The sequence below is a fragment of the Telopea speciosissima genome, chromosome 2 (genome assembly GCF_018873765.1).
Source record: "Telopea speciosissima isolate NSW1024214 ecotype Mountain lineage chromosome 2, Tspe_v1, whole genome shotgun sequence".
NCBI classification, from domain to species: domain Eukaryota; kingdom Viridiplantae; phylum Streptophyta; class Magnoliopsida; order Proteales; family Proteaceae; genus Telopea; species Telopea speciosissima.
The window spans coordinates 15,813,742-15,874,689 of NC_057917.1; the positions used below are offsets into that span (position 1 = coordinate 15,813,742).

Genomic DNA, 60,948 nt, shown 5'->3' on the forward strand with positions numbered 1-60,948 from the left:
TCTTTTTGTTTTCACTGTCCTAACTTTACATTGTCCTTGTGCATATGGACACCATTTCAATTGATTCACCCAAAGAAAAAATGGACATCCTATGGGACATCGGAAATAATCCCTTCCTCTATTATTTTCCGAACTAGATGTCCATATCATGCATTCTCTTCCACATTTCTCGCATTTTGCTAGAGAATGTAAATTCATATTACTAGACATCTGCACATTGAATATGAATGTTCTTAAATTGTAATGACTTGATGCAAAATGCCAGTTAATAGGACAGTTATATCTAACATCATAACTATAGATTCAAAATAAATATTCTGCATAGAACCCATCAAAGTCTATAAGGCCTACACTATTCCAACTCCTCCAATAGCCACATCCTCCTATCAGGCCTACAATCAATGAATGACTCCCTCCACGCAGGTGACTCCCTAATTTGCTTTGAGGCCTTCAGATACATGTCCTTGCCTATATCAGGAATCTCATCAAGGACACGTGTACATGCCAATATACTAGTGTCAATGGAAGCTGATGTGCCAAAGGCTGAAAGTGCAGAAGTAGCTTCAATACTTGCAGCTACCTCTCTATCTTCAACTGACACAACTTCCCCACATATCCCATAGCAGCGGAGAGATTATTGCTGACACTCCGTTTTTGTTTCGCTGTTGGAGTCTTATCTTGGTTATGGGTTGAAGTATGGATCCCTTCCTCAACTTCATTGTCTCCCACATTCTCTACACTTGCTGGAGTGTCCTGGGGTGGTGTACGAATTTCCTCCTCAACATCTAGATCTTCAAGTCCAGTTGTCACCCAGTCCTATGTGTTAACTACTCCACCATCTCCACGAGCATAAGAATCTCCAAATACAATTTGGAGCTCATGCCAATGTGGCAAGCCTTGATGCCTAAACTTTTTCCAAGCAGAATTGACCTATATAAAATAACATACTAGAATTTTAATACACAATCACAAATATAATAGTCTATATTCAACCAAGGAAAAATAGTTATATAGTATTTACCGATATAGCTCTATCCCAAACACTGTCATCATCAACGGTAACTGTGTTGGTAATTGAGTTCCATCCAAACCCCGTCAGTTGAAGCAATGATTTAAAACTTTCGTACTCTATCCTCATCTTGTTGAACTTGTTCCTTATCTATTCCCTGTCGAAAGTCCTACCAAGCATGGCTTCTAACCGGGTTTGAATGTCATCCCATCCATTCTTATTAAAGGTTGCCCCAGCCTTGTTGCCACATCTTACATTCTCTACCATTAACCGAACTAGTATAGCAGTCTCATTGGTGGTCTAAGAGACAGGCCCTACTTTTCCTTTTCCTTTTGATTTTGCTGCAGAAGCCATAAGATCTGAATATAGATAACAAAGAAAATTAAAAAGTAGTTGTTGTAGTCCAAGCTAATAATATTGTACTTTGTATATTTCCTATCCTATTTTTTTCATATAAGAAATAATCTAATAAATCAATTGAGTTACACCAAAATTCTATTGATCATAGATGAAAGAAAACCAGAACAAGGGACATTCCAACACCCCCCCCCCTCATCCCCCAAAAAAAAAGAAAAAAAAATAGAATATTTCACATGTAATTACCATATGAATATTTCAAATCCTCAAGTAGCATTCGCTACTATTCTTGGTGTTCAGTTCAAACAGAGGGGTTGGAAATAGAAAATAAAGAGAGGAACAGTGCTATTCTTGGTATTTAGTTCAAACTGCACATCTTTCTTCTTCTCCTTCTCAATCTCAGTTTTCGGTTGGTAATACAGAGTGAAACAGTGCTATTCTTCAACTTATGAACAAAAACAGAAATAAGAAACTAGTATGTGAAGAAAGGGTAAACAACAGAAAACTGAGATTGACAAGGAGCAGAAGAAGAAGAAGAAAGATAGCAGGAAAGGTTATGGACTAGGCCTCTTAACTGGAACTTGACTAGCCACTAGTCCATCTTGGCATCCAGAGGCTGCTGTTGCATCTCAATAAAGCACCTACATCTAACAGAAAATTACAAGTACAGAGCTAAGGGTTTATCAAAATCATGGAGGGCTAGAGCCTCACTCTTTTATCTATAACTTGGAGAAAACAACATGATAGAAGGTGGTTTTGATATATGCAAATCAGTACCCACAGAACAGGACATAAAAAGAATTGAGGGAAAAGTCACCGAAAAAAATCCAGAATTCAGATAGACTGAGAGAGTTCATCCAAGACATAAAACAGAGAAAATTTCCAGATTCGAGTTTAAATTGATAAAACACATCTATCCCAAAAGTTTCGGTCAATTCACACCAAGGGCAAAATGGAGTAAACGACCCATTATGAAGACAGAGAGAGTTCATCTAGAAAAAAAAAAAAAAAAAAAAAAAAAGGAGTAAAACAACCATTACGAAGACAGATCAGAGAACTACAGATCTACTACCTTCACAAACCAGAATCCCCAAAATCCCTAACATCCATCCAGACCTAAAAATCAAATATTTCAACAGATCCAAAATCATACCTTTCGACGAGTACTTCTAATTTTATGATTGTAGATCCAAAACCTGAGATTCCTGAGACACAAATGGGAGGAAAAAATTCAGTCCTCGTCAAAATCATAATCTAACAACGATCAACAGAGAGAGAGAGAGACAGAGATAGCGTGAGGGAAAGAACGAGCAAAGAGAGACAGAGATAGCGAGATAGAGAGTGAGAGAGGGAGAGACAGAGAGAGCGTGAGGGAAAGAACGAGCAAAGAGAGAGAGAGATAGCGAGATAGCGTGTGAGAGAGGGAGAGAGCGAGCGTGACAGAGAGAGAAAGAGAGGATGACAGAGGAAGATACATAGAGAAAGGAGAAGAGAGCGTGAAGGAGAGAGCGAGAGAGAGAAACCATTGTACCTGCAGGTGGTTCGAGTGTTTCCTTCTCTTCCTTCCCCTCCTCTTCTCGCAATTGCGTTTCTTTCGATTGTGAAGTCACGGGTTTTGCTCGATAGCCTTCTCGATTTTGTTCTTTGTTCTTTGTAGACCGTCTCCAAGACGGTCTGTAAAGAACGTTCTTTTACTTCAAAAATCCCGGTTCGGTCTTTAAAGAATAAAAAAATGAACCGGTAAGCCAAACACAAAATGGCATTTTTTCGTTCCTAAAGAACGAAAAAACAGTTCTGAACGCTGTTCAGACATTTACCAAATGTAGCCTTACTCTTTTAGCCCAACTTCTTACACCATGATAGTCAATCCTAATTCCGACCTAACCAAGGTTATCTTTTCACTCCCTAGGGTATGCTAAGGATGGATCAATCTAAACCCACCTTGTTAGTTAGGGAAGATGGAATGTGTAAGTTAATGAAAGAAGTCGAAGAACTTAAGTAAAGGGTTATCAAGGGCATCGATGAGATATGAGAATTGAAACAAATGGTCGGACATCTTATTCAGATTCAACTTTTTTAAAATACCCTTATTAGGAGAATCAATGGTTCAAAATCAGATCACTGAAGGACCCCCAAAATCTCATCCCTTACATGATGCATTGAACCATGAATCAGATCTTATATTAGAAGATGGAAAACATAAAGTTACAATATCTTAGGTAATGTCCCATAGATTCTCTCATGAGAAATTGAAGACTTTACTATCTTGGGTAAAGCCCTATAGATCGTTACAAAAATAATATGGGAAACATAAAGTTACAACATCTCCTTAGACGATCAACATAACGGATTTTGTAGATCCACTCCCTCACAATAGCAGCTTGATGAGTGATGGTGGTGTAGGCAACCATCCAAAGAAAAGGCAGATCAACTAGCATATCGTATATCATGGAGCGACATCCATAACGATGAATGTAATAAGGGATGAGCCTCCAATTTGCTGGAAGACGGGCCGAGGACTTAGCAATCACATCGTAGGCAACCTCAGCTGCATATGAGGATGACTATCAGGCTGTAGGTAACCTCCACTGAAACTAGGGGAATTGATAGAGAGGCCCCTAGATCACAATTGAATAATGGGAAGCCGAAGGTTTGATCTCAGGAGGAGAGAATAGAGGACCCTTTGAGCATCCTGCAACTCATCTCACCACCACCCTCGACCGAAGGGAGGTTCCCACTCCTAGCGAAGTTGGAAGAAATCTCCACAGGAAGAAAAATGAGCCAACCTCTGCACCCATCTGGTCCTCCTTCATAACCCCTTCTAGTGGCTCAAAGATGCAAATATCACCTTTAAAACACAAGCATCACCTTGGTTGTGAAACTACCCCTGGGGAGAAGAAGAACCTTGGTATGTTCAACAAATAATGAGGTGGTACGTTGTACGAAGATCGCCCCCATGATAACACCGTTGCTCGAAGAATACCCCTGAAATAGGCACTAGAAAGAAGATCACCTTTGAAAATCAACTGCACCAACATTAAGATAAAACAACAGAGTTGCATGGTTAAGATTCTAAGTCCTAAGCATGAAGGGGTCAAGCAGAAGGAAAGAAAGTCCTCACTGGAAAGGCATGACCTTTGGGTTAGGAGACACCCAAAGAAAGATTAATCCTACAAGGAAATCATGAGCTAAGAAAAATGATGAAGGCACACCCCTTATAAAGTAATGCTAATGGTCAAGATCCACTCCAGAAGGACACATGAGATCAGGTGATTGTTCATTCCCAAGCAGTCTTTTCAGTTCCTCGGAAGGTGGACCACATGATATTGCCCCAGAAGCTGAACCTCAATGGGTGCCACCTAGGGAAGGCCTGATAATAACGCGATTTAAAAATCTTTGGCCATGTACGGTGAATATTCATGATGGCATTCAAAACAGTCAAACGTGGATCTAACCACCAGAAATAGACCTCAGGAATAGTAGGCTAGGGAAGGATAAAAGACCTCCAAGGTAGAGGCACGTACCTAAGACCGTAGGGGTGTAACAACCTAAGCTAAGCAAGAAGTCATGAAAGACCTCCATGGCAGAGGCACACGCCTAAGACCTTAGGGGTGCAATAACCTAAGCCACGCAAGAAGTCATGAAAGATCTCCAAGGCAGTGGCACACGTCTAAGACCTTAGGGGTATTACAACCTAAGCTAGGCAAGAAGTCATGAAAGACCTCCAAGGCAAAGGCACACTTCTATGACCTTAGGGGTGCGATGACCTAAGCTAGGCAAAAAGTTATGAAAGACCACCAAGACAAAGGCACACACCTAAGAACTTAGGGGTGCCATGACCTAAGCTAGGCAAGAAGTCAAGGTAAGACCACTCCATAACAGAGACATATGCCTAAGACCTTAGGAAGCTAATGACTTAATCTAGGCAAGAAGTCATGCTATGGCCTCCACGACAGAGGCATACACCTAAAACTTCAGGAATATGACACCCTAAGTTAAGGAAAAAGTCACAAAAAATGTTTCAAAACAAATGTATACAAGAGTGAACATGGTAAAGGGATGTGAAGCCATAATTTGTGTTTCATTACAAGCTTCGTGCAAAAAATATTTGTTTACAAAAGAAGAAGACAAGGAAAAATTCTTCAGTTTTGAGCATTGTTTGAGTTAAAATAAAACCGCAAGCGTACGGGTCAATCGTAGCTACGGGTCGAACACGAGGAGATATACGCCACTCTATTTAACTAACTTAAAAGTAATGCAAAATGAACCAAATTAAAGTGTTAAATTAAACTAATTAAACTAACGAAAATCAATGCATCCTAACTCATAAGCATCTAACAAAATTAAGGGATTAAATCGGCGTCCTAACACATGAGCATCTAACCTATCAAACTAAAGCGAATTGAAAGGAATAAAAATGCAGCCACACATACTAACCACATAAAAAGAAATAAGGGAATAAAAATGCATCCATAAACCACAACCATATAAAATTAAAATAAAAGAAATAGAGGGGGAAGAAGAAGAAGAGAGAGAGATAGAGGAGATGGAGAATGAGATTGAGAGTTTAGATAGTAAAACCTGGATGTGCTTACATGAATGTAAATGAAAAGCTTGAATACTTGCATAAACTTACCATGACCTCCTCTTCTAAATCTTCAAGTCTTGTCATCAACTTAAGAACTTAGACTAGAAGGCTTAAAACCTAAACTAGAATTAAGAAATTACAACCCAATTGAAGACTTAAATTGAAATTAAAGCATAAACTAAACCTATTATAAGCATTAACTAAAAATTATAAAAGCAAACTAGAACTTAGAAAAGCCAAAAATCACAAATTAGAAGGAGAAGAAGAGAAGAAATTTCACTCAGTGAATGAGCCAATTTTTACAAGAGAGGTAGGGGGTATTTATAGGTGGAAGAGAGGAGAAGAGAGAAGATGGAAGTGTAGGAGAAATATTCCCTAAGAAAAGAGAATATTCTCTTCTCTTTCCTCTTTTACAATGCCTTGAATCCTAAGAAAAAGAAAAAAATAGAAAGAAGAAGAAGAGAAGATTGTTTACATAGCACCTTCTATTTACAGAAAAATAAACTTCCAATTCTAACAAGTGCTTCCTTTTCTTTGTAGATATCTTCTCCAAGCAATAAAATCAAAGCATCTTTGATTTTTCAACCTTCCATAGATGAGAAAATATAAATCTATCCCAAGTAGAATTCCAGAAGTGCCCTTGAGAAGTTGGAGGAGAGAGAGAGTAAGGGTGATGACTAGGATTCCTTTAAGAATAAATAAAATACCCATTCTGTCCTTCAGAAAACGTGGAGCATGGGGTGCTTATATAGGTCTCACCATTGTGTTCCTTGCGAAAAATCACACAAAATAGACCCAAATTTCATCCAATTCGGAGTTGGGGAGCCCAAGATATCTCAAGTTGAAGTTGGACTGTCCAGAGCTTTCCAAATGGAATCTTTCGGGTACAGTAAAGTAACTTCTGATAATTTCATTAAGGCTCCTAAAATCCGAACTTCCGTTTCACTTTGTTCCCATCCGACTGTCAATAATTATAAATAAACCCCTGCAGACCATTTTCACGCATCGTTACGGAAACGGCCATAACTTCTTCGTTTCAACTCGGAATTAAGCGCCGTTTGAACCATTGCGAGGCTGACTCGATGGGCTATGCATCCATTTACACTTCTAAAAAGCTTAAAAACATATCCTTAGCATCATCTCCTTCATTTTCACAAGAATTCACCTAAACCCTGAAAAGCACAAGAAAGCACCGAGTAACTCTGTCCAATGTGGTAAAATGTATAATTTATGCCCTAAAATTTCACACATAAATGTGCTCATCAGATTCCCCCACACTTGAACGTTACTTGTCCTCAAGTAAAGCAAAAGAAAAACTAACCTAGAATGTAGAAAATCCTAACTCACTTTCGTAGGAATCACGGTTGCACTTAGCATGTGCAACAAGCCTTTAAACCCCTAGGTTACCCCTAGTGGACGAGTTGTGTCTCGTGAGTGTTTGCAGTGAATATACACCCAAAATTCAATTGTAAATGAATGATGTAAATTTTAATCATGGCATAAGTAGGACAGTGCACATAATCCCAAAAAAGTGCTCAACTAAAGATTAAGGAGCCAAAGGTTCCCCCACACTTGAATTTTATCGCCCCACATCAATTCAAGTAACAAGCATGCATCAAGTTCAAGGGATCTCCTAATATTTTCTGAACACTACTCACCTTCAAGTAAACCCCCCATACCTTCGATGGAACCAAAGACTTAGGCATTGAGTATTGTTGACCATACTTTTTTTTTTTCAGGCATTAAAGCAAAAGTTTTTTTTCTTTCTCAACCACAAACTCTATTTCTACTCCACTACTGTTCTCTGAATGACATGGTGGAGCATACACCAGACACCCAAATACTTGGTAGCTTCGCTTTTTGCATATATCCATAAGACATTGAGACATTGATGCAAGAGTTTTTTTTTTTTTTTGAGTTTCCTTCCAAGGAATTTCGATCAAGTCACCCTGCTTCATGAGGCACAGTGCCCTGTCTAGTCCTAAGGAATTCCACTTTCTTTTCTGTTCCTTGTTTTTTTTCTTTTTTTTTTTTTTTTTTTCATTCACTTCCACTTTCATGTCTTACCTTGCCACAAACAAATTGGTCTCAACTACTAGCCAAAAGATCAAAGGGTCCATAAAACACATAGAAGAATCTAGCCATCAAATGAAATAACGCTCATATTTTTCAATTCAATCCCTCTCATCGGATACAAATCAATTACCGTCCTTGAAAAGGGATTTTTTATTATTTCGCATGCTAGGATACCTAATTCCCTCTTTCTCTCGCTTTGCAATCAAAGAGACTTATGCACATACCCAAAAACTATCGCCACAATCAAAATTCACAATTAAAGTCCAACACACCCCCCCACACTTAATTCATGCAGTGTCCTCAATGCATGCAGAAAAGAAAGAATAAGGACAAGGGAGGGGATACATACCAGGATATCAGGGGTCAAGATAAAGAGGCTCATGGAGATTCATGACCTCTTCGTCAACTGGAGTAGGCATCTCTATGTACGGCTTCAATCTTTGGCCATTGACCTTGAAAGTAGCTCCTGTAATTGGATTGAGGACTTCAACAGCCCCATGAGGATAAACTTTTTGAACAATATGGGGCCCATCCCATCTAGAACGCAGCTTACCTGGAAAGATATGCAAACGAGAATTGTACAACAAAACATTCTGGCCTACCTCAAAAGATTTTCTCAAAATGTGCCTATCATGGAAAGCCTTGGTTTTTTCCTTGTAAATTCGGGCATTCTCATATGCCTCATTCCTAAGCTCTTCCAACTCAGATAGTTGGAGTTTCCTATGGGCACCTACAGTGTGTAGGTCAAAGTTAAGCTTCTTGATAGCCCAAAAGGCCTTGTGCTCAATCTCTACAGGTAAGTGACATGCCTTTCCATACACCAGACGGTACGGAGATTGACCAAGATCGGTCTTGAAGGCTGTCCTATGGGCCCACAACGCATCTACCAATCGGTTAGACCAATCCTTACGGTTCGGGTTGATGGTTTTCTCAAGAATTTGCTTGATCTGCCTATTTGAAACCTCAACCTGGCCACTGGTCTGGGGATGGTAGGGTGTGGCCAACTTATGGACGACACCATATTTTTTCATGAGGGCCTCAAAAGGCCGATTACAAAAATGCTTGCCCCGATCACTAATGAGAGCCCGGGGAGTACCAAAACGGGAGAAGATGTTCTCCTTCAAAAATTTCACAACCACCTTGTGGTCATTGGTCTTACAAGCAATCGCCTCAATCCATTTGGACACATAGTCCACAAGAAGTAATATGTACAGGTTACCAAAAGAGTTAGGAAAGGCCCCATAAAATCAATACCCCATACATCAAACACCTCAACCACGAGTGGGTTGAGGGGCATCATATTTCTCTTAGTAAGACGCCCTAAGGATTGGCATGAAGAACATGCCCGCAATAAGTAAAGCGTCTTTAAACAGACTAGGCCAATAAAATCCACACTTTGTAAAACTTTGGCCTGATCTTATTAGGCCCAAAATGACCTCCACAAGCTGATCATGGCAAAAAGATAAGGCAGATTGTTGCTCATGATCGGGACACATCTCCGAATTACTTGATCCGGCAGGTCTTAAAAAGATAAGGATCATCCCAAAAGAAATACTTAACTTGTGAAAAGAAACGATTCTTATCTTGGGTGGACCAATGTGCAGGTGTCACACTCGTAACCAGATAATTAACAATGTCAGCAAACCAAGGTTCACTAGACACTGCCATCAGATACTCATCAGGAAAATTCTCGTTGATTGGAGAATCAACAGTCAAGGAATTAGGCAGCCGGGATAGATGGTCTGCAACCAAATTTTCACACCCTTTCTTATCCCTAATTTCAAGATCAAATTCTTGTAACAAAAGGACCCACCTAATGAGGCGAGCCTTGGCATCTTTCTTCTGCACAAGATATTTGATAGCTGCATGGTCAGTATAAACAATCACATGTGATCCAACCAAGTAGGGCCTAAACTTCTCTAAAGCAAACACAACAGCTAAAAATTCTTTCTCAGTGGTGGTATAATTAAGCTGTGCATCATTAAGAGTCCTACTTGCATAATAAATCACATGGGGCAATTTATTGATTCTTTGCCCAAGAACAGCCCCTATAGCAAAATCAGAGGCATCACACATAAGTTCAAATGAAACTGTCCAAATTGGAGCTTGAATAATGGGGGCTGAAGTCAATGCTCTTTTCAATTGCTCAAAACTATCATGACACTCAGAAGAGAAATCAAATGGGCAGTCCTTTGCCAAAAGAGAGGTGAGAGGTCTAGCTATCTGGCTAAAGTCCTTGATGAATCTTCTATAAAAACCTGCATGGCCAAGAAAAGATCGAATGTCCTTCACACTCTTGGGTGGTGGTAAATTGGCTATAAGGTCCACCTTAAATCTATCAACCTGGATCCCTTCTTTGGACACAATGTGACCAAGAACTATACCTTGCTTTACCATGAAGTGGCACTTCTCCCAATTCAGGACCAAGTTCTTTTCTATGCATCTTTTAAGAACCAAAGAGAGATGATGCAAGCAATTAGAAAAAGTAGAGCCGTGAATAGAAAAATCATCCATAAACACCTCTAGGAAGTGCTCTACCATATCAGAAAAGATACTCATCATGCACCTTTGGAATGTAGCAGGGGCATTGCAAAGCCCAAAAGGCATACGCCGGTAAGCAAAGGTTCCATAAGGACATGTGAAAGTGGTCTTGTGTTGGTCCTCTAGAGCAATAGGAATTTGGTTATAACCTGCATAACCATCAAGAAAACAATAATATTCATGGCCAGCTAGTCTCTCTAACATCTGATCAATAAAAGGTAAGGGGAAGTGGTCCTTCCAAGTTGCCGCATTTAATTTCCTATAGTCAATGCACACTCTCCATCCTGTTTGGATACGGGTTGGAATCAACTCATTATTAGCATTCTCAACTACAGTGACTCCTCCTTTCTTAGGCACAACCTGCACAGGACTCACCCATTGGCTATCAGAAATAGGATAAATGATGCCATGATCCAAGCATTTTAGGATCTCTTTCTTGATTGCCTCTTTCATCACAGGATTAGCCCTCCTTTGGGGTTCCCTAGAAGGTTTGGAACTCTCCATCAGATGTATATGATGTTGAACAATGGAGGGGCTAATACCTTTGATGTCAAACATGGTCCAACCTATGGCTTCCTTATTGTCCTTTAGAAGCTTAATCAACTCTTCTTCCTGAATAGAAGTCAAATCAGAAGCAATAATAACAGGAAGAGTATGATCATGTCCTAAGAAGACATACTTGAGGTTGGAGGGCAATGCCTTCAACTCTAATGTGGGGGGCTCAATAATAGAGGATTTGGGAATGGAAGTGGATAGGGGTCCAAGGGGCTCCAAAGGTGGTTGGATGCTCCAGACCTCAGATAAGGGAGTATCATCAACACCCTCCAATTCTTGCATACATTCTTGAAATCCCGAATCAAAATCAATCTCAAAGAACGTATCAATATCATCGGGAAATCCTTGAAGCATATGCACCTCTTCATCCATGTCAGGCTGCTTGCCCAACCTAAACACATTGAAGTCAACAGAAGTATTGCCAAAAGATAATTTCATGAGACCATTCCTGCAATTGATTAAAGCATTACTGGTAGCTAGGAATGGTCTACCCAATATGATTGGGATTTGGTCCTTGAAGTTGGCAGTGGGTTGGGTATCTAAAACAATAAAATCTACAGGAAAAATAAATTCTCCAACCTTCAACAGGACATCCTCAATCATTCCCTTAGGAACTTTAACAGACCGATCTGCAAGTTGAAGAGTAATTTTGGTTGGTTTCAGTTCTCCCAATCCCAGTTGTTGGTAGACATGAAAGGGTAAGAGGTTCACACTTGCACCAAGGTCCAATAAGGCATGATCAATAGTAGTATGGCCTATAGTGCAAGAGATGGTGGGGCTTCCCGGATCCTTATGCTTGGCTGCTACTGGCTGTGAGATTAGAGAACTAATGTTAGCAGCCAAGAATGCCTTTTTGGGCACATTGGTGGTCCGCTTTTGGGTGCATAAGTCTTTGAGGACTTTAGCATAAGCAGGGATCTGGGCAATAGCATCCAACAAGGGGATATTCACCTGAACCTGTTTGAACACATCCAATATCTTCTCCACAGAAGGAGACTTCTTGCTAACCAACCTATTTGGGAAAGGGGCAGGTGGGGTATAAATTCTTTCAAGGTTGGTCTTTTTAACTTTCTCAACAGAATCCTCTTTGGTTTTCTCAACCAAATCATCTGGTATATCTTTAGGTTCATCAGACGAACCTGAAATAGTAGGCACTTCAACGGCCTCTTCAGAAAGGGGAGAGTCAACAGGAGTATGAGATGATAAAGACTGAGGTGCACTAGCCTGTTGATACTCACGACCACTCCTTAAAGCATACACAACATTTACCTGTCTAGAGGGCCCTTGGTGCTGTTGGCCTTGTGCAACATTGGTTGGAGGAGCTTGGGTACCTTGCTGAATATGAACCTGATGCCTAGGATTTGGCTCAGGCTGGCTAGGTAACTTCCCTGTTTCCCTCTCATGCACGATTGTGACAAGCTGGGTGAGTTGTTTTTCCATGTTATTGTGGCTTGTCATGAGAAGAGCTATCTTGTTGTCCATCTCGTTCAGTCTTGTTGCCTCTCCTATATTGGTAAACCCTGGGGGTTGCTGATAAGGTGCAAGGAGAGGAGGCCTAGCAGAATTAATAGAAGATCCTGGATGAGGACGAGGGGGAAAGGGGTTAGGAGACATTCCTTGGCTTTGTGGTGCATAGTTGGTCCTTTGGGCACCAACCTGGCCTTGATGGTTAAAGTTGGATGGGCCTGCTTGGTTCCCTTGATTCCATGAGAAATTGGGGTGATTTCTCCATCCTGGATTGTAAGTATTGCTATATGGGTTATTTTGGTAGAGAGCACTTACATTCTCAGTGCTGGAACTGCCCACCAAGGTGTTGGGGCATTCCTCAGAAAGGTGTCCAGGGGTTTGGCACCAACTGCATACCGACACATGGTTGATCGGATTGACCGGATTAACTGGTATAGACTCTTTAAGAACTATGGACTCCAACCGTTTTATGAGGCTATCAAGTTTGGCCTCCTTGGCTGGCATACCCTCAATGAGATACCCCTTAGTGGTCCTTTCAGCCTCTTGGGAAGATTCCCATTCCCTAGTCTTATCAGCCAAGTTGGTTAAGAATGTCCATGCATCATTCTCCTCAGAAAAAGAAGTAAAGCCTGCTGGACACATAGACTCTACAAGTTGCTTGGTCTGATAATCAATACCCTCATAAATAATTTGGCATAGCTGCCACAAGTCAAAACCATGGTGAGGGCATTCTAAGAGGAGGTCCTTGAATCTTTCCATGAATTTAGAAAAGGACTCATGTGGTTTCTGCCTGGAACTGGAGGATGTCACTTTTAAGCTTATTGGTCTTGTGAAGAGGGAAGAATTTTCTCAAAAAGACAATGGTGAACTCATCCCATGTATTAATCGAGTTTGTTGGCAGTCCATAGAGCCACTTCTTGGCCTGGTCTTTCAGGGCAAATGGTATAAACCTAAGCCTAATCGCATCATCAGTCAAATTCGGACCTTAATTAGAACACGGACCTCCTCAAATTCCCTAAGGAAGAGATATGCATCCTCATTAGCCATCCCATGGAAATGGGGTAGCATCTGATGAAGTTGGTCTTGAGTTCATAGTTATTCCTTGTAACAACAAGAGACTAATGCATGATGTGCAGCCCTGGTGGGGTAAAACCTATCCTTAAGAGTCTTGGGTTGTTGGTCACCCATGGTCAAAGGTGGTAGAGAAGGTGGTCTTCTAATAAGACGATTACTTGAATCACGAGTCCACACCTTAGCCACCTAAATAGATATGAGGTCGCCCTTAGAAAAATTAAAGAAAAATAAAACACTTAAAAAAAAAAAAAAAAAAAAACTAGAAACAAGAGGGACCCCAAGGTAGATAGTGCATCTCTATCCCTCAAAAATCGAAACAATGGCTCAAAAGTGTAAGGATGCCATATAGGTTGACAAAGGGAACCCGTATAGTCTTCTATAGCCACCTACGTGCGACTCCAATATGGATTCGATGTAGAATGGAGGTCTACTATACGTTTATGTTTCCAACACTCTCACTATGTCGCTTTCCTGTTATCAAGAGTGGTCACCTCCAAAGATAAGTCACATGTCAATCCACCCAACCAAGTCAAGATGTAGCGTCATAGGTAACTTAATCCTATGAGGGACACCAAAAGATGGAGGGTTGAAGCATATGAAGGACTTTAGATTGGATACACACTATTTGAAACAGAAGAGAAACAAGAAGAGGTTTTCAAAAACTGATTTTTTTTTTTTTTTTTTCAAAAAAAAAAAAAAAAAAAAAGAGAAAATAATAAACTAAAACACTTCGTACTACTTAAAAATCAGATAAATAAAATGGACAATAATCTCCCCGGCAACGGCGCCAAAAACTTGTTTGAGTTAAAATAAAACCGCAAGCATACGGGTCAATCGTAGCTACGGGTTGAACACGAGGAGATATACGCCACTCTATTTAACTAACTTAAAAGTAATGCAAAATGAACCAAATTAAAGTGTTAAATTAAACTAATTAAACTAACGAAAATCAATGCATCCTAACTCATAAGCATCTAACAAAATTAAGGGATTAAATCGGCGTCCTAACACATGAGCATCTAACCTATCAAACTAAAGCGAATTGAAAGGAATAAAAATGCAGCCACACATACTAACCACATAAAAAGAAATAAGGGAATAAAAATGCATCCATAAACCACAACCATATAAAATTAAAATAAAAGAAATAGAGGGGGGAAGAAGAAGAAGATAGAGAGAGATAGAGGAGATGGAGAATGAGATTGAGAGTTTAGATAGTAAAACCTGGATGTGCTTACATGAATGTAAATGAAAAGCTTGAATACTTGCATAAACTTACCATGACCTCCTCTTCTAAATCTTCAAGTCTTGTCATCAACTTAAGAACTTAGACTAGAAGGCTTAAAACCTAAACTAGAATTAAGAAATTACAACCCAATTGAAGACTTAAATTGAAATTAAAGCATAAACTAAACCTATTATAAGCATTAACTAAAAATTATAAAAGCAAATTAGAACTTAGAAAAGCCAAAAATCACAAATTAGAAGGAGAAGAAGAGAAGAAATTTCACTCAGTGAATGAGCCAATTTTTACAAGAGAGGTAGGGGGTATTTATAGGTGGAAGAGAGGAGAAGAGAGAAGATGGAAGTGTAGGAGAAATATTCCCTAAGAAAAAAGAATATTCTCTTCTCTTTCCTCTTTTACAATGCCTTGAATCCTAAGAAAAAAAAAAAAAAAAAAAGAAAGAAGAAGAAGAGAAGATTGTTTACATAGACCTTCTATTTCTAGAAAAATAAACTTCCAATTCTAACAAGTGCTTCCTTTTCTTTGTAGATATCTTCTCCAAGCAATAAAATCAAAGCATCTTTGATTTTTCAACCTTCCATAGATGAGAAAATATAAATCTATCCCAAGTAGAATTCAGAAGTGCCCTTGAGAAGTTGGAGGAGAGAGAGAGTAAGGGTGATGACTAGGATTCCTTTAAGAATAAATAAAATACCCATTCTGTCCTTCAGAAAACGTGGAGCATGGGGTGCTTATATAGGTCTCACCATTGTGTTCCTTGCGAAAAATCACACAAAATAGACCCAAATTTCATCCAATTCGGAGTTGGGGAGCCCAAGATATCTCAAGTTGAAGTTGGACTGTCCAGAGCTTTCCAAATGGAATCTTTCGGGTACAGTAAAGTAACTTCTGATAATTTCATTAAGGCCCCTAAAATCCGAACTTCCGTTTCACTTTGTTCCCATCCGACTGTCAATAATTATAAATAAACCCCTACAGACCATTTTCACGCATCGTTACGGAAACGGCCATAACTTCTTCGTTTCAACTCGGAATTAAGCGCCGTTTGAACCATTGCGAGGCTGACTCGATGGGCTATGCATCCATTTACACTTCTAAAAAGCTTAAAAACATCTCCTTAGCATCATCTCCTTCATTTTCACAAGAATTCACCTAAACCCTGAAAAGCACAAGAAAGCACCGAGTAACTCTGTCCAATGTGGTAAAATGTATAATTTATGCCCTAAAATTTCACACATAAATGTGCTCATCAAGCATTATGGGGAGGAACGTCATCAGGAAGATCCTTGGCTACAAGTTTAGACATGGCTTGGACCTCAACAACATCCTCAGGCTTGGTAATGACATTCAAGGGAGTTTCTTTACAAATCTTGGGGATCTCATCAATGGACTGAGGGGCATCGACTAGTTCAACAGGAAGCCCCTTTAATTTTTTATTTATATTAAACTGAGATTCCACTCCACGAACATAAAGGACCACATTCTTCATGTCATCGATGTATGCGTCAACACTGCCAACCAGCATCTCCTCCTTAAACTCTTCAAATGCATGGAAGTCCACAATCGCCTAGGCCGCAATAGCCTCACTCTCCTCCTTGGCCTTAGTTCCACCTCGGAAACAACAATAGCCTTGGTAGCCTCAGCCTCCTCCAGCCTAGCCTTAAGAACTTTCAACTGCTCCTCAGCCTCTAATGCCTTCCTTTCCACGCTAAGTTTAGCCTTGTTCAATCCTTTTACCTCATCCTCGAGTTGACAGTTCACCTTTTGTAGTGCCTCACCAGCCTTTCGCAGGTTAGCCACCTTATTCTCCCCCAAGTTCATTATGTCATTAAACTAGACTTGGAGCTTCCTATAGTCAACTTCAAGTCCGTGACACTTGGTCATTGTAAAATCAAATGGGTTGAGAACCTCACCGCTATGAATCACAGACTAAAAAAGTAAGTGATTAGACAAGTCTAACATGCCAGAAGAGACTAAGATAACAAAAATAAAGTTGAACTTACTGAGGCCAACATATAAAAAGTCCTTTGGACTAGCATCTTGTTGTCTAGTTCCCAAGCATGGACCACATCTCTTTCTAAGCTACCCTTGAAGAGGAGCTCTCGGGCCACGTCTACAAACTTGAGTGCTAATTGCTTTGCACCAACCCCCAAGAGGGGATGAAGAAGAATGCATCCAAGGGACACTTGGTGGAGGTTACCAAGAGCTGCCCCGAGTTGTCCACCTCAAGCCTAGGAGCATACAGGGGGGCCACCACACGATGGTAGGTGGGCTCGAGTGGTTGTGGCTCAAACCTCGTCTTCCACCTTTTTTGTCCATACCTTGAGCTTTGACCCATCCTTTATTGTGATACCCTTCCCTTTCTTAGGAGTGGATGATCAACAATGACAAAATTCTTGCCCATATCATAAGCAGACTCCTTGAATATGTACCACAAAGTGGACGATGAACTGGAATTCGCCTCAGGAAAAATTTTCTGCTTCTTATTCAAGCCTTCTTCGCTAGTCCCCTCAGGAACTATCTTGACATTAGAAAGCGGAGGTTGGTTTTTGACCTCGTTAGTCTTCTTCATCATAGCATACAGTTTGCTCCCCAACCTCACTAAAGGAGATGAGGCATGGGCTAGAGAACAAAAATATTGGAAAAAGATAAAAAAAAATAAGGGAAACAAAGGCTGCTAAGGCTCACCCGAACTCGGCTCAGCTCGGCTCAAACCAAGACCTATGAGAACTGACTCCTCGTTGAGGTCCCTGAGGTCAAATGGCTCGGGTGATAGGGCCATCTCAATAGATTCCATGCCCTTAGAGACCAGATAAACTTTCTCATTGGCACACAGGGATTTGATTCCACCATACTAGCTCAGAACGAAATTGGTTGATCTTGGCGAAGAAGAACCTACTCTTTCCATTATGGTTGAAGGTTGGCAAATTTGTCAAAACTTCACCTTCAACCCAAGCCAAGCAGAGAAATAAAACCACCCTCACCCAAAGTTACGTTTCTTGAGGGAGAAAAGGTGAGCAAAGACCTCGGCAGATGCCTACCTCCCTAGTTTAACAAAGAGGGCAGCAAACCCAAATATGTTCGTCCACCCGTTGGGAGCAATTGGGGCTGCCAATACATCATTCACTACATAATAGATCAGGAAGAGGAGGCCAGCCTCAAACATGTGCTCGTACAAGTAGACCTCCCTTGCCTTAGCCATACAGGCATTGAGACCTAGGTACTCTAGTGTCAATCCCAACGAGAATCGAATACAAATCCCTAAGATCCCCAAGAGAATTCCTAATTATGGAAGATTTGATCTTTGAAGCTACAGACAACCTGGCAGCAAAGAGACATCCTGCTACCAACAGAGGTAACATGCGCACCCGTATCGTTGCCCACTTTTGGGTGCTTGGAAAAAGATTTCTTTTCTGGAACAGGGCTATGACTTTTAAGCACCCAGATTTCAAGGCTACTAGTAGAAGAAGTAGAAAAAGAAAGGGTTCTCTCGGAATCAGACTCCAAGCTTATGCCATGGACGCGGCCAAGGATGTCCTTAGCCAGTCCTCTATCAAAGATAGAATTATTAGAGCTAAACATTCTAAAAAAAATAAGGAAGGTAGAACTTATTGATTGGCTCAAATCAAGAAGAACACTAAAAGTGGAATGGAATCCTTCCAGTACGACCTTCGGAGAAAACAAAGACCAGAAGGAAAAATCTAAAAAGAATAAAAGCTTCTAAATGAAGCCAAAGGCCTCATTATATAGTTGGTTTAACAAACTGATGTGTCAGTTCCCTTTTGACTCCTCGAGAAGTAGTGGAAGCGTGCAAAAATGATAGGTACAAAAATCGAGAATCCCCAGAATTTGAAAAGCTCCAACGACATCCGCTGAAAACTTCATGAATTCCCAAGGCAACCATCATCTCTTCAACTCCCACCTCGTGACTTATCGAAATATATAGAGTAGCCCAGGTCTAGGAGCGCTACTCTCGCAACTCGTACCTGACGATCTAGAATATAGGTAAAATGAACTGGCCATTCATAGTGTGGCATGTGGATAATAGATGGTTTGAAGAAGGTTGATAAGCTGGACCCATTGCGCCAGGTTATGATTCTCCAAAGAGAAACTGACTCCATATCAAGCACTTACTAAAACTATCCTACTTAGAATAAGAGACAAGCACAATGATATTCCAATGGTATAAAAAAGGCTCAATATGCAAGGGACTTAGTTCCCAAATAGGCATGGGAATCTCCCCCATAGCCACTGAAGATGTAAGATTAATATAGCAGGACTTTCCATGACTACTCCGTCTCTTAAAACGAAACTACTAACTTGGGAAGATGATGGACCAAAGAGGTACTCTCATCACCATCTCACAACACAATGTACTATACTATAAATAAGACCTCATTCGAGTAGGTATGGATCGAACTCTAAGTTGTGTGAATTCACTTTACAATTCTTTATTGCTGCCAGAGAATTTACTTAGGCATTGGAGATTCCCCCCCCCCCAAAAGAGTCTACTCTAATCATCTCTAGTATTTTCCTTGTGGATTTTGCAGCTCTGTCGTCGTCCGCAAGTTGGAACACTGCCATTGTAGTTTTTTCTTCGCAACAGATATGATTTTAAAAAAGAATATTATATATTGTGATTATCTCCATTTAGGAAAGCCAAAATCACATAACATTCAAAAGGAGTTTTAGAAATTTATATTTTTTGAAGATTGTTTTAAAGGCAAGATTTGTCTTTGCCAATATTAATGGAGAAACAATCTTTTACTCCTTAGAGAATGAACTCAATCTATACTCTCTCTCTCCCTCTAATCTCCATTGAGCTCTCTCTCCCTCTCTTGTGTGTGTGAGTATTGTAGACATTGAATTTTGTCACCCCCCCGACGATGATGACAACAAGACACGGACAGACATTGTTATCTCTCTCAAGAAGGACTCTTACCTTTGCACCCAAGCTATATCACCCTTTAATCCCCAAAATGACTTAAAAGACCCTTTTATCAAATGCTGAAGGAGGTATTACTTACCTTCCCCGACCACTACTGACCCTTTTGATAATCTCAGGTGCACTGAGAAGGGGGGTGAATCGGTGTGTTCAAGAATTCTTCCAAACTCAATCCTGTAGCTATAACAATCACACCCAAAGATTGGCTGAGGCAGTCCCATAATTACCAATCACACATGCACGTCCACCTCGCAACGACTGTGTGGCCAGGTCTACTAGACAATGCACCGCCACTCTACAGTAAACACACTCCAAGAATATGTAGGAAAAATAATAAATAAATAGTACACCAAGTATACCTGGTTCAGCCAAGCTGCCTACATCCACAGAGGAATACCCGTAAGGGTTTCGTATTTTCTCAAATATTCAACTTGAATTCTACTACTACAATAGCCCAGGTGCTACAACACCTGCTTCTGATTCCGCAACAACGAAATCTTAGGCTACAACCCCAATCCAATCAAGCCCCAACTTGAATGGTATTACAATATGAATATAAAAATTCAATTATAAGTTCCTCCCAATAACATGAACAAAATTAGGATTCTTTCAACATGAATCAAACCCTAGATATAAAATAGGACTTGTGAAATAAAATATTACCTCTCCCTGAGTAAGCCCGTGACCAACCCACTGCTTCAAGCCTTCCTGATGTCGTGCACGTTCTCCAATGTTCAAGGTAGCATCTCAGATTGATCAATTAAAGTATTCCGTGCATTATACATTCTTCTCTGTGTTTTCTACCTCTTAAAGTATCTCCAATGGATAGCTGTTGAAAAAACACACAATTTCAAAAAACATTTCATCCCATTTGGACTCTAGATAGCTAAGATACGGCCTTCCAAAGATAGATGCTCCAAAACTGGAAACCAATGGCAAATCCATAAATTATTGAATATACTTGTGACATACTACGCATAACGAGTCTACTCATATGGCAGTTACTTTGACCGCACTATTTTTCTGACATGATGATGCCATGTTGCATTTACAAAGAAACAAAGAAAAGCACGTCCTTTTTTAGCCTTTGTTAGGAGCGTATATTATATGCTCAGCCACCAAAACCAACCCAAACAGAATCTTTAATGAAGCACTTTACAACCTTGATATTGTGGTGCACTATACACATTACTCGGTACACCTAACCAATGGGAAAGCTCGCGCCAGAATCTGTTCCGCCAAATTAAATCTACTCACACCAAATGGAATATGACCAATAGATCTTGATCCAGCAGCCCAAAACTTTGTGGAACTTGACAAATCAATGGAAGAAGCATTGTTCACAGAATGCTCATTAAAAATTAAGCCAAAGATTTTGGCTAAGTACGGAGAAAAAACATCCTCTCCAGATATGCTCTGATTTTACGCGATGATACAAAAAACTCAATGTTGCCTTCATCCTAACTTAGAAATGTGTGATTCTGGTTGCGTTGGAACCAAAACGCGGCGAACTACATTTCTCATGAATACCACTTCACCCAAAATTTCCATTAAACCTTCCAAAAATGGCATTAAAGTCACTGCTATTGCATGAACCTATGAAATCACAACTTTAACAATATGAAAGCTTCACCTTCGGGCCTTCACCAAACACCTTGTAAGGACCTAATACACTGTCAAATGGTGTCCCACATGTCTAGATGCCTCTATAACCCTGCCAAATGACCAAAATGCCCTTATTACTATATAGGTGACTGTTTGACCATTTCAGATCTTTTAACTCACCAAATACCATTGCCGCATCACCAATATGGCTAATAAGGTTGCCAACAATGACAATACCACTCCAAAAAACCTCAGTTGACCCAGTTGAGCAACAATCTCCCCCTTTGGAATTGTTAGCAAATCTCTACACACACCTATCAACCACCAACTTCTCCCCCTTTGACAACAAGTACAAAGGGTCATTAAAACTCCCCCTAGCCAGAAGCTCCCCCTGTATACATGCCTCCTACTGTGCTACTGGAGTGACAATTCCAAGTTTATCTCGGAGCTGTTCAAAACTCTCTTTAGGAAGTGGTTTTGTGAAAATATTGGCGACCTGTTCTGATGTAGGGACAAAATCCAATCTCACCTCATTAGATGTGACTTTCTCCTTCAAGAAGTGATATCGGATATTGATGTGCTTTGTCCTCAAGTGTTGTACCAGATTCTTTGAAATATTTATTATGCTCATATTATCACACATAATTGGAACTGGTTCAGAGCTATCAATTCCATAATCTGCAACTTGCTTCTTCATCCATATCACTTGAGTACAACAAGCTGCCGCTGCAATATACTCTGCCTCTGTCGTAGACAATGAAACAGACTCTTGCTTCGTACGCTGTCATGCAAGAAGACTTTTGCCAAGATAGAATGCACCGCCACTAGTGCTCTTCCTATCATCCACACTACCTGCCCAATCCGCATCTGAAAATGTTGTGAGAGTGAATTTAGAGGTCTTGGAATACCATAAACCATACTCAACTGTACCCCGAAGATATCTGAAAATTCATCTAACTACCAATAGATTTGTCTTCTTTGGGCTGGCTTGAAATCTAGCTACCAGACAAACTGCTTGCATAATATAAGGCCTTGACGTTGTCAAATACAACAAACTGCCAATCATAGACCTGTACATTGTCTAATCAACTAAGGGGGAATCATCATTTGTACTCAGTTTGCATCCCACAACCATCAGTGTACCCATTGGTTTACTATCTTCCATCTAGAATTTCTTTAACATCTCTTTGGTATACTTCATCTATCATATGAAAATACCATTTTGCCGTTGACTCACCTACAATCCCAGAAAGTATAAGAGTTCTCTGAGCATGGACATCTCGAATTCTTTCTTCATGCACTCTGCAAATTGTCTACACACTTCAACATTGTGCCCTCCAAAAATGATATCATCTACGTATACTACCACAATCAATTGACTACTGCTCTCTGTCATCACGTATAAGTTGTTATCAACTATACCCTTCCGTAGTCCTAACTGATGTAAATAAGTATTAAGTCTGGAGTACCAAGCTCTTGGGGCTTGCTTCAATCCATAAAGAGCTTTCTTTAGTCTACAAACCATATCTGGATCCTCCCCAAGCTGAAAACCATCTGGTTGCTCTATATATACTTCCTCTTCAAGATTGCCATTCAAGAAAGCTGCTTCACATCCATCTGATATACCTTGAAGCCCTTGTATATAGCCAAAGCTAGGAACATCCAAATGGATTTCATCCTTGCTACCGGTGCAAAAGTCTCATCAAAATCTATTCCTTCCACCTGAGCATAGCCCTTGCACAAAAGTCTGGCTTTGTTTCTCATCACCTGGCCATCTTCATTCAACTTGTTCCTGAAGACCCACTTGGTGCCAATAATGTTCTTATGTGCCGATCTGGGAACTAACTCTCATGTGTTATTCTTCTCAATCTGATCCAACTCTTCGTTTATGGCTTTAAACCAATGTTCATCTTTGCTTGGTTCATTAACAGACTTGGGTTCCACCTGTGACAATTAAGAATATGTGATGGCCTTCATCTTTCTTGTCTACATACCTGCTTTAGGATCTCTGATGACTTGATTTGGGGGATAGGTCTTGCATCTCTCTCTGTCACTGTGTCAATCTCATGGGCATTTGTTTTTGCATCCTCATGCTTCTGAACTTCCATAACTTCATCATCCATAGTTATATCATCATTCACAGTCGTATCATCATCATACTCGTCAAAAGTTTGCTCTTCTAACACTACTGGTTTAGAGTGGGGTAATTTTTCATCAATCTTCACATCTGAACTCTCCACAACATTCCCCCACCTCTTATTGAAGCATTTATAAGCCTTAATCTTAGAGGAATACCCTAAGAAAATCCCTTCATCTGCTCTATCATCGAATTTTCCAAGGTTGTCTTCCTTTCTTTTGATGAAGCAACGACTACCAAACACCCTAAAATGTTTCACTGTGGCTTTTCTATTAAACCATAATTCATATGGAGCCTTAGATTCTTGTGGTCTCAACAAGCATCCGTTGCCAATGTAGCTAGCTGTATAGATGGCTTCTCTCCAAAAATGTTTTGTAATATTATTATCCGTAAGCATTGCCCTAGCCATTCCTTGAACTGTCCTATTCTTCCTTTCAACTACTCCATTTTGTTGAGGGGTTATTGCTGCCAAATGCTGAATTCGTATGCCCTGTTCATTACAAAATTCTATGAAAGCACTCCATGTGAACTGCTTTCCCTGGTCAGATCTAATGCACTTGATTGTTTTACCAATCTCATTCTCAACCCTTTTCTTGAATACCTTGAGGCAGTGTAAGGCTTCAGTTTTGTCCTTGAGAAAAAAGACATGTCATCCTTGAGTACTCATCAATAAGTAGTATAATATATCTCTCTCCTCCAATTGCTTGAGTCCTCATCGGTCCACATAAATCTGTATGAATTAAGTCTAAAGGCTTACTAGGATAGTGTTCATTTAACTTGTATATAGCCCTTGTTTGCTTATCCTTCTGACATGATCCACAAATATGATTTGTGGGGTTCTTAATTTTTAGAAGATCCCTAACACCCTTGTTCTTGCTCAACTTGGCTAAGTTCTTGAAATTTATATGCCCAAGTCTTCTGTGCCAAAGTGTGCTTTCATCCTCCTAACTGATCATCCATCTATCATCATTGCTCTCTATGAGAATATGCAAATTCCCATCTGTCCTAGAACCATAAACCACTGTCTTTCCATTTTTTCGTCTTCCTTATCTCAAAAATTTCCTTCGTAAATAAGACCTCTTTTCTGTGGTCACATATCTGACTCACACTCAGAAGGTTATGTTTCAACCCACTCACATACAACACCTTGCCAGATTTTATTCTTACTTGATCCAAGTTGATTGTCCCCTTCCCTTCAATCTTGGCCCCATCATTCCCCAAATCTAACTGAGCCACTTTCAACCTTATCAAGATTTAAAAATCTATCTCTTTCTCCTATCATATGAGAAGAACACCCACTGTCAAGAATCTACGGAGATGATCTTCTTTGAGCCTTGAAAGTCATCTAAATAATCAATGATTTGTTGCTTTCTCCTGTCTTCTTCTTCTCAACCCAAACTACTTTTTCAGATACAATAATGGATTTTCTAGCTTCCTTCTTTGTAAACACGTTCTTGTTATTTGTGTGATATTTCTTCTCCTTCTTCATAGACTGCCTTTGAGAGGGAAGCAAGGTCTTGCAGTTCCTTGCAATGTGACCAAGCTTGTAGCATCTATAACATTCCACATTCTAATCTTCCAGTGGTGCAAACCTATTTTTCATTTTGACAACTATAGGCTTGACATTCCTTCTACATTCTGTTACTTTGTGTCCATACATGTTGCAGCCATAACAATATCCATTGAACCTTTGAGTTTGCCAAATATTTTTCATGTAGCCATTGGATCTCTAATAGTTTACTGTAGTAAACCCATCCTCGTCAACCTTCTTGCTAGCAGAATTCGTAGGTCTTGAACTTCTTCTCTTCTCACTGACAAACCTCACCGGATTATGTGCAATGTCATTCCCTTTTATCTTCACCCACTTTGAAGAATTTTCCTTCTCATAACCAAGACCAGATTTATCATTGGTAGGTCTTTGTCTACTAAAGAGATCATCTAACATGCTAGCTCCATTTGATGCTTGATCATGTTCTTCTTAAGTTTCTTGGACACAAACCTCATTGGCCTTATCATTCACAATTATAACTATTGGGGACATAGTTGCAACTATAAGGTAGTCCTTTTTCAAATTTTTAAGTTCTACCTTTAGTTTTACTATTTCTTATTCAAGTTTGGCACATTCCTCAACTTTCAAAGATAAGTTAATGGTAATATCTTCAGTCATCTTCTGTGTTTTTTCAATGGTGAGCTCTAGTTGACTGATTTTCTCTCCTTCTTTTGCAAGCTGCTTCTCCAACATCTTGCTTCTCTTTCTTTCTATCTTGAGCTCATTTAAGGTAGTATAAAAAATAGTTTCCAGATCTTTAGCTACTGATTCATCATCCTCATCAGATTTTTCTTTCTTTTCTTGATGGTCATTGCTTGCTAAGACCATGAACATTAGTTCATCATTAGAGTCTTCAACTTCTGTTAATTCTTCTGAAGAGGTGTCATCTTCTTTTGCCATCAAACTCTTTTTCTTGAAGGTGTCATTCTTCTTTGAAATGAACTTTTTTCTTTTTAAAGTTGTTCTTGGAGGCTTGAGTGTCTTCATCATCTGACTCAACTGTTTTGCCCTTCTTTGGACACTTAGAGGCAAAATGTCCTATACCTCCACAATTAAAACACTTCAAGAGAAGTTTTTCCTTGTATTTACTTTTACCATTCTTGAACTTCCTGGCAAGGTAGGCAATAAGCTCATCATCAAAATCTTCATTATCATTTTCTTACTTAATTTTCAACCTCTTCGTGGCTTTAAAAGCAGCCTCCTTCTCTGTGGATTTAGGCTTCACCATTCTCATTTCGTAGGCAGACAATATACCATGCAATTCATCTAAACTCAACTCATTCAAGTTCTTTGACTCTTCTATAAAAGACACCTTTAGTTTATAGAGATTCGACAAGGACCTGAGAATCTTCTTCACTACCACTGCATCCTTGATTTCCTCACCCAGACTTCTGATGGCGTTTATAATTTCATTCTCTTTACTCATGAAGCTTTCTACTGTATCTTCATCAGACATCTTCAAATTATCAAATAGTGACCTATAGTGTTGTAGTTTATCTCTTTGATCTTCTCATCACCTTTATGGGCATTCTGTAATTTGTTGTCCCACACTTCTTTGGCAGTTTCACATCCAACAATCCTGGCAAACTCAGTGTTGACCAATTCACTCAGAAGTGCATTCTTAGCCTTTGAGTCATTTTCACACTTATTGAGTTCAACTGTATCAGTTATATTACTTGTGGGAATTTTATATCTATTCTTCACAGACATCCAAACACCGTAGCCCAATGATTTCAGATATGTCTCCATCCTGATGCGTCGAAAACCACAACCTGTTCCATCAAACTGTGGTACCTTGCTGTGACTGTGACTACTATTAATATCCATCCATCTTTCTCTCAGCTCACTGTCCTAAGCTATTAAGCTTCAATTCACTAGGTAACTTAGCTCTGATGCCACTTGATAATCCCAGGTGCACTGAGAGGAGGGGTGAATCAGCGTCTTCAAGAATTCCTCCAAACTCAATCCCATAGCTATAACAATCACACACAAAGATTGGCCAGGACAGTCTCATAATTACCAATCACACATGCATGTCCACCTCGCAACCACTGTGTGGTCAGGTCTACCAGATAATTCACCACCACTCTGCAGCAAACACACTCTAAGAATATGCAGGAAAAATAACAAACACACAATACACCAAGTATACGTGGTTCGGCCAAGCTATCCACATCCACGGAGGAATATCTGTAAAGGTTTCGTATTTTCTCAACTATTCAACTCAAATTCGACTATTACAATAGCCCAGTTGCTACAACACATGCTTTTGATTCTACAACAACGAAATCTAGGGCTACAACCCCAATCCAATTAAGCCCCAACTTGAATAGTATTACAATATGAATATAAAAATTCAATTATGATACGAACTTGGAAGAACTCAACCCCATAAAACCAGCTTATAAGGTGAGGGAACCCAAGAACTTATCAACCCACATCAAGTTTCCCATACAACCGATGTGGGATAAATGGGATTGTAACATTCCACCACGCTCCACAGGCCCGGCACCCACGTGGGTTGGCTTTGCACTAGCTACTAGTCTTGGTCGAACACTGCCATACCGACGTCACCACCCGAGCCGCACGATTGCACCTGAGAGACGTGGTGCTAGCTTTGATTCCACTGATACGAACTTGGAAGAACTTAACCCCATAAAACCAGCTTATAAGGTGAGGGAATCCAAGAACTTATCAACCTACATCAAATTTCCCATACAACCGATGTGGGATAAATGGGATCGTAATAAATTACAAGTCCCTCCCAATAACATGAACAAAATTAGGATTCTTTCAACATGAATCAAAACCTAGATATAAAATAGGACTTGTGAAACAAAATATTACCTCTCTCTGAGTAATCCCATGACCAACACACTGCTTGAAGCCTTCCTAATGTCGTGCACATTCTCTAATATTCAAAGTAACATCTCAGATCGATCAATTAGAGTATTCCATGCATTATACCTTTTTCTCTGCGTTTTTTGCCTTTGAAAGTAGCTCCAATGGATAGCTCTTGAAAAAACACGAAGTTTAAAAAGAAGATTCGTCCCATTTGGACTCTAGATAGCCAAGATACAACCTTCCAAAGATAGATGCTCCAAAATTGAAAACCAGTGGCAAATTCATAAATTATTAAAGATACTCGTGACGTACTACGCATAACAAGTCTACTCATATGGCAGTTGGTTTGAGCGCACTATTTTTCTGTCATGATGATGTCATATTGCATTTAAAAAGAAACAAAGAAAAGCGCGTCCTTTTTGAGCCTTTGTCAGGAGCCTATAGTATGCGCTCAGTCACCAAAACCAACCCAAACAGAATCTTTAATGAAGCACTTTACAGCCTTGATATTGTGGTGCATTATACACATTACTCGGTACACCTAACCAATGGGAAAGCTCGTGCCAGAATCTGTTCCACCAAATTAAATCTATTCACACCAAATGGAATATGACCCATAGATCTTGATTCAGCAGCTCAAAACTTTGTGGAACTTGACAAACCAATGGAAGAAGCACTGTTCACATAATGCTTGTTAAAAATTAAGCCAAACATTTTGGCTAAGTATGGAGAAAAAACGTCCTCTCCAGAGTTCCTCTGATTTTGCGCGATGATACGAAAAACTCAATATCTCCTTCATCCTAACTCAAAAATGCATGATTCCAGTTGCATTGGAACCACAACACGACGAAATACATTTCTCATGAAGATTACTTCACCCAGAATTGCCATTAAATCTTCCAAAAATAGCATTAAGACTGTCATTGCATGAACCTGTGAAATCACAACTTTAACAATATGAAACCTTCACCTGCTGCTTTGGGCCTTCACCAAACACCTTTTAAGGACATAATACACTGTCAAATGGTGTCCCACATGTCCGGATGCCTCTGTAACCTTGACAAATGACCAAAATTCCCTTATTACTGTATAGGCAACTGTTTGACTATTTCAACTCTTACAACTCACCAAATACCATTGATGCATCACCAATATGACTAATAAGGTTGCCAACAATGATAACTCCACTCTAGAAAACCTCAGTTGACCCAGTTAACCAACATCTTTTACCAAAATGACATAAAAGGAGCCTAAAGCCCAAAATCCCAAAAATACCCCAGTCAAGGAGGATCAGTTGCAAGGCCAAAGCCAGGCTTCTATGGCGTCACACAACAGAATTTTGGATTAATGAGGTTCTGTAGACTACGGTGCCTCAGTAGTCCAAGTTCTACTACAGTGCCACAAAAGGCTTCCACGGCGCCGCAGAGCAACACTGGACCACTATAAATAGGGGTCCCCTCCCTCATTTGCAACAATCCATCTTTTCGGGGGAGGTGTGTTCCCACAGCCCAATTTTGCCAATTTCAGTGCCCGAAGCCCTATTTTGCTTTTCCCGGGGTTCGCCCCATCTCTAGTTTCGAAATTCTTAGTCCCGTTACCTTGTCCATAGTCCGGATCGCCCGGATCCAACCACTTGAACCATTCCCATATTTTGCCTTCATAAATCCCATGAGCCCACATAGCGTTGTTGTTCTGTCCGAAGATTGAGCATTTGGCTTTCAAATCTTATGCGACATCGTTCTTCTATCCGAGGATCAAGCATTTGGTTTCAAATTCTTCATGACGCCGTTACTTTGCCCAAAGTCTGAACATCAAACCTAGCCTTTACAAGCCACTACTCTGCCCGACAAGAGAGAGGTAAGTCGATTGTTCGTCTCCACCTGAGCTGAAGAACATCCTGTATCTCGTAGTTCTCGTGTTTTTAATCACTTTGCTGGTTCTGCAAATATGTATACATTTCTACTTTTTCCCTTCATTTTGGCACAATGTAGAGTCTTAAACTATTCCGTTTAATGTACATAGCATTTAGAATAACATATTTTCTCTTCTTTTAAATAGTTGATGCATCATGATTTAGCCATGCATGTTGGTATAGGGCATGTTATTATGGGAGAATATTCAAAATCAAGCATCTAGTAGAAAGATCGGTTTAACCGGACAAGGTGGGTGTCTAATACATTCTCACTCTCGTAACCTGACCGCTTACCCAGAATCTCTGACCAGACCATACAAATTAAATCATGTAACCCTTTATAGGACTACACCAATCGGGTCTCAGACGCTAATCCTAGGTGGCGACTCCATGTCATATGTCATATGATCTCGATCCCCCAATAATTGCCCAACTCTTCTTTCTAATCCTTGAAAGGAGGACCATTTCCAGAAGGAACATATGATACATCAAGACACCTCCAAGAAGGGGAAATCAGATGATCCCCGATCCCGTGGCGAATCCTCACAAGTATCAGTGTAACAACTAGGGTTTTTTGAAAACACTAATGCTCTTGTAGGAGCTAGTCTTGATGGCAATACATCGCTACAATGGTGGGATGAACAATACATGGAAAGAAACACTGCAACAACAGAAGACTACAACTGGATTTCTAGTCTCCAATGGTTTTCCTCAGAGTTTGATTTTATGGCTTTAAAGATGGTTCTTTGAGTCTGACAAATAGATTCTGACCAAGAATAATGTAGTCGTTGAGAAAGGCTATTCTGGAAAAAGCTTGATTAACCCAAATCCACCATGCTTAGACTAACAAACACAACGTGAGAAATGCCACCACAAGGCTGAAGGCCCACAACGATACCAATAAAGAAGATAAGGCTAATCATCTTCTTTGGAATACCCAACCAGTGCTCCCTACTGATCAGTCCTAAAGCATAATTGCATACGCCAACATGACGATATAGATAATTAAGGCTTTTGGATTTGTATTAATCAATATTTCGATCACTTTAATGAACCATGATGATGATGATAAGAAGAATTATCAGTGCACTGCACTAGGTAGGGGAGGATCTTCTTTCTTTAAAATGTTTTAATTTAAAAGGATTGGAAAGTAGGTTTTTTAGTTTCCAAACCCATCAAATTAAAGTGACCAAAGCCTTATAACAAGTAATTATTAGATGATGGTTGGGATTACCAAACATTAGGAGAAGAGACTTCAGATTTGGAAAAGTGAAATGGAAGCCTTCCTCTTTATAGCTTTCCCAATTAATGTTTTTTATATATATATATATATATATATATATTTTCTCAGTAAGAACCCTAGGCCAAGGACATGATTTCACCACTCCCCAAAATCCCCATTCATTACCACTAATTAACCATACTTTTCTCATACTTATTAATACATGTTAAACAAAGATTATGTGTCTTTTAGTATCTACTTAACGTTTTTCATAAAATATTGTTATGCGTGGGGCTTATTAGTTATCATACTCAGGTGACCCTACTAATTCTAGCATAAATTCTAGCATGCGATTCGTAGGGCCATACCTCATTTATCATACACTGTACATACAGGGAAACCCAACCCAAAAATTAAAAAATTAAAAAAACTGTCAAAACAAAAGGGTGAAAAAATGAAAACAAAAGAAAAAGGAGATGGTCAGTGATCACTGCGTCACTGGTCAGTTGGCGTAAAGTAAACGAGCGAGGCCAAAAAGTGGTACCACCACCGTCAACGACGGCGGCGCCACCGTTTGTGTCGCTCTGCCTCGAGATTCACCTCTCAGAATTCATTCGGACATATGCCAGCTTCGTTTTTCACGAATTCAAAGATACAATAAAAGTAAGAGATTGTATCTTCGAAAATTTTTTTTTTGGAAAGTAAGAGATTATTAAGAATTATCGGGTAAAGAAGTTCTAAAAGCCGTTTAATTTGACTCTTGGACCAAAAGCTCTCGCATCTCTAATCTGTGAGATGAGCTGACTTTCGGTACTGAAACGAATTGGTCATCACTCCCGAGCGTTGTTTATATTTTGTAATACTTCTTGTAGTAGTCGAACCCTATTCAACAACTTATCCAACGATTGAGAGGACTTGGACACGTATTCTAACACTTATCAACACGATTATAGTTTCTACCAAAAAAAGACACGATTATAGTTTGCTATTGTTAATGATTGTCAGTTAATTGTTTTGACCATGGTCATGCTCCTGACCACGATTCAAGGAATCAGAATCTGATGAGTTGAATTGGCAAAGTTGGATCGAAATTGGCATCCTGGTTACAGTACGATTATAGGTTCTATGTAATCAACTATGGTTACATATCAAAGAACAATAACAATTCAACCTTATACTAACTAAACGGATCGGTACATGAATTCCTTGCAAAGATAAAATATTAATAATAAAAATAAAAAGAACACAACAACTACAACTACAACTACACCCAATCTTATACAAAGTACCTATCGTCCTTTTTTTTTTGTTTTTTGGCCAACCTATCTAAGAGACTACCCAAGGGGATGTTACTCACGCACACTAGAGGGGTAAGAGGGATGATAGGGAGAGGAGGGGACAAACTATATATACACACGCACATGTGACAGGAGTCAATCCATGACCTCCTTTGGCGCCTGCTCTTCATACAGAAGCTGCAAGCCATCACCAAAGTACCTATGGTCGGCTACACAAATTCTTACTCTCCAATAAGCTCTATTCAACGACATACTTGTTGAGATTGTAATTTTATGTTTATTGATTCAGTTTGAGATTACAAGATATATAGGCTGTGAGAGAATCCTACACAAAGGGAAACTATGTCACTGCAAAGTAGGAAAGAATCCTATAATGAAAATACAATAAGAGATTGAAACAAAATAGGTGATCTAAATATTTAGCATTGTCGGCTCTTGGTAGTGTGTCGATTCTGCATGGATGATAGAGAGAATATCTCTCGGTTGATACACCCCCCCCCACACACAAGGTGAGGATTGGAGATTTCTAATCTTCAACTTGTCCCATAAAAAAATTGAACTGGACGGTGCTTAAGCCCTTGGTGAGGATGTCGGCGACTTGGTCCTTGGTGGAGATAAATTGAATCTGAAGTTCCTTTTTGGTCACTTTATCATGAACAAAGTGGAAGTTAATCTCCACATGTTTACTGTGCGCAAGTAAAACTTGATTAGTGAAGAGATAAGTGGCCCCAATGTTATAGCACCAAAGAATAGGAGCCTCATTGACGGGAATGCCAAGTTTGCCAAAGATTGAATTCAACGAAGTTTGCTCAAGACAGGCATCGGCTAGTGCCTTATAGTCGGATCCGGTTGAAGATTGGGAAATGGTGCATTGCTTCTTGGACGTCCAGGAAATGGGATTAGGACCCATGTAAATGGCGTAGCCACCCATAGACTTTCGATCAATAGAGTCACCAGCCTAGTTTGCATTAGAGAAAGCCTGTAGGGTATGGAACTGCGACTTTGAAATGGAGAGCCCATGCGTCCTGGTATGCTTGAGGTAGCGCAGCATGCGCTTTACCATGGATCAATGATCATCTGTCGAGGTGTGTCAAGCACGATTAACTGAATATGTAACATCAGGATGTGTCAGGGTGATGTGCTGTAAGGCACCAACAATAGAACGATATCTTGTAGGGTCAGAGAACGGGGCACCCCCTGATTCTGATGATTCTACAGTTGTAGACATAGGCATCTAAACGAGTTTGCAATCTAACATGCCCACCCTATGTAACAGGATTGCAAGAGGAGTACACCTAGGGGTTGATAAACTGCCTCAACACCAAGAAAGAAACTAATCAGACCAACATCTTTGATTGAGAACTCATCATCTAGTCATTGTAAGAGAGAGGTAACATGTGAGGATTGATTCCCTATGAGAAAAATATCATCAACGTAGACTAGATATATATACTAGTAGTCCCTTGACCAAAAATAAATAAGGAGGGGTCAGTTTGGGAAGCCCAAAAACTAAAGGCAAAAAGAAACTGAGAGAGCCAATGGAACCATGCACGAGACACCTGCTTAAGGCCATAAAGAGACTTGTGAAGACAAAAAACATGATCCAGACAAAGGGGGTCTTCAAACCCTTGAGGCTGAGTCATGTATACCTCCTAATTCAGAACTCCATAGAGGAAGGCGGTAGGCACATCAAGCTGACAAATAGCCAACCCTTGGATAATGCAAGAGAGAGTATTGTGCGAATCGTAGTCGGCTTGATGACAAGGTTGAACATTTCATTATAATCCAAGTCGTACTACTGGTGAAAACCTTTTCAAACAAGGCGGGCTTTGTAGCGTTCCAAAGAGCCATCAACCTTTCTCTTGAGCTGATACGCCCATTTACAACCTACCAAATTCATTGTAGGGGAGCAGGGTACAAGCGACCAAGTGCCATTGTGTAACAACATATTAAATTCATCGGTCATTGCACTATGGCAGTTGGGATCCTTACTGGCCTGAGTATAGCTGGTGGGTTCGGTTAAGGGTACGGCAGAAGGTTGAGGTGATGAATGTTGGGTAAAGTGTGCTTTGGGAGGGCGAGATTGAGAGAGGAGGGTCATGGGATGAGTGAAGGAAAAAGTTGGGCGAGTAGGTGTTGTGGGGGAGAAGCAACGGTGAAGCATGGTACAAGTCAATGATCAGGCAAGTTTTAAGTGGAGGGGAGGTAGGGCGAAGTAGATGGAGAGGAGGGCGATCATGGGATGAGTGGAGGAAAAAGCTGGGCGAATGTGTGATGTAGGGGAAGAGGCTGGGGTGAAGCGTGGTCCAGGTCAATGATCGGGCGGGTTTTAAGTAAAGGGGAGGTAGGGGAAGTAGATGGAGGGGAGGGCGGTGATGGTGAAGATGGATGGGAGGGGGTAGGGCATGTGATAGGGGTAGGTGAAGGAAGGGGCATGGCAGGGGAAGGAGGCATGATGGGTGGCGGTGTAGGTAAGGGGGAAGGGAACGGTGAGTGAAATGGGACTACATACGGGGGTAAGGAAAGGGCTAGAATGGTAGCCCAAGGAGATTAGGAGGGGAAGAAGGAGGAGGAGCAATAACTGAGGGAAGGGACAGAAAAGGGAGAACCACTTCATCAAACCAAACATGGCGAGCTATGTAGATACAGTTGGAGAGAGGGTCCATGCATCGATACCCCAAGTGAGATGGACTTTAACCAAGAGAAACACAACAGGAGGAAAGAGGTTTCATTTTGTGATGATTGTATGGTCGAAGAAAGGGAAACAGAGACACCCAAAAACCTTGAGAAAGGTATATTCAGGGGGTCTGTGAAACACAAGTTCATAGGGAGAGACATTATCAGTAACAAAAGAGGGCATATAGTTGACAAGGAACACCATCGTTTCAAAAGCATAATCCCAATAAAAATAGGGAATAGAAGCATGAGCAAGGAGGGTGAGACCAGTGTCAACTATATTTCTATGATGATGCTCAATAGCACCCTGCTATTCATGAGTGTGAGGACAAGAACGGCAGCGTTGAATGCCTAGGGTGATAAAGAATGATGAGAGAGATCGATACTCTCAACCCCAGTCAGTTTGTATAAACTTATTTTTTTTAGAAAATTGTCGTTCGGTCAGGGCTTGAAATTGTTTAAAGAAAGAAAAGCCATCATATTTTTGCTTAAGAGGAAAAAATTAAATATATTTGCTATAGTTGTCAACAAAAATAAAAAAAAAATACTTATTTCCAAGAGAAGAGGTTGTTGGGGAAGGACCCCATATATCACGGAAAACTAAATCTAAAGGAAAAGAAGTACGAGTAGATGTTTCCCGAAGAGTGAGACAACACACTTTGCCCAATTGACAGGCAGAGCAAAGATGATCATTCGTGGGAAACTTCTGATCACGAAGCATAAGACGAAGAACAAGATCATGCGGATGACCTAGGCGATGATGTTAGCGATCATAGGAGGCGGACGCAACAAAATTGGCTTTTGGAGGGCAAGCAACAGGCAACGAAAATTGATAGAGACCATCCCTACTCAGCCCCGAAAGAAGAATACAGTTGGACTTCGGATCCTTGACAAAAAAAAATGAGAACCATGAAATTTAAAATAAACACTATTTTCACGTGCAAATTTACTAACATAAAGTAAAGGATGAGTGAAAGAAGGTACACAAGGAATATTAGAAAGATGAAAGGATGTAGAAGGGGAAGAAAATGAAGCTTTATCAATGTGAGTGATGGGTTAGCCCTTACCATTCCCAACCTGCAGTTGATTGTTACCGGTGTAGGTGTCATAAGAGGACAGCGATTGTAGATCAGTCATAGCATGATGGGAAGTGACCATATCATGGATCCACTGTTGAACGGTACTAGGTGGCAGGGGAAGGGTAGGGGTTAGGGTATGGTGGGGGTATTAGGGATAAGGAGAAGGAGGACAAGGCTATTCGATGGGAGAGAAGTAAGCCATGGGGGTAGAGGGACGGTGAGAGGTTGTTGTTGATGATTAAGGGTGGGAAGTAAGGGTGGTAAGGTAGGTTGGCCAGTATTGGATTGCTGATAATAACAAGATTCGACCTGATGATTGGTGCAGTTATAAATTATGCAATAAAGACGACTTGTAGTGGGATTGCGACTGCCTCAGCCCCATCCACCACAGCCACCACGACTCCTGAGTGCACTGCGACCAGAATTGGTGGTTAAGGAACCATGCCCCGGTTGAGAGAAATTAACAGTGGCAGCAACAAAGGGATCAACAATTTCTTGACGAGATGCAAGTAGGTATTCATAACTAACGAGAAGCCCATGCAGTCTTGTGAACAGAATAGGGTCGAAACGATCCATCATAGTAAGTACCATCGCCTGAAATCCAGGTTACAGCGATCTGAATATATGAATATTGAAGTCAGCAGGGGGCAGGGGCTTGCCAGTAGCGGTCAACTCGTCAGAAAGGGCCTTGGCTTAATTAAGAAATTGGGTAACCAATTCGTCAGGCTTATGAGTGAGATTCTAAAAAGCAATATTGACAGAGAGGGGGCACATCATTGAGGCGGAGTTGCATGCAGCGTGAAGTGTATCTCAGAGATATTTACTTGTTTCCTTATCAATAACCAAAGGTAGGGGCTTGTCGGAGAGGGAGGCGATGAGGAGGCTCATAATGGCAGCAACTTGTTCCATCCAGGTAGCGGCAAGATCAGGATCTGCAAGCCACAGTTTTGTGTGTCATTGACAAAGCCAAAGAGACACTAGCCTTTGAGATATGGGGTAATCTAGGTTTTCCAATAAACATATTTTTTAGAAGATAGTTTAATGGATAAGAAGTGGTAAGACCCATGGGAACCAGTGGTTGATGGTAGAGGGGAGACGGCAACCACATCGGTGGTAGTGCTTATAGAGGTATCGTCCGCCATGAAGAGAAGATAGTACTACTTGTTGGATTATAAAAAAATTAGGAGTGCTCGGTTGAGCTCTTGACTCTGTATACCATGTTGAGATTGTAATTCTATGTGCATTGATTCAATTTGAGATTACAAGATATATAGGTTGTGAGAGAACCCTACACAAAGGGAAACTCTACCATAGCAAAGTAGGAAAGAGTCCTACAATGAAAATACAATAAGAGATTGAAATAAAATAGGAAATCTAAATATTTAGCATTGTCGGCTCTTGGTAGAGTGCACTGATTCCGCACGGATGAGTGAGAGAGAACATCTCTTGGCTGATAATATTTGAGACAAGGCCTAGTCTATGCATGTCTTTCCTCACTACTACTCCTATGGCCATTTTAGGCCTATCCCTAGCTCTTTTAGTACGTTTAATCTGGTTCAAGTCACTCCTCCAAACTAGAGCATCCGAAGGACTCTGTTGAACATGGCCATACCACCTAGACGACTTTCAAGTAACTTATCTTGAATCAGTGCTACTCCTAAATCAGCTCCATTATGATCATTCTTTATGTTATCCTTTCTGGTTTTACCACTCTTCTATCTTAACATCCTAATCTCCACTACACTTAGCTTATTGATACCATACTTCTTCATTGCTCAACACTCTGTGCCATACATCATAGTCGGCTCTATTCAATGGCATACTTGTTGAGATTGTAGTTTCATGTTCATTGATTCAGTTTGAGATTACAAGATATATAAGCTTTGAGAGAATCCTACACAAAGGGAAATTCTATCACAACAAAGTAGGTAGGAAAGAGTCCTACAATGAAAATACAATAATAGATTGAAACAAAATAGGTGATCTATATATTTAGCATTGTCTGCTCTTGGTAGAGTGTGTTGATTCTACACGAATGATAGAGAATATCTCTCGGTTGATACCCCCCCCCTCAAGGTGAGGATTGGAGATTTCAAATCTTCAACTTGTCCCGTAAAAAAATTGAACTGGATGGTGCTTAATCCCTTGGTGAGGATGTAGTGCAACATGCGCTTTACCATGGACCAATGATCATCTGTCGGGGTGTGCATGAATTGACAAGCACGAATAACTGAATATGCAACATCAGGATGTGTCAGGGTGATGAACTATAAGGCACCAACCCATAGAACGATATCTAGTAGGGTCAGAGAATGGGGCACCCCCTGATTCTGATGATTTTACAGTGGTAGCAATAGGCATCTAAACGAGTTTGCAATCTAACATGACCACCCTATGTAACAGAACATCAATGTAACGGGATTGCAAGAGGAGTACACCTATGGGCTGATAAACCGCCTCAACACCAAGAAAGAAACTAATCAGACCAACATCTTTGATGGAGAACTCATCATCTAGTCGTTGTAAGAGAGAGGAAACATGTGAGGATTGATTCCGTGTGAGAAAATTATCATAAACGTAGACTAGATATATGTAGTAGTAGCCCCTTGACCAAAAATAAACAAGGAGGGGTCAGTTTAGGAAGCCCGAAGATTAGAGGCAATAAGGAACTTAGACAGCCAATGGAACCATGCACGAGGCACCTACTTAAGGCCATAAAGAGACTTGTGAAGACAAAAAACCATGGTCCAAATAGAGGGGGTCTTCAAACCGTTGAGGCTAAGTCATGTACACCTCCTCATTCAGAACTCCATAGAGGAAGGCGATAGGCACATCAAGTTGGCGAATAGGCCAACCCTTGGATAATGCAAGTGAGAGTATTGTGCGAATCATAGTTGGCTTGATGACAAGGCTAAAAGTTTCATTATAATCCAAGTCGTGTTGCTGGTAAAAATCCTTTCCAACTAGGCAGGCTTTGTAGCGCTCCAAAGAGCCATCAACCTTTCTCTTGAGCCGATACGCCCATTTGCAGCCTACTAGATTCATTGTAGGGGAGCGGGGTACAAATGATGCCATTGTGTACCAACACATGAAATTCATCGGTCATTGCACTACGCCAGTTGGGATCCTTATTGGCTTGAGTACAGCTGGTGGGTTCGGTTAAGGGTACAACAGAAGGTTGAGGTGGTGAATGTTGGGTTAACTATGCTTTGGGAAGGCGAGATTGAGAGAGAAGGGTCATGGGATGAGAAGAGGAAAAAGTTGGACGAGTGGGTGTTGTGGGGGGAGAAGCAAGGGTGAAGTATGGTACAAGTCAATGATCGGGCGGGTTTTAAGTGGAGGGGAGGTAGCGTAAAGTAGATGGAGAGGAGGGTGATCATGGGATGAGTGGAGGAAAAGGCTGGGCGAGTAGATGATTTGAGGGAAGAGGCAGGGGTGAAGCTTGGTATAGGTCAATGGTCGAGCGGGTTTTAAGTAAAGGGGAGGTAGGGGGAAGTAGATGGAGAGGAGGGCGGTGATGGTGAAGATGGAGGGGAGGGGTAGGGCATGGGATAGGGGTAGGTGAAGGGAGGGGCATGGCAAGGGAAGGAGGCATGATGGGTGGTGGTGTAGGTAAGGAGGAAGGGAGCGGTGAGAGAAATGGGACTACATGCGGGGGTAAGGAAAGGGCCGGAATAGTAGGCCAAAGAGATTAGGAGGGGGAAGGAGGAGGAGCAAGAATGGAGGGAACGGATTGAAAAGGGAGAAGTACTTCATTAAAGCGAACATGATGAGCTATGTAGATATGGTTGGAGAGAGGGTCCATGCATCGATACCCCAAGTGAGATGGACTTTAACCAAGAGAAACACAACGGGAGGAAAGAGGTTTCATTTTGTGATGATTGTATGGTCGAAGAAAGGGAAACCAGAGACACCCAAAAATCTTGAGAAAGGTATAGTCAAGGGGTCAGTGAAACACAAATTCATAGGGAGAGACATTATTAGTAACAAAAGAGGGCATATAGTTGACAAGGAACACCACCATTTCAAAAGCGTAATCCCAATAAAAATGGGGAATAGAAGCATCGGCAAAGAGGGTGAGACCAGTGTCAGAGATATTTCTATGACGTTGCTCAACAACACCCTGCTACTCGTGAGTGTGAGGACAAGAACGGCAATGTCGAATTCCCAGGGTGATAAAGAACGATGAGAGAGATTGATACTCACCACCCCAGCTAGTTTGTATAAACTTATATTTTTAGAAAATTGTCGTTCAGTCAGGGCTTGAAATTGTTTGGAGAAAGAAAATCCATCAGATTTTTGCTTAAGAGGAAAAAACTAAATATATTTACTATAATTGTCAACAAAAATTAAAAAAAAAAATACGTATTTCCAAGAGGTGGTTGGGGAAGGACCCCATATCATGGAAAACTAAATCCAAAGGAAAAGAACTGCGAGTAGATGTTTCCCGAAGAGTAGGACGACACACTTTGCCCAACTGACAAGCAGAGCAAAGATGATCATTCTTGGGAATTTCTGATCACAAATCATATGACGAAGAACACGATCATGCGGATGACCTAGGCAATGATGCCAGCGATAATAGGAGGCAGACGCAACAAAATTGGCTTTTTGAGGGGAAGCAACAGGAACCAAAAGTTGATAGAGACCATCCCTACTCAGCCCCGAAAGAAGAATATAGTTGGACTTTGGATCCTTGACAAAAAAAAATGAGAACCACGAAATTTAAAATAAACATTATTTTCACGGGCAAATTTACTAACAGAAAGTAAAGAATGAGTGAAAGAAGGTACACAAGGAATATTAGAAAGATGAAAGGATGTAGAAGGGGAAGAAAATGAAGCTTTATTAATGTGAGTGATGGGTAAGCCCTTACCATTCCCAACCTGTAATTGATTTTTACCAGTGTAGGTGCCATAAGAGGACAGAAACTATAGGTTAGTCGTAGCATGATGGGAAGTGACCATATTATGGATCCACTATTGTACGGTAGTGGGTGGCGGGGGTAGGGAAGGGATAATGGTATGGTGGGGGTAGTAGGGATAGGGAGAAGGAAGATATGACTATTTAGTTGGGGAGAATTAAGCCGTGGGGTTAGAGGGACGGTGATAGGTTGTTGCTAATGATTAGGGGTGGAAAGTAAGGGTGGTAAGGTAGGTTGGCCAGTATTGGATTGGCGGTAATAACAAGAGTCGACCTGATGATTGGTGCGGTTACCAATTGTGATGTAAAGACAACTTGTAGTGGGGTTGCGACTGCCTTGGCCACATCCACCATAGCCACCACGACCCCTGGGTGCACCGTGACCAGAATTGGTGGTTAAGGAGCCATGCCCTGGTTGAGAGAAATTAGCAGTGGCAGCAACAACATGATCAACAATCTCTTGACGAGATGCAAGTACGTATTAATAACTAACGAGAAGCCCATGCAGTCTTGTGAACAGAATAGGGTCGGAACAATCCATCATAATAAGTACCATCGCCCGAAATCTGTATTGCAGTGATTTGAATATATGAATATTGAAGTCAGCAGGGGGCAGGGGCTTGTCAGTAGTGGGTCACCTTGTCAAAAAGGGCCTTGGTGCAGTTAAGAAACTAATTAACCGATTTGTCAGGCTTATGTGTGAGATTCTAAAGAGCGACATTTACAGAGTGGAGGCGGGTCATTGAGGTGGAGTTGTATGCTGCGTGAAGTGTATCTCAGAGATCTTTACTTGTTTCCTTGTTAATAACCAAAGGTAGGGCCTAGTCGGAGAGGGAGGCGATGAGGAGGCTCATAATGGCGGCATCTTGTTCCATCCAAGCACCGTCAATTTCAAGATCTGTAAGGCATAGTTTTGTACCATTGACAAAACCAAAGAGACACTAGCCTTTGAGATATGGGGTAATCTGAGTTTTTCAATAAACATAATTTTTAGAAGATAGTTTAATGGACAAGAAGCGGTAAGACTGAGAGCCATGGGGACCAATGGTTGATGGTAGAGGGGAGGTGGCAACCACGTCGGTGGTAGTGCTTGTAGAGGTGTTGTCCGCCTTGAAGAGAAGATAGTACTACTTGTTGGAGTAGAAAAAAAATTAGGAGTGCTCGGTTGAGCTCTTGGCTTTGGATACCATGTTGAGATTGTAATTTTATGTGCATTGATTCAATTACAAGATATATAGGTTTTGAGAGAATCCTAAACAAAGGGAAACTCTATCATAGCAAAGTAGGAAAGAGTCCTACAATGAAAGTACAGTAAGAGATTGAAACAAAATAGGAAATCTAAATATTTAGCATTGTCGGCTCTTGGTAGAGTGTGGTGATTCCTCTTGGATGAGAGAGAGAGAGAGAGAGAATATCTCTCGGTTGATAATACTTGAGACAAGGCCTAGTCTATGCATGTCTTTTCGCACTACTTCTCCTATGGTCATTTTAGGCCTACCTCTAGCTCTTTTAGTACGTTTAATCTGGATCAAGTCACTCCTCCAAACTGGATCATCTGAAGGGCTCCGTTGAACATAGCCATGCCACCTCAAACGACTTTCACGTAACTTATCTTGAATCAGTGCTATTCCAAATTCAGCTCTAATACGATCATTCTTTATGTTATCCTTTTTGGTTTTACCACTCATCTATCTTAACATCCTCATCTCCGCTACCCTTAGCTTATCTATACCATACTTCTTCACTGCCCAACACTTTGTGCCATACATCATAGTCGGTCTTATAGCTATCCTATAAAAATTTCCTTGAAGCTTTAAAGGAATCTGTTGATCACTTAATACTCCAGATGCCCATCCTAGATACCTAAAATGATCACTTTGCGGAATCTCCATCTCATAAACTTTCACCCTCTCATTATCCATCTCATAGTTACTAAAGTTACACACCATATACTCCGTCTTCGTTTTACTTATCTTAAAACCTTTTGATTCAAAGGTTGATCTCCATAACTCCAGTTTGGCGTTAATTCCGATTTTAGCTTCATCCACCAGAACAATGTCATCAGCAAAAAGTATGCATCAAGGAACCTCATTTTGAATCTCTCTGGTTAACTCATCCATGATAAGTGCAAATGAATAATGGGTTAAAATTGAACCTTTTACTCTCTTTTTTAAAATTTTTTACCCTTTAAGTATAACACTTTTTTCAGTGAGGGTAAATATTCCATTTCAAATGCATACTCAAAAAACAATATGCAGTTTTTATTATACATGGTGATAGGTCACTTTCAAATTATTTTAAAAACTCTTTTTACCCGATAAAATAAATAAATTTTGGAAATAAGACAAACAACAATCAAAAGAAGGTTACAACTTCTCATTTCACAATTTTGGTGACAACAAGATGTACCTTGTATATGGGGTTAAAGAATTTATAGGAAGAGGGATAAGCACACCACTTGATGAGCACATTTATGTGTGAAATTTTAGGGCATAAATTATACATTTTACCACATTGGACAGAGTTACTCGGTACTTTCTTGTGCTTTTCAGGGTTTAGGTGAATTCTTGTGAAAATGAAGGAGATGATGCTAAGGAGATGTTTTTAAGCTTTTTAGAAGTGTAAATGGATGCATAGCCCATCGAGTCAGCTTCGCAATGGTTCAAACGGCACTTAATTCCGAGTTGAAATGAAGAAGTTATGGCCGTTTCCGTAACGACGCGTGAAAATGGTCTGCAGGGGTTTATTTATAATTATTGACAGTCGGATGGGGACAAAGTGAAACGGAAGTTCGGATTTTAGAGGCCTTAATGAAATTATCAGAAGTTACTTTACTGTACCCGAAAGATTCCATTTGGAAGGCTCTGGACAATCCAACTTCAACTTGAGATATCTTGGGCTCCCCAACTCCGAATTGGATGAAATTTGGGTCTATTTTGTGTGATTTTTCGCAAGGAACACAATGGTGAGACCTATATAAGCACCCCATGCTCCACGTTTTCTGAAGGATAGAATGGGTATTTTATTTATTCTTGAAGGAATCCTAGTCATCACCCTTACTCTCTCTCTCCTCCAACTTCTCAAGGGCACTGCTGAAATTCTACTTGGGATAGATTTATATTTTCTCATCTATGGAAGGTTGAAAAATCAAAGATGCTTTGATTTTATTGCTTGGAGAAGATATCTACAAGAAAAGGAAGCACTTGTTAAAATTGAAGTTTATTTTTCTGAAATAGAAGCCTATGTAAACAATCTTTCTTCTTCTTCTTTCTATTTTTTTCTTTTTCTTAGGATTCAAGGCATTGTAAAAGAGAAAGAGAAAAGAATATTCTCTTTCTTAGGGAATATTTCTCCTACACTTCCATCTTCTCTCTTCTCCTCTCTTCCACCTATAAATACCCCCTACCTCTCTTGTAAAAATTTGCTCATTCACTTAGTGAAATTTCTTCTCTTCTTCTCCTTCTAATTTGTGATTTTTGGCTTTTCTAAGTTCTAGTTTGCTTTTATAATTTTTAGTTAATGCTTATAATAGGTTTAGTTTATGCTTTAATTTCAATTTAAGTCTTCAATTGGGTTGTAATTTCTTAATTCTAGTTTAGGTTTTAAGCCTTCTAGTCTAAGTTCTTAAGTTGATGACAAGACTTGAAGATTTAGAAGAGGAGGCCATGGTAAGTTTATGCAAGTATTCAAGCTTTTCATTTACATTCATGCAAGCACATCCAGGTTTTACTATCTAAACTCTCAATCTCATTCTCCATCTCCTCTATCTCTCTCTATCTTCTTCTTCTTCCCCCTCTATTTCTTTTATTTTAATTTTATATGGTTGTGGTTTATGGATGCATTTTTATTCCCTTATTTCTTTTTATGTGATTAGTATGTGTGGCTGCATTTTTATTCCTTTCAATTCGCTTTAGTTCGATAGGTTAGATGCTCATGTGTTAGGAAGCCGATTTAATCCCTTAATTTTGTTAGATGCTTATGAGTTGATGCATTGATTTGTTAGTTTAATTAGTTTAATTTAACACTTTAAGTTTTATTTTCAACACCACCATGTGCAAAGCAAAGTGGGATGCATTGATAGTTTCTAAGGGGGTGAGAATTACAACCGGCGCTTGATTGCAATATAACATTGGTGTGCTCAACCTTTTCCCTAATTTATAACCTTACATTTTTGCCCTTTAGTCTAACACTCTTTTTTTCCAATGAGGTTATATATCTTCATTTTACATATGCACTAGAAAAATTAGGATTACAAATTATTTAACACCTTAAGGGTTGTTAATAAGAAAATCCCATCAATAATCCCTATTTGAGGTACCTTTTCTTTTCATATTTCTTTCTAATTTTGCTCATAAATATTATGTTTGGCAACACTCTTTTTCTTCTCCATCTTCGACCAATCTACAGTAGTACCCACATAACCCACCCCACAACTGGAGAGAGAAAGAAATTGAGGAGGGATATAGATCTAGTGAGTGAGCCGGGGGAGAGATGCAAAGAGTGAGCCGATAGAGTGGAGGGAGGGAGCAGGGAAGAGAGAGAGGTGTTGCAGGGAGGCAACAGCGGGACATAGAGGATTCGAATCCTCAAATTAAACAAAGGGTACCAAACGTTTATAGAAACTATGCATGGATATCTTATATATTATGCTTCTGTCTGCCCCTCGCCCACCATCTAATCCCTCTCACGCTATTGCAAGGCAGCCGAGTGGTCATCTTGCGGCCTTACACAGGCAGGGGCGAAATGACTACCTTATCCAAGGCCCGAGCACCTTGTCTGGGTAGGGTCCACGCCCTGCTTGTGTGAGACCGCACGATGGCCGCTTGGCTGCCCAGATGTAGAGGATCTAACCCTTTTTTCATTTCACTTCTTGCCAAATAAATATGACCTCAATTTTGGGGATGCTTAGTGCTACCTCTACTTAATTTCTAAGCTTAAAATATTACATGATCACACTAAGAGAAATGCTAACACCATGAATACATGGGGAATTCAGATCGTCTACGACCTGCTGCCCGTAGCAACCATAGCAGCGCCCTAATGAGGTGCGGCACAATGACCGTCTTACCCCTGCTCGGACAAAGCACTCAAATCGGAGTTAGACGAACATTACACTGTGCCTCATTAGGGCGCTGCTATGGCTGCTACAGGCAGGCAGACCGTAGACGATCCTTGGCTCTCAAACTAACTGAAATGAGTGGTCGATTTGAATATTAAGGAATGTTTCTTGAATGTGTTTGAACATGGTGGTTGCTCATTAAAGCCCATCTATTGAATGCAAGGAAAGGGGGAAGAAAGATGGTGAAGAAAACGTAAGCAAAGGTAAACCCTAGTTCCAAGATTCACTTGAACAAACAAGCTCTCCTGACAAAGTGGGAGTTGAAGATTCCAATGAGTAGTGGTAGGTCACAGGGACATCTCAAAGTACCATGACTTGATACAGGTTTTGGGTTGTAAGGATTATCATCTCATATTTGTTTCAGTACATTATCAGTATCCATGTACTTATGCTAGACATAGGGTTATGTACTAATGAACCTATGCCAGATGTGCATCTTTGTAGGGTCTGTTCAATGGGTGTTGGACATTGGGAGTGGGTGCTCCCTGATACTGGGTTATATCACTTATATGTTGTGCCCTCTCAATTCTATGTTGGGAAGATTTGGGTGTAGGTGCTCCCAACTATAGGTACAGCTCAAGTAGTGTATTAAGCATATACGAAACCCGAGTGGCATTGTTTCATGGATATAGGCATCTTGGCAAACCACGTATATCTTGTAATGTTAGTGTGGACATTTTTTGCATTGTTTGTGTTAGAATTTGAAATGTGTTTGATGCAGGATGGGTGTACACATTTGGAAGAGCCTTTGACAGTCAAATTGGATGTACACATGACTGTGTGGTTATATATGTATATTGCCAACAATATCTACCAATTTTCGTGAGGGACAGAAAATGAAAGAAATTTCAAATCACTAATTCACCTTGCCCCTTCTCAGTGACAGCCATAGATTAACAATTCATAGTGTAGGCGTTATCCAATTTTATATGAATGTGGTTTACTTACTCTTGTTTTAGTTTGATAAGGACCCTCATCAAGAGTGTTGGTCCTCTAATCTTATATAAATGTGGTTTACTTACTCTTGTTTGAGTTTGATAAAGAGCACATTAATAGTGTTGGTCCTCCAGTTCATCTATAAAAGGCAAAATGAAGAATGAAAATTTATCTACATACGAAGGCTAGGGGTTACGCCTTGTATTGCACAATTTGATAATTCTGCTCTCCAGAGTACATAGTTTAGTAAGTGCCTAATTGAGTATATTTTTCATAAGGGTTTTCTTCCTGTCACTGTGCCTAGTGAAGTATAATGTTTCACAAGTTGCCAGATACCATTACTTGGGTTAGTTCATGTGATAGAGGACAAGGCAAGCATCTCATTGGTACAATTTCAGCATAAAATAAGTAGAGGAAGTAGCTAAAATTACAAAAGATGTCATTTAGTATTTTTATATTTATCTCCATTTGATGGTATTTTGGTAATTAATTTTACTAAAACTTTGAATCAGAGTATGAGCAACTTTCTTTGTTTACTTTGGAATAAAATGTGGTCATTGAGATTATGTGGGATCCTCTATTACATGGACTAACTCTTGTACTACGAAGTGACAAACAGTAAAACATTATACTTCATTGGGCACAATGATGCCTAGAAGGGCCCTTTTCAAAAACTATGTTGTTTGATATGGTAATTGTAAACATATCTCTACCATTCCGATGCTGCCCAAATGGGTTCTCAGGAAAATACGATCCAACCTTGCGCCACAGCGCAAGTCAGCTCTCCTATTTCGATTACCAGCAGGGATGGTGGGCGAATAGCTATGGTATTGCATGGTGACCCGTCTTATGAACATGCAGAGGCAAACGAGGAAAATTTCCCTGAAGTCAGACGTCGCAAATATACCACTGAGAAGCATATTCAGTAGGGTAACATTATAGAAGGAGCTCGACGCAAAGGCAAGAAGGCAGAAGAAATTTGAGAAGTTAATGATAGGCTAATGGCTCAACAGCAAAGTGCATCTGATAAGCGCCATCATCTCTCTGACTCACAGTGATTATGAGGTTCCTATTTTGGAACATTAGAGGGGTTGGGAACCCAAGGGCGAGAGCGCATTTGAGGCTAATTGTGAACGAACATAAACCAGACTTTATTTGTATTGTGGAGCCTAAAATTGAAGTGCAAGGGTGTCCAAGAAGGCTATTCTCCTCTCTAGGGATGCATGCTGACATTATTGCTAATGAACGCTTAGAGGGTCATCCTAACATTTGGTTCCTGTGGAAGGAGGGCTTGATGATGCCGACTGTATTATTAGACTCTGGACAGCATATTACACTATAAGTGGAGCTTAATGGAATTAGAAGTATGATCTCAGTAGTACATGCGAGCTGTTTACGAGCGATGAGAAGGCAGTTGTGGGAAGATCTGGTGACTTTTGCAGGGTTGAACTGTCCTTGGTTAGTAGTTGGAGATTTCAACACCTATCTATTTGCAGATGATAAAAGAGGGCCGGGAAGGTTCAATTTGGGATCGGCTGAAGGTTTTACGACCATGGTTGATACAGCTTCTCTAATGCCGATCCCCTCCATGGGTAACAAATTCACTTGGACCAACAACAGGCGGGTAGGAAACGTCCAGGCAGTTCTTGATCGTAGTTTTTGTAACAGTGCATGGTAGCAACACTATGTCGGCAGCATGCAAAGGGTTCTTGTTCGAGGATCATCGGACCACTCCTCCCTTTTTATTTTCAGTGACATGCCGCCTCACCCGACCAATACCCCATTTTGAATGCAAAGATTCTAGACTGAGCATGAGGAGTTCTATGCAGTGGTGAGAAGCTCATGGTTGACACCTATTTCGGGTTCTCCTCTTTATATTGTGAATCAAAAATTGAAGAGACTCAAAGGCCCTTTGAGAGATTGGGCCAAAGGGGTGTTTCCACACATTGAGCATGAAGTCCTTCGTACCAAGAACTGCCTTGAGAATGTGCAAGGGCGTAAGGATATGGAAGGATTTTCTGAGGAGTTGTTTAAGAGTAAATTGCAAGCTAGAATTGAGCATGACAAAGCCATTGAGCTTCATGAGAAGCTATGGAGGGAGAAGGCGAGGAATAAATGGTTAGCGCTTGGAGACAGATGCACGAAGTATTTTCATGCCTCGACCAAGACTCGACATGTTCGCAGCTTCATTAGAGAAATTATAAAGGAGGACGGATCAGTCTTAGCAGATGTTAGCGAGATTGGAAATCATATTGTGGCCCACTTTGAGAATTTCTTCAAAAGGGGAACAAATGCAAGAGAACCAGCAATGCTTTCAGTAATTCCCAAAATTATTTCAGATGTGGAGAAGGATATGCTCACAAAGATACCCACGCAGGAGGAGATCAAAGCGGCGGTGTTTGATCTGGACCCCAACAGTGCCCTAGGTCCAGACGGGTATCCGGGAACATTTTTTAGAGTGTGTTGGGATTTTATTGGCAGAGATGTGTGTCGAGGGGTGCAGAATTTCTTCAAGGAGGGAGTAATAACGAAAGGGGTGAACTGTAATTTCATGTGCCTGATTCCCAAGGTGGATGGGGCAAATAGAGTGGGGCAGTTTCGCCCTCTTTGCCTAGGGAATTTTTTCTTTAAAATCATCCCAAAAATAATGGCGATCAGACTGTCCACAATTCTGCATATGCTGATCTCTCCTGAGCAAGGAGCGTTCCAGAAGGGGAAGGTGATTTTTGAAAACATAGGGGTGGCTTCTGAGCTTACTAACATGATGGAGATAAAATGCAGAGGGGGAGGTTTGGGAATGAAATTAGACATCCAAAAGGCCTTTGATACACTGGAATGGAGCTTTCTATTTGATGTCATGGGTGCTTTTGGCTTTGATCAACGCTGGATACACTGGGTGCATCAGATTCTTCAATCCACCAGAATTTCAATCTTGATTAATGGTGGACCTGGAGGTTTCTTTGGCATGGAGAGGGGATTGCGACAGGGGGATCCACTATCACCTCTATTATTTATTCTTGCAGAGGAAATCTTATGTAGAGGACTCAAGGCGATACGAGAAAGAGGTTGGCTTAAGGCGTTGAACGGGCCCAGACAGGTATTCACTCCTTCACACTTGCTTTATGTTGATGACCTATTTATCTTTATGAAGGCTGAGATGGCAAGTGTGAGATGGGTCAAGCAATTCTTGGAGGCTTATGGAAGGTACTCGGGGCAAGTGGTAAATCTTGCAAAGAGCAAAGTGTTCATGGGGCGTATCTCAAGTGCAAGAAAGCAGCAGCTCCAATCGGTACTACAAATTCCAGTGTGCACTTTCCCAACAAAGTATTTGGGGGTTATGTTGAAGAAGGGACGAGTGCAGCGTGATTTAATCCTCCCTCTAATGGACCAATTTAAGAAACGGCTGGCAGCATGGAAGGGTAGGTTCCTATCTATGGCTGGGCGAATAGAACTTGTCAGATCTGTAATGAGCAGCATACCAGTGCACAATTTCTCTGTTTATCTATGGCTGGCTAGTGCTATAGAGAATATGGAAAGATGGATTCGCAACTTCATATGGTTAAGAGAAGCAGATCACTCCAAAGCAATCACGGTGAGTTGGGACACATTGTGCAAACCAAAAGGAGAAGGAGGGCTTGGCATTCGGCGATTAAGGGATCTCAATCTAGCTCTTATTGCCAAGCTTGTGTGGACAATTAAATCAGACAGCTCGGACTTTGCTAGATTCTTGAGGGGAAGATTTGTGAGGAAGGATGGCTCATTCAAAAAGCCGGCAGGGACATCTATGCTTCTTCCAGGTATTAGGAAAGTGTGGAGTTTTGTTTCATGGACAGAGTGATGGGTGATAGGGGACGGCAGGTCAATCAATTTTTGGTATGATAAGTGGATCAAAGGACAAAGCATCAAGGATTTACTTCAGCCCAGGGTTATTCCACGCTCCTTAGATGCAGTGATATCAGATTTCGTGAAGGATGGGCAATGGCAGCTTTCGGCAGTAGGTGATTTGGAACTCCAAAGCATATTTAATAAGATCCAAACGTTGAACATAAGGACGACAGAAAGGGCAGACTGGCGGTGTTGGGCTCACACTATAATAGGGAAGTTCACGGTCAAGTCGGCTTGGGAAGAGCTAAGAAGAAAGAAAGCTAAGCCAGCTTGGTATGGAATAAAAATCTGCATCCTAGAACCTTGGTCTTTGGGTGGCGATTGGCATAGAATGCTCTGCCTACGGATAATAAAGTAACCAGCAAGAAGATACCAATGGTGTCCATATGTGATCTATGCTATGAGGCATGCGAGACAGGACCGCATTTCTTTCTAGAATGTAAGTTTTTGAGCCAGGTATGGATTGAAGTATCACTGCTCTTTAATGAGATGTGGGGAGGCTTCCCATCAATGGAGGTACTCTTCTCTTGGTGGAAAAGAAAGGCAAAAACTGTGCCTCTACCGGTAGCATGGAATGTCCTGCTTATTATTGTGCCCCAACAAATCTGGATGGAGAGGAACAGGCGTTGTTTTGATGGTCACAGAAGAAATCCATCACAGGTAACTAAGATCTGCTTTGCAGAAGTTATGAACTACACTAGGATGCGAAGGGTGCAGGTTAAATCAATCAATGATCTTGTTATAGCCAGGCAATTGAAGTGCGTAATCTCCAAGCCAATGGAAAGGAAGATCATTGAGGTATGTTGGAGGCAGCCCTTGTATGGATGGTGGAAGCTCAACATTGACGGGTCATCTTTGGGGAACCCAGGATTGATGGGAGCGGGAGGTATATTTAGAGACTGGTAGAGTAAAGTAAGAAGATGCTTTGCGAAATTCCAAGGAGTGGGAACGAACTACATGGCAGAGTTGGGAGCATTTTTCACTGGAGTTGCGCAGCCGCAAGAGCTGGCTATTGATAAATTGTGGATTGAGAGTGACTCTGCAGCCCTTGTAGCAGCAGTCCTCAACCGAACATTTCCATGACAATATATGCAAGAGTGGTGGAAAGTGTTGACATATCTTGACTCAATTCAATGGAGAATCACGCACTGTTTTCGTGAAGCGAACTCGGCTGCAGACGCCCTAGCGACTCATGCAGCAAAAGGAAGGACCTCTGCAAATTGGGATTCAGCACCAAGCTTTGTCACTCAAGTAGTGAGTTGGGAAGCTCTAGGGAGACCGCATTACGGATTCACATGATATGGCTCCATTTCATAGCTTTGATGACAAGATGTACTTTTATTAAGTTGTGACCATATACTGTAACCAATTTCTTTCTTTATCTAATACAAATTGCTAACCTTTAGCCAAAAAAAACATATCTCTACCCGTTAGGGTGTTATTTGAACGGAGATGGGAACACAGGAGAAGAGGATCCCGTATGAAATTGGTTACAAGATTTACAAACTCGAACGATCTTTTACAATCTCTAGATACCTTGAAAGGTTTTTCCACGGAGAATTCCACACCACAAATCCTTGAGAATAGATGGAATCTCATAGAGATCACACTAGTAACTGAGAGATATATATACTATAATCTCAATAATAACATTGGGGTTATGCGTGACTTGATTATTTATATATATAATCAATCCCTACCTCCTTATAGTGTCCCAGTCTAAATAAGAAACACAGAAAGCAGGGAAGAGACCCAAAGGGGGAAAGCCACTTCCTTAAATGGCCAAACCCAACTGGTGCAATCGACTACCCATGGGTGGGCGCAAATCCAAACCGAGTCTGCCCAGGTTTGGTTAACAAAAAGTTCCCTTCAAATTTGCACTTTCTATATTCAAAATCTCTTCAAGTACACATCAATATGAAGGGTCATTCGCAACCCAATTCATTTGTAGTTAGCATTCCTCTCAACTTCTATTTTAATGAAAATTAAACAATATTCATAACCAGATCATAAGAGGAACCAACCGGCCTAATCTTAGATGTAATCAACACCCAAACACCTATCCTATTCTTACCAAGAAAAAAAAAACACCTATCACATTAATGTAGTTGGAATCTTCCCCATTTTGAATTTTTGATTCAGTCACACTGAATTAATAGAATAAAATAAAATAAAAGTGGAATCAATCATGATTAAGGTAGTATAAAAAATTTTAAAACATGGTTTAGAACTATTGTGAGTAATTATTAGGTCTCAGCTCCCAAGAAGGAACCCCAACTTCCAAGTGACCTGTCTAAGATTATAAAATGTCAGAGTTTACAACGGTAACGTGCATGGGAAAAAGTTGACTTTCTTTCATTTCTGATCGTTTTTGCCGTCACCAGTTTAACAAAACCATTTGTTGAGCAATGGAGAGGGAGAGATTAGGTGGTAGAGTAGGGAAGAAAATATAGGCAAGGTACTAAAAAAATTAAAGTAAGAAAAGTGCTGTAAAACAATTTAAAACTTGAAAATGGAGATTAGGAAACAAGAAACTGTAATGTAAAAGAAGGGCTTGGATGAGGGTAAGAAGCGTAAGATGCTTGGCTTTATGGATACAAAAGGCATGTAATTGATGTGTTGGTAGGGGAGCATGCATGCCAGAGCATTGGAGGTCATAGGAGGAGACTCAGTGCCTTTGGAGCTTCTGTTGCTGCTGCTTATAGATGAGGCCGGTGCTGGTGGCTCAGGCAGCACCCTATGCACGCCCATAAAGGGAGCTTCTAGCTAGCCACATTATGGGCGGACCAGGCTCAATTAGACTCAGAATTTGTCTTTGATTGTATCTTGCTCCAAAATCATGTCATCATGTGGGTTTTTCTTTTCTATCAGTCTCATTGATGGTATGATATTGTTTGTTTTGATAGGTGGAGAGACCAGATCATGTCCTTGTACAAGTACTGTCCAAGGTCCTCTAGGGCCAGGCACATGGAATCCATTGTGGGACTCACAGGAGGAGTGGATTCCATGTGACTGATTCTAGAGGGCCTTGGACGGTACTTGTACAAGAACATGATCCACGCTCATAGGTGGAGCATATATTTTTAAAATGGGTATGCCACGTAAAAGGGGTCAAAGCATATATGTGTATTTCATAACACATTTCTAGTTGATGTGGGATTTTTTCTGTAGTTTTACATCCACGCTTTCACTACGATTATATTCTTGACAGTTCAACTCATCTCTCGTTCTAGTACCAATGAAATATCATGACCCTGATCCCACCGATTTTGTAATATTATCCACTTTGATAAGTAAATCTCACGTCTTTAAAACGCATTATTTCAAATAATGAAGACCTAAGTAAATATACCCATTCCATGACACATCCGACACATCCTCAGGCATGCAAAATGATAGCTTATTTCACCACTTGTTTGATTCTTGGACTAATGCTATTACTGTCTGTGTTATGGAACAGGTATCCTATGCTACAAACGTTAGGAATTTGAAAGTAAAAAATTAAAGAAAGGGAAAAAAATGTATATATATGGTCATGATAGGAGAATTCATGTGTGAGAACATTATTATTAGCTAGGTGATAGGATCTCTTTCTTTTATATTGCTGGTGGGGTCTTGCCACCTTGTTGTGAGAATGGTTTATAGGGTTTTAATGGTCTAGAAGCATTATTAGTTAATTATGTTAAGAAAATGTTAAATGATGAGAACTAGGAAGGTAATTATTTTAAAGTGGTGCTAGGTTTATAGGGTTTTAATGTTGTTAACCTCTCTGTTCATGCATGCACTGTTCATTATTAATCAAACTAATACTAAAACATTCTTGAATTGTTTTAGTTGGCCAGACTATGATGATAGTTCATTATGTTCGTTAGTAAAAAGCACTGCTATAAATGGGGTATCCCCTGCACTCTCCCACATGGTAAGAGCCCTACTGCGACCTAAAAAATCTTTTTTTAGAAACACCCAAATTGGCATACTAGTTCTTGGCTTGTTGGGGGGTTTCAGTTCTTATCTAAAGCTGCTGCTTCTTATCCTTTGTTGTTATGAAATCATGCCAACTTTTCAAAAAAAAACAGAACCGGAATTGAATCGGTTAGTGCCAAATCGGATTTGAATCAGTCGGACTCAGTCAGAATTGGTCAAAATTGAGTCAGAGAGGGTGAGGGATAAAGAAGGGTGAAGGAAAAACGCTATAAAGTGTTTAGTTTTTGCAGATACTGGAAGGTTCGATTGGGACTACATTGTACAGAAATTCGTCCGTTACAAGAAATCTCTACTTGGTCACATGGTCTCTATACAAGCGCCTAGGCCAATGGAGGAGCACACCTGGGTATCTACCCAGGGGGCATAGGCATCATTTCACGATGCCCTGTGAGAGCATAGGAAACACCATCAAGTAGAGATCTTTTTCCTATAAAATTAATAGGGCTGATGTTCTGTGTGCCGCAGCGCAGCCTGCGCCCAGACACATGGGCCTGCCATTCAGGGGGCAGGGTGGTCATTTTCGTGCACCCCCATGTGTCTGGGCGCAGTCAGCACCCCCGGCACAAATCGAGAACATTTGGCCAAATTAATAATGGAATGATCCGTCACGGATTCAAATCAGTTTCAGTCCTTAGTTTTAAAACATCATTCAAATAAAATATTTTTAACCCACATATTGGGCTCATACACCATCTATGATAGAGACTAGACAAGAGTCTAGCTCCTTACCAGTTCACACTTCACAACCTTTTTCTGAAGATAAATCTTATAGTGTGAGTATCTCCTTAGGATGAAAGCCTTGATACCGAGAGAAGACCAGCGTCGTCGTAATGAAGTCAATGATCACTGACACGATCGCGTGGAGACAAAGCCCTCGCCCGCTCACTCGCTCTCAGATTCTCTCCAATTGCTGCATTCCGGTGATAGAGCAGCCACCGTTAGCTAGATTCGTCTCACGAAAATCGAAGTATTTCCTAGGGTTTTGATAGATTCTGCTCCAATTGTGTGTGATTGCTAAACCACACGTTGACATCTTTCTCTCCAACTAGGGTTTTTGTGACGTTGTCTCACTGAACTAGAAAACCGCCCTAAGAGGATTGCGATTTGGCGTGTTTCATCTATGTCTTAGTGCATGTTTCATCTCCGTCATTTGTGCGTGTACTTTTCTCCATCATTTGTGCGTGTAATCCAATCTCCTCCTTCCTTCTCTGCACCTTCCACCATGATCCTTGGCACCATCATCGATGATGATGCCGACGATGTCGATGATGACGATGAACATTTCATCTTTCTGAGTCTACACCCCTTCCGCCCTGTTCTCACCATGGTTGTCACCATCGTTACATTCTGCCTTACCCTTTTCCCTCCCCCTCCCCTGAAGCTCCCCGTTCTGTGGTCGATCATGGCGTTTACCAATAGTCGGCAAAACAAGGAAGGTTTTTCTGTTTTCTTTGTTTATGTGTTTGCAAGTGTTACCATCTCTGGTGCTGGTGGTACCACGGTCATCATCGGCTTCGTTGCTCCAGCCGCTGTTCAATCCTCAACAACCCTCTCATGTCACCAGACGAAGCTCCACTCGTCGATCCAGCAGATCATTGCAGATCTATTCGAAAGTAGGCTGTGATAGCATTTCTGATGGTCTTCTTGCCGTCAATCAAAGCTCCACTCGTCGATCCAACAGACTTTTGCCGACCCGACAAGCATGTTTGAAAGTAGACTATGGCAGTGTGTAGGCATGCATGGGCAGTGTGGTGTTGGACTGTTCGGCACGTATGGGGCCCTCTCTATTGGCACATATGTGCATGCGCTTCATTTTGGTTGTGTCTACAGCCTTTTATCTAGGGAAGTGATTGTGACCCAACCCCTAGTTTGGATGATCCAATCAATGGCATGTGAGACAAGGCCAATTTACACTCCTTGGTTTTGGATACCGTATATCCATTCCTTGCGTTTATCTTGTCCTCTATCTGTTTTATGTATCTTGTTTTCCTTTGTTTGCCGTTAGGTGCTCATGAATGAATAGCCTTTCTTCTTATCCAAAACATAAAAAGACTAGACAAGAGTCTATAAAATATAACGCCATTTTAACGTGAATATGCTTGGCCCAAGAGATTGAATTAGACCTTCATAATATCTGGTTCTAGTTTGGGTCTAGATTGACGTGAATGAGTGGTCAATGCAAAATTGGAATTCTACTCCCCTAGAGTTTTTGCCTTAATTTCCTACAAAATTTGAAATGTGAAACTTTCATAGTTCATTTGAAATTATTGAAACTAGGAAATCAAAACTCCTTAACCTTTTAGGATCCGGTAGGTAGTCTCCTTGATTTACTGGGGAACATCGTACCCCAAAAAAAAAAAAGACTTACTGGAGAACTAAGTAGTAAAATTCATGGGATGCGCCTTATGGTAACACAAGGGAAAAAAACCTATTGGGGATGAAAATAGTGAGAGGGGTTCGGCCATGGAATCCACATGGAGTCATGAGGGAATCAAAACATCGATAACTCCACAAGGGAAATAGCGAAAACACGTACTTGAGAAATTCTCTTAGCTCCACGAGGAATAATTGGTAAGATCAACTCATTTTACCGCTCCACTAGGGAATATGATGACAATGTGTTTGTGCCCCTACTTCGTTGAAGATATTGGCGATTTGCTTAACGTGTCAGTCCATTGGGATGATAAATTCACAGGGGAATGACCTTAGAATTGAACTCTTCTAGTTAGGCCATGATCATTCATTGTTGATAGCTTTATGAGCATTAGGCCTTGTGATTTGGGCTCTTGGGAAAGATTTTAAATGGAAGGCTCTCACTGGAGGGAATATCCCCTCCTAGTTTGGAGATATATTGGACCTCTATGTGCTTTTAAAGGCGTAAAGAGCCTTGTTTGGCCTTTTGGGTCCTGAATTTTTGTTTGTTTTCTTCATTTTCCATGAAAAATCTTCATAGGCGGGGGCCGGTGTGCAAAATTCTTAAGCCAACTCGTAATGAATAATAGCCGAAATCATCGATGGTTTGGCCGTCACCAGCTAAATGCCTTTGCAAGACGTCCATGGTCCATTCCATGTCGGCGCGTGCGAAAAACTCTTCATCTTCTATATGAAGGGTTTTGGGGTTTTTTTGTTCTCTACAACTCTCACTTTTCAAATCTCTTGAGCTTCTTGAAACCTAAAACTCTTTGGATTCTTCAACACAAAAAGTTTTAGACACGTTGTTGGAAGTTATAAAACCTCTGTGGCACTTCTTCTCCTTCATCTTCATTCTGACTTGTCCAAAACCTTATAAATTTTACGCTCTAGATTAATTGCTTTAAGTAGTACATATGATGCCCAAAGATAAGGGAAAATGTTCTATGCTTGAGAGGAACCTCATACTCGAGTTCCGTAAGCCACGGGAGAACTCCATCCGTGAGCTAAAGCCGATAGAAGTGGATCCTATGCACCGAGGAGAATAATATAGCAACAAGGAATACAAGCCATATTCTCGTGCCAAATGGTATCACGACTCTACTCTCAAGAATATTGCAGACCATATTTGTTACCATATGTGGAAGGGAGATGTAAGCTCCTCTTCTTGTCTTCTTATCTTATTCTCTTCATTTTTTCATTTTGAAAACATACATAGTTTGATGCCTGTCAACTGTTTGACAAAACATCCGAACACATTTTTCTTGATTTTCGGGCTCTTCTTGAGCAAGGTTGGGAAGTATTGCACTCTGTACTTTGATAGGGAATGTTTCTGAATGATTTACCCTTTTAATGAGCCATTTCCATAACTTGCCTTGGTCAATTGACCAAGCTATTAACAAACGAGTTGGATGGCCTTTCCAAGCTCAAGGCTTGTGTCTGTATGCATGGTATCATGGGTGTCATAGCTTGGGCATCAACTCCATGTTTGGCCATGCCAAGGCACAATACCATACTCTACTAAAATAGGGCTTTGATTTATTTTTTGCCTTTGTAGGAAATTCAACACTTCAAAAAATATGGTTCCCGTGACCTTGTACTAGAATGATACAATAATCTTTGCCCTTCCATTTAAAAGAGGATCAAGGAGGTGTGGTTTGAGGACTTTGTGCAATTTTAAACGTTCAACTGTGGCCTTGACCTCTACTACACCATGGTGGAGAGGTGGTGGCTTCCGACCCACACTTTCTATTTTACTTATTGAGTTTGTCAGAAGCTTCATTGAATAAGGGGCACTATCCTATAGATGTCTAGTGTGCATCAAGCATCGTTCGCTTAACGTTAATGATCCTTCATTAAGCCTTAAACAAGGCTTATTCGTTGTTGAATCTGGGGCATGTTGCCACACTCTCCAGTTTGCTGAAACCTCGGACCTTCTTAATAATAGACAACACTTTGATCTCGACAATCTACCCATCACCTCGGGAGTGTGTTGACTTTGTTAATAGAAATGGCAGCACTTGTAGCCTCTTTTCATAATAATCTCCCCTTTGCAATTGTTGAAAACACACTCTAAATGTATGACATGACATTTCTTCCATGCACAATACCTACAATAGTACCATTGAACCTCCATGTTCTTTGATAACATGGGGTATCTCCCCTTTCATAATCTCTCTCTCTCATGAGGTCATTTCTCTTCCCCTTTGACAGCAAATCCAAAGGGCGTAACAATTGAGTCTCTATGAGTTCGTACTAGAGAAAAAATACAACAATGACAACTTCTCCTCTCAATATTCACCTCTACGCATATTAATTCTTAGGAGAAGTACCCACACCCAACTCTTCTTCCGAAGGCAGTTATCGACCTCCTTGGGTAATGGCTTGATAGAGATATATGATATCTACTCTACTGTGGCATTTTCTTTCTAGACACACCTACCTATTGAGGCTTCTATTTGGAATTTTGTTGTGGTTTCTTTTTAAAAGATTTCTTCCTCTCTATAGATTCATGATATTGTTATCTTCTTTCTTGCCACTACTTGTATGGAAGCACCCTTCTAGAGTATATTGCAATGTGCCCATGCCTATGACATGCATACCATTCCTTAAAATGTCCCATTGGAGGTGAGAGAGAATTTTTCTTTGCATAATTCTGTGGGCCCTTCCTTTAGTTGCAACATAAGCTCATGTGACCAAAACTATTGCATGTAAATCAATAACCAAAAAAATAGGAACAAAACCTAGGTTGTGGTCTTTGCCAAGTTGTGGGAGCTGTGTACGTCCTAGTTCTTTGATAGGTGATCTTGTTGTAGCTGCCATGATTTCCCTTCAGTTCTTCAATTTGTTTGCCCTTTCAGGTTCACAATAAGATCAATTACATCCCTTAGATTTTTAGAGGTCTTCTTATGTTTTCCTTCTCTCTCTACTCAGTTCATTGAATGCGGGAATTAACTCTCCTTCAAGATCAACCTCAACTTTGATCTCCTCTTCATCGATTTTTGAATCAATCTGCTCTTCATCATATTTTCTCCCTTTTCACCTTTTCTCTTCAAAGAACATGAACAATGAATTGTTTATCTTTTAAGCTATTCATGGAATACTCATCTGATAAACTGGCACATTTATTAGAAATGAAGCTTTTCATGTTTGACTTTCTCTATCTCTTTTTTTGTTTTCATCTTTCACTGTTTTCTTCACCAGAGTCTTTATCATTGTCACTCTTCCTTTGGAATGGAAATTTTGAGACAAAGTGTCCAATTCCTACAAATTTGTTGTACTTCAGTTGTAGCTTCTCTTTTCCTATTTTTCAGGCTTCTAACAAAGTTTGGTTTCCAATCATCTTTTTTTTTTGTTTTTTTCCGAATATTATCTGGGACCGGGGTGGCCCCTAGAGCTTTATTTAAAATCTGCAAATTTAAAAAGGAAGATACACGGGGGACGTAGCCCGCCTTGCCCCTAACCCCCAAGGAAACTGAAGCTCTCAGAACACTCAAAGTTTGGTTTCCAAT

At 40.5% G+C, this 60,948-nt stretch overlaps 1 protein-coding gene across 1 annotated transcript; it reads left to right on the forward strand.

The window, feature by feature from the left end:
* The first annotated feature begins 48,560 nt into the window (after positions 1 to 48,560).
* Positions 48,561 to 56,651, forward strand: LOC122650493. The gene is made up of 4 exons (XM_043843904.1): positions 48,561 to 48,810; positions 48,988 to 50,955; positions 51,513 to 51,841; positions 56,157 to 56,651. The coding sequence occupies exons 1-4, from the start codon at positions 48,561 to 48,563 to the stop codon at positions 56,649 to 56,651; spliced, it is 3,042 nt and encodes a 1,013-aa protein (XP_043699839.1).
* Positions 56,652 to 60,948: the final 4,297 nt, after the last annotated feature.

What these genes read in the sequence shown, in the direction of transcription:
- LOC122650493 (XM_043843904.1), top strand. Translation starts at nt 48,561, where the DNA reads ATGAGAAGGCAGTTGTGGGAAGATCTGGTGACTTTTGCAGGGTTGAAC. An exon ending in CGTCCAGGCAGTTCTTGATC is followed by an intron (nt 48,811 to 48,987) that starts GTAGTTTTTGTA and finishes AGTTCTATGCAG; the next exon opens with TGGTGAGAAGCTCATGGTTG. An exon ending in TGGAAAGGAAGATCATTGAG is followed by an intron (nt 51,842 to 56,156) that starts GTATGTTGGAGG and finishes TCTATGTCTTAG; the next exon opens with TGCATGTTTCATCTCCGTCA.